We start from the raw sequence: 55,479 nt of genomic DNA, 5'->3' as shown, positions 1-55,479 counted from the left end.
GGGCATGAACTCCCCCGGCCGTTCCTGGCAACAAGACCGCAGAAACCTACCCACATCCTGCCCCAACTCTCTCCACCTGCCCGTTACTCTCGGGGGGAAAACCTGAGGTAAGGCTGATCGAGACCCCCAGAAGCTCCATGAACGCTCTCCAGACTTTATCCTCAGGCACCCCGCAGTGCCGGAAGACGTTAGTGAACAAGGCCTCCGCAGTCTGTAGGGCCGTAGGGAGACCGGGCAGAGGAAGCAGACGGCAGGACTTGGAGAAACGGTCCACAACGACCAGGATCGTGGGGGGGAGATCTGTGAGAAAATCTATCGACAGGTGAGACCATCGCAGTTGTGGAACGGGTAAGGGGTGTAACTTACCTCTGGGCAGGTGCCTAGGAGCCTTACACTGGGCGCACACCGAGCAGGAGGAAACATAAACCCTCACGTCCTTAGCCAAGGTGGGCCACCAGTACTTCCCAATCAAACAGCGCACTGTCTGACCGATACCTGGATGACCAGACGAGGGTGACGTGTGAGCCCAATAGATCAGTCGGTCACGGACAGTAGACGGTACGTACAGATGCCCAGCGGGACACTGGAGAGGAGCGGGCCCTGCCCATAACGCCTGCTCAATGTCCGCGTCCAGCTCCCATACTACCGGCGCCACCAGGCAGGAGGCCGGGAGTATGGGGGTGGGATCCATGGGCCGCTCCTCTGTGTCATACAGCCGGGACAGTGCGTCTGCCTTGACATTCTGGGAACCTGGTCTGTAAGAAAGGGTGAAAATATAACGGGTAAAAAACATGGCCCACCTTGCCTGGCGAGGATTCAGTCTCCTCGCTGCCCGGATGTACTCCAGATTGCGGTGGTCAGTCCAGATGAGAAAAGGGTGTTTTGCCCCCTCAAGCCAATGTCTCCATGCCTTCAACGCCTTGATGACAGCCAACAGCTCCCGGTCCGCCATGTCATAGTTTCGCTCCGCCGGGCTGAGCTTCCTCGAGAAGAAGGCACAGGGGCGGAGCTTCGGTGGCGTACCCGAGCACTGAGAGAGCACGGCTCCTATCCCAGCCTTGGTCCACCTCCACTGTGAACGCCAAAGAGGGATCCGGATGGGCCAGCATGGGATCCGAGGTAAACAGAGCCCTTAGGTGACCAAAAGCCCTGTCCGCCTCAGCCGACCACTGCAGACGTACCGGGCCCCCCTTCAGCAGTGAGGTAATGGGAGCCGCTACCTGACCAAAACCCCAGATAAACCTCCGGTAGTAATTGGCAAACTCTAGAAACCGCTGCACTTCCTTTACCATGGTGGGAGTCGGCCAATTACGCACGGCTGAAATGCGGTCACTTTCCATCTCCACCCCTGAGGTGGAAATGGAAGGAGACAGACTGCTGGAAGAACAGGCATTTCTCAGCCTTGACGTACAGGTCATGCTCCAACAGTCGACCATCAATATACACCACTATATTGATGGACACATGCTCGGCGCGTGCAGCGGAGTATATCAGAATGTCATCAATATACACCACTACACCTGCCTGTGCAGGTCCCTGAAAATCTTGTCTACAAAGGCTTGGAAGACTGATGGAGCATTCATCAACCCGTACGGCATGACGAGGTACTCATAATGCCCTGAGGTAGTACTGAACGCCGTCTTCCACTCGTCTCCCTCCCAGAAACGCACCAGGTTGTAAGCGCTCCTGAGATCTAGTTTGGTGAAGAAGCGCGCCCCGTGCATTGACTCAATCGCTGTGGCTATGAGAGGTAGCGGGTAACTGTACTTCACAGTGATCTGGTTTAGGGCTCGATAGTCAATACACGGGCGCATACCTCCCTCCTTCTTCTTCACAAAAAAGAAACTTGAGGAGGCGGGTGAAGTGGAGGACCGAATGACCCCTGAAGCAGATATTCATAGACAAATGTTTCCATAGCCGCCGTCTCCGCCTGTGACAGGGGATACACGTGACCCCTGGGAAGTGCAGCGTCTAACAGGAAATTTATCAAACAATCCCCCCGACGATGGGGTGGTAATTGAGTCGCCTTCTCAGAGCCAAATCGGAATATTCGGGGGGAATGCGCACGGTGGAGTCCTGGTCTGGACTTTCCACCGTAGTAGCACCAACAGAAACCCCTAGACACCCCCCCGAGTACTCTCGCGACCACCCCGTGAGAGCCCTCTGTTGCCATGAAACAGTGGGGTCATGACAGGCTAACCAGGGTAGGCCTAGCACCACGGGAAACGCAGGAGAGTCAATGAGGAAGCGACTGAGCGGGAATGGTGGCCTCCCTAATAAACCCTGACCCTAATGGTCGACTGTCGAAGGCGTGAACTGGGAAGGGCATAGCCACTGGAACAATGGGGATCTGTCTATAAAATTGCCAGCCACGCCTGAATCGACGAGCGCTTTATGCTGGGAATGCGGGGAAAAGTAACATACAAAAACATGTGTGCAACAGAGGGCTCTGGGTGAGAATGATGCCGGCCCACCTGGGGTGATGCCAGAGTGCCCTGCCTGCTGCCTCGACCCCCAGAGGAACCAACCCGGCACCGACCGGCAGTGTGAGCTCTGCGGCCACAGATGGTGCACGTGAAGGAACCTCCTCCGGTCTCCCTGAGCGCAGCACCTCCCAGCTCCATGGGCATCGGAGCGCTGGTGCTGGGAGATGGAACCGACAGACTCCGCTCTGGACGTCTGTGGGTAGCCAGCAGGTTATCCAGCCGAATGGACAGGTCCACCAGCTGGTCGAAGGTGAGGGTGGTGTCCCGCTGTTTTTTAAAAACTAAAAATGGCATATCAGTTTGGATACTAGGCTGCAACTGGGAAAACATTTCGTTTTTGAAGGGGGGTGTTGTAAGGGGCTTAATACAGTTGTATTCCAGCCACTAGGGGGTACTCTGGTGAAGCCCATGGGAAATAAAGAAATATAGTTTAAGTGAATTGGGAAGAGTAAGAATGAAAAACTAAAGAAAGACTGTAAACGGCTGTTACCTGTGCTGACATGATTAAAAGTGAAGTAAACCGTACTTTTCGCGTTGTAGTTTATATGATAAGCTCATTGGAAGGGTAACATATACATATAGAACATATAGAAGGGTACATAAATGGGCATAAACACGTGACACAGAAAAAAAATATATTGACATTTAGGAATTCAAAATGCATCTAAATATATTTCGTGCTGTCTATGGAATACATAAAAAAATAAAACTTTAAAAACAATATATATGTATAAAATATACTTGTCTGTACAGTAAGTAAATGTAGGAAATCCAAAATGCACAAAAATATGTTTTTGTAATGTAATGTCTAAAATAAAATATATGTGTATAATATACACTTGTCTGTAAAGCAATGCAGAAGCAATAAGCATTGTAAATGATGATAGAACACATCAAATGAATGTGAACATGAGGACACAAAGGAGAGATTTAATTAAAAGATCACCTTTTAATACATTTTTAATGCTGAAGTTTTTTAATGCTGAAAAAATAGATGTATGGCAAATCCACTCTGGGCAAATGGCCTGTTGGACAAAAATAAAAAATAGTTAACATCCTTGCTACTTCAGGCATTTGCTATGTTAAAGTAAAATCTCAGTTAATGATGAATGGATACAATTTAGAAGGATTTTCCAGAGTCATACCTCAGTAGGGTAGAGTGTCAGGTGGCACAACCATTGGTGCCATGAGGTCAAAGTGTGAAGGAGGGAGCAAGCCAGAGAGCTGTCTAGGAAGCAGTCCAGGCCCATGGCTTGGAGGCTTTGAGTTGGTCCCATCATTGTAATGCATTGTAGGGTATCTGCTGCCCCATAGACCTGCTGGTAGTGGGAAAGGTGCATATTTATAGCATATTTATCAGCTAATATAAAAAAAATCCATGTGAAATCCTGGAGAGATTCACCGGAGTATGAAAATGTATACGCTCACTACTGTAAGTCGCTCTGGATAAGAGCATCTGCTAAATGACTAAAATGTAGAAGTAAAATGGACCTAAACCTGTTTCATGTAGAAAATGCATGAAAGTATTACAGCTATACACTCACATGAGCCATACATTTGATCTATCACAACTAATTCTCACGCTATCACAATGGTAATTTCTTTACTAATTAGGTAAGGTTAAGTGACCTCTTCTCTTGGAATAGAAATCCACAGGTGGAGTACATGCTCCACCATCCCATTTCCACAGTGGTGCCACCATGGGGATGATGGGAGGTGGTTGTGGATGATTGTTTCCATTCTTCACAGGGACACTGGCTGTGAGGAGGATCTCCTCCCTCTCTGCAGGGACACTAGCCTTTGGGACGATCCACTCCCTGTGCGCAGTGACGCTGGCCGTTGGGAAGATTCCCTCCCTCTGCGCAGTGACACTGTCCATCAGGAGGATCAACTCCCTCTGTGTAGGGATGAGGCCTGATGCTCGGAGGATCTTCTCCTTTTGCACGGTGACAGTAGCTGCTGGAAGAATCCCCTTCCTCTGTGCAGGGACACTGGCTGTGAGGAGGATGTCCTCCCTCTCTTCAGGGATGAGGCCTGATGCTCGGAGGATCTCCTCCCTCTGTGCAAAGACACTGGCTGTTTGTAGGATCCCCTCCCTTTGTGCAGGGACACTGGCTGTGAGGAGGATGTCCTCCCTCTCTTCAGGGATGAGGCCTGATGCTCGGAGGATCTCCTCCCTCTGCGCAGTGATGCTAGCTGCTGGGAGAATCCCCTCCCTCTGTGCAGGGACACTGGCTGTTTGGAGGATCCCCTCCCTCTGTGTAGAGGTGAGGCCTGATGCTCGGAGGATCTCCTCCCTCTCAGCAGGGACACTAGCCTTTGGGACAATCCCCTCCCTGTGCGCAGGGACGCTGGCCATTGGGACAATTCCCTTCCTCTGCGCAGTGACACTGGCCATCAGGAGGATCAACTCCTTTTGTGCAGGGATGAGGCCTGATGCTCTGAGGATCTTCTTCTTCTGCGCAACGATAGAAGATGCTGGAAGAATCCCCTCCCTCTGTGACGGGATGAGGCCTGATGCTCGGAGGATCCTCTCCCTCTGTGACGGGATGAGGCCTGATGCTCGGAGGATCTCCTCCCTCTGTGCAGTGATGCTAGCTGCTGAGAGAATCCCCTCCCTCTCTTCAGGGATGAGGCCTGATGCTCTGAGGATCTCCTCCCTCTGCGCAGTGATGCTAGCTGCTGGGGGAATCCCCTCCCTCTGTGCAGGGACACTGGCTGTTTGGAGGATCCCCTCCCTCTGTGTAGGGGTGAGGCTTGATGCTCGGAGGATCTCCTCCCTCTCAGCAGGGACACTAGCCTTTGGGACGATTCCCTTCCTCTGCGCAGTGACACTGGCCATCAGGAGGATCAACTCCCTCTGTGTAGGGATGAGGCCTGATGCTCGGAGGATCTTCTCCTTTTGCACGGTGACAGTAGCTGCTGGAAGAATCCCCTTCCTCTGTGCAGGGACACTGGCTGTGAGGAGGATGTCCTCCCTCTCTTCAGGGATGAGGCCTGATGCTCGGAGGATCTCCTCCCTCTGTGCAAAGACACTGGCTGTTTGGAGGATCCCCTCCCTTTGTGCAGGGACACTGGCTGTGAGGAGGATGTCCTCCCTCTCTTCAGGGATGAGGCCTGATGCTCGGAGGATCTCCTCCCTCTGCGCAGTGATGCTAGCTGCTGGGAGAATCCCCTCCCTCTGTGCAGGGACACTGGCTGTTTGGAGGATCCCCTCCCTCTGTGTAGAGGTGAGGCCTGATGCTCGGAGGATCTCCTCCCTCTCAGCAGGGACACTAGCCTTTGGGACAATCCCCTCCCTGTGCGCAGGGACGCTGGCCATTGGGACAATTCCCTTCCTCTGCGCAGTGACACTGGCCATCAGGAGGATCAACTCCTTTTGTGCAGGGATGAGGCCTGATGCTCTGAGGATCTTCTTCTTCTGCGCAACGATAGAAGATGCTGGAAGAATCCCCTCCCTCTGTGACGGGATGAGGCCTGATGCTCGGAGGATCCTCTCCCTCTGTGACGGGATGAGGCCTGATGCTCGGAGGATCTCCTCCCTCTGTGCAGTGATGCTAGCTGCTGAGAGAATCCCCTCCCTCTCTTCAGGGATGAGGCCTGATGCTCTGAGGATCTCCTCCCTCTGCGCAGTGATGCTAGCTGCTGGGGGAATCCCCTCCCTCTGTGCAGGGACACTGGCTGTTTGGAGGATCCCCTCCCTCTGTGTAGGGGTGAGGCTTGATGCTCGGAGGATCTCCTCCCTCTCAGCAGGGACACTAGCCTTTGGGACGATTCCCTTCCTCTGCGCAGTGACACTGGCCATCAGGAGGATCAACTCCTTTTGTGCAACAATGAGGCCTGATGCTCTGAGGATCTTCTTCTTCTGCGCAGTGATAGAAGCTGCAGAGAGAAATCCCTCCCTCGGTGACGGATTGAGGCTTGATGCTCGGAGGATCCCCTCCCTCTGTGCAGGGATGAGGCCTGATGCTCGGAGGATCTCCTCCCTCTGCGCATCGATGCTAGCTGCAGAGAGAAATCCCCCCCTCTGTGACGGGATGAGGCCTGATGCTCGGAGGATCTCCTCCCTCTGCGCATCGATGCTAGCTGCAGAGAGAAATCCCCCCCTCTGTGACGGGATGAGGCCTGATGCTCGGAGGATCTCCTTCCTCTGCGCAGTGATGCTAGCTGCTGGTAGAATCCCCTCCCTCTGTGCAGGGACACTGGCTGTTTGGAGGATCCCCTCCCTCTGTGTAGAGGTGAGGCCTGATGCTCGGAGGATCTCCTCCCTCTCAGCAGGGACACTAGCCTTTGGGACAATCCCCTCCCTGTGTGCAGTGACGCTGGCCATTGGGACAATTCCCTTCCTCTGCGCAGTGACACTGGCCATCAGGAGGATCAACTCCTTTTGTGCAGGGATGAGGCCTGATGCTCTGAGGATCTTCTTCTTCTGCGCAACGATAGAAGATGCTGGACGAATCCCCTCCCTCTGTGACGGGATGAGGCCTGATGCTCGGAGGATCCTCTCCCTCTGTGACGGGATGAGGCCTGATGCTCGGAGGATCTCTTCCCTCTGTGCAGTGATGCTAGCTGCTGAGAGAATCCCCTCCCTCTCTTCAGGGATGAGGCCTGATGCTCTGAGGATCTCCTCCCTCTGCGCAGTGATGCTAGCTGCTGGGGGAATCCCCTCCCTCTGTGCAGGGACACTGGCTGTTTGGAGGATCCCCTCCCTCTGTGACGGGATGAGGTTTGATGCTCGGAGGATCTCCTCCCTCTCAGCAGGGACACTAGCCTTTGGGACGATTCCCTTCCTCTGCGCAGTGACACTGGCCATCAGGAGGATCAACTCCTTTTGTGCAACGATGAGGCCTGATGCTCTGAGGATCTTCTTCTTCTGCGCAGTGATAGAAGCTGCAGAGAGAAATCCCTCCCTCAGTGACGGGATGAGGCCTGATGCTCGGAGGATCCCCTCCCTCTGTGCAGGGATGAGGCCTGATGCTCGGAGGATCTCCTCCCTCTGCGCATCGATGCTAGCTGCAGAGAGAAATCCCCCCCTCTGTGACGGGATGAGGCCTGATGCTCGGAGGATCCCCCCCCTCTGTGCAGGGATGAGGCCTGATGTTCGGAGGATCTCCTCCCTCTGTGCAGTGATGCTAGCTGCTGAGAGAATCCCCTCCCTCTGTGCAGGGACACTGGCTGTTTGGAGGATCCCCTCTCTCTGTGACGGGATGAGGCCTGATTCTCGGAGGATCTCCTCCCTCTGCACAGCAACTTTGGCTGCTGTGATGATCTGCAGGTATAACATCGAGCATATAGTCATTCCCTAAAAAATCAACCACTTGGAATCTATAACATCATTGACACATACACTGAGTGTTTTAAACATTAAGAACACCTTCTCTTTCCGTGACATAGACTAATCAGGTGAAAGCTATAATCCCTTATTGATGTTAATTGTTAAATCTTCTTCTCAGTGTAGATGAAGGGGAGAAGACAGGTTAAAGATAGATTTTTAGACAATTGAGACATGGATTGTGTATGTATGTCATTCAGAGGGTGAATGGGCAAGACCAAAGATTTAAGTCCCTTTGAACAGAGTATGGTAGTAGGTGCCAGAAGCACCGGTTTGTGTCAAGAACTGCAATGCTGTTGGGTTTTTCACGATCAACAGTTATCAAGAATGGTCCACCACCAAGGGAGGGGGCAACTCAATAGGAAGGTCTTCTTAATGTTTTGTTCACTCAGTGTAGATCAATCCCTAGCATATACTTTCATTTGTATGTGTACTGATACTGTAAATACACAAATTATATTAATGTTATCTACAATATATTATAATACTGTAAGCCTCCCTGCTGCAGGGGCTTTTCCTCCTACAATTTTGAGCTGATTTTCTTCACTTTAGCAATATTTTGTATCTTTGTTAAATTTCACAGTTATTGTGTTTGGAATGGCACTGTTACTACAGCATTTCATGTAAGTATGTAGGGCAATTACCCATAATGCTCACTGACTGAACATTCAAAATTACCATGGCAATTATTGACGCATTCACATGCCATCGGAAACTCAGAGTTAAAATGAATGTAAGTTATTAGCGTAGAGCTTCCTACTGGTTGATTCTGATACTTCACAAGTGGGAAACTTTAAATCATCATTCCATAACGAGTTAGCGAGTCAGAAATGTCAGAATTTCCTAGTTCCGACTTGAAAGGCCTTCTATGATGTAGGGCAGGTCAGTAACCAAATTATTTTACTGTGCCCAGTCGCACACAGACTTTTACGGTCACACAAGTTGCCACCGGTGGATTCAAAATGAGTAGCCTAACAATTATTTACATGGCCGCAGGTACATTTGCAACCAAATTATTTTTCTGTGATAAATCAATAATAGTTGCACACATAGGGTAATTGACAGTGAGCAATGAGCAAGATAAGCATAGACGGGAAGTTGACAATAACTTATTATTAGTGTAAATAAATTGTATTTCTATGGTTGCAGTCCTCAAAGATTGAATTGAATTAATCAGATCCAATGATTTACTGCCCGTAGGGTGGGGTACCGCTAGTCATCATTATTATAATCACCATCTCAATCATTATCACCATACCATCATAGACTTATTCTTCTCTATCTGAGACTCATCTGACACTACCTTAGACATGGCAGTCTGCAACTCAATACACTGCCCCTGCATGGTGTTCAGCGTCCCCTGCATGTGGTTAATCGAATGCTTAACATCGTTCAGCAGGATCTGAATCTCAAGCCTGCAAGAAATCAGGCGGTTCAACATACTGAGATGACGAGAGGCTTCAGACCATGCCCATTGGACCATCTTTAGTATTCTTTCTCACTTAACACCAATCTTATTAGGAATGTAACTTTGTGCAGAAGATGTTACTATAGTGTTATTTAGAAGAAAAAAAGTGTACTTTGTCAGGCACCAAAAGGATGATGGGATGTCTCCCTGCTCCAGTGAGCTCTGCTGGCAGGTCTTGCTCACTGTTGGAGGAACGAGAGCCAAATTAGAGGAAAAATATCTATAGTTGTTCGGCAATGAAACATTCATGGCATAATGGGGATTGTCCTTCCCTGTGAAAAGAATAACAACAGCTGGGGTTTACTTTCTTACTTTTAGATAATGTAATACAATCTTTTAACCCATCAGAAGTGTAGTGCTTACCTCCATGAAAATATTGGTCTATGTTATTAATGGCTGCATTGTCCCAATGTTGACCACTAGTTCCAACTTGTGATGAGAAGGTCTTGATGAAACGATAAAGTCAACATTTTGTTAGACATTTCAAAGATAGCATTAACAAGTGTACATGAGACAGTGCAGTGTGTACATGAGACAGTGTGTATGTAAAAAAATCTGGTGTGTGAGTACTCACATGAAAGGTATCCATGATTCTAGATTAAGCCAATCATGTACGTGATTACCATCCTATGGGTCAGCAATGAAATGATTGCTACACAGCTTTCAGGCGACTTTATGTCTTGGGCCTGGATGAATCATTGAAATACAAGTAATATTGTGAATTTGTGATGCATAATTGCCATTGTAATTTGGAATATTCCATCAAAGTTATTTGTTTTGACAATCAAAACAACTAACTCTTACAATTAATCACTTGACTTGAGTAACTAGAGTTGATGGAAATAGCAACTTTACATTCTGACCTAGACACTGACTTGTGCAATGCCTAATGCATAATCTATGCATGTTATTGGCTCATCATAGTATGTAGCAGAGGGTCTCATAGTCCAAAAACAGCATTGGCCATTGGACTGCTCAGTCAAAACAACTCACTTTTACGATTAATCACTTGACTGGAGTAACTTGAGTTCGGACCTAAAACATTAAAAGTAGGGTATAGCTTGACGCATTTCTTTACCTTGGACAAGCATATCCAAAAGGCCTATCCAGTCGTGCGTGAAGATACCTTTAGGCAGATAAAAGCGTGGTACGGGTTGAGACACGCTCGGTAATGTGAATCTGTAACACTGATATAAAAGCACGTTTTCGTTTATAATTTACACTGTAGAATGACCTGCAAGCCAATCAGCATCTAGTTTTAAACAATACCGTGGATTCCATGGAACGTCACAAACATATTAGGCCACCTGCGTCACAGATTACAGTCACTGAACATGGGTTCAATAGCTATATTGGCTATATGTACAGTATATGCACATCGTATTGAATTGAGATTACATTTACTGTACCACTGTAATTATGTAGCCTAATCCTATGAGGATCATATGTGAAATGTCAGAATCAAGGCACATGAAAGCATAATGAAATTGCCTGCAGACACAATATCCATGTAATTTCAATTAAATTATGTTGAACCAACGTGGAATAAACATTGAATTGATGTATGTGCCCAGTGGGAAGTGATCAATTCGAAATGATTGAATACATACACTATTACAAAGAAAGAGATACAAAAATTGCTTCGAAAAGCTCGAAAAAGTCTCATTTCCCTGGGCCACCGAACTGTAAAATGTATGTACGCATTAGTGTACATCGTTTTGGATGAAAGCGTCTGCTTTCAAATCTCTGACTCTCACACATATTTACAATCTCGCGATGTTTATTTCTGGCGCTTTCACGTTTGCGGGATTTTGTGAAGTAAATGATGCGCAGGAGAGCTCCATGAAATCAGTGACATGGTCAAGATGGGGACATGAGAGGGTGTAACATTTCTAGCTGAGGAACAATTTGAGGGTTTTCTCAAAGTTTATAGTTTTACACTGCAGTTGCAATTTGTTTTTTTCACAAAAAAATATATCAAACCATACAATAAGTAATTTTGTAATTAATCAAACCATTGACATATATTTTTGACGATTTCCAACGAACAAGCTAGCTATCGAAATGTTTCAGCGTGTGTAGTTAAGTTAGCCTGCTAACGTCTTCATAGCTAGTAACATGTAATCAGGACATGACCAAACTGTTGCTGAGATAATGGATGTTGAAACTTCCAAGGAGAAAAGAGGCATTGTTGAAACTCACTCATATGCTTGCAGTGTAAAAAAGGGGGGTGAATGCGATTCATACCCGAATACCCCAACCAAGGAGCAACTTCCAAAGAAGCTGAGAAGTGAACCATCAATGAGCCAGCTACAGGACAACATCGTCCGCATCCTCACGGCTGAAATCAAAGAGAGCGCAGATGACATAATGGATTTGGTGTAAAAGAACACTATCAGTATAGTTAACCAGAAGAAATCGATTGATTTCAGTGCTGAGGAAGTAAAAACTCTGAAGCAGCAGAACGCAACATTGAACATTCAGGTTGCAAAGCAGGAGAAGAAACTCACTGAAATGGAGTCGAAGGTAAACGAGAATGACCTGTATATTCGGAGATGGAGTCTACGAATTTATGGAATAGCAGACAAATCTGACGAGAACATCAAAGCAAGAGTGCAGGGCAATAGTCCCGGAGGAGGAGCGAAATGTTGTTGCAGGTTATCTGGATGTAGTGCACCGCCTGGGTAGGCTGAGAGATGGGGGAAAAAACCAGCCACCACGACCAGTGATCATGAGATTCATCTCCAGGACAGCGAGGGGTATGACATGGAAAAGGGCTAAGAAAAATGACTATTTAAAGAAGAACAACCTGAGGATCTGACAGCATTTGACAAAGAAGCTCGGAATCGTCTGTGGCCGATAATTGAGAGAGCAAGGAATGAAGGAAGGAAGGGAGAAGTGCATACTTTGCGGGAGCTAAGGCTTTTGGTAATGGAAGGGAAATTCACGCTGACGCCTAGTTTGTTGACTGCTCGACTTATCAAGTGAGTTGTGCAGGACTGAGTTTTATTTGCTAATTTGATAAAACTTTATATTTCTTGAGGAATGAGCATTGTTTGTGTGAGCCAAACTTTTAAGTAACTGTGTTTTATTTAGAGACATTGAGAGGAAAATAAGTAAAATGATGTCTAAATTTCCATTGGCCAAAGTAATATTAGGTGGAGATTTTAATACAGTATTACATGATCATCTAGATAGATGGCATCCTAAGGATAGCACAGTCTCCTCTGAACAGTTGATGTTGAGATGTGTCAGTTACTTGAACTCTGTGAAGCATTTATTTGGGCAGCAATATCTGAGGCTGGTAACTCTAATGAACTTATCCTCTGCAGCAGAGGTAACTCTGGGTCTTCCATTGCTGTGGTTGTCCTCATGAGAGCCAGTTTCATCATAGCGCTTGTCATAAAGTAATGATGAACTGTTGTTTCTCTTTGCTTATTTGAGCTGTTCTTGCCATAATATGGACTTGGTATTTTACCAAATAGGGCCGTCTTCTGTATACCCCCCCACCTTGTCACAACACAATTGATTGTGTCAAACGCATTAAAGGAAAGAAATTCCACTTTTAAGAAGGCACACCTGTTAATTGAAATGCATTCCATGTGACTTTCTCATGAAGCTGGTTGAGAGAATGCCAAGAGTGTGCAAAGCTGTCATCAAGGCAAAGGGTGGCTACTTTGAAGAATCTAAAATATATTTGGATTTGTTTAACACTTTTTTGGCTACTACATGATTCCATATGTGTTATTTCATCGTTTTGATGTCTTCACTATTTTTCTTCAATGTAGAAAATAGTAAAAATAAAGAAAAACCCTTGAATGAGTAGGTGTTCTAAAACTTTTGACCGGTAGTGTAGAGCCTTCAGTGCTTTTTTTCCGTGGGCTGTGGCCCCCCTTGTCTGAATTTGGTCAATATGTCCTTCAAAAGACTTTATAGCCCACTGTGGCAAAGACTATACTTTCAGGAGTTAAACAACACAATAAAAAAAAATCTCTTTGTTTGTCTCATTCTTCCAACCTAGCTAGTGACTTTATAAAACACAATATTTGGTATTTGTATTTAATATTACACCAACGATATAGGAAAGCATCTGGTGGCAAAATAGCCAAAAACATAAAATGATTAATTCATTCAAGGTTTACAAATATGCCCAATCAATAGAACATTATGTCAGAAAACAATAGTCTAAACCCAATGTCTCTACCATATATGGCTGAAAAGTTACTGACGATTTACTCTGAGAATTTAACCTCACAACACCAAATATGGAACACATACAACCAAGTGCGGTGCAGTCTAAACTAGTAATGGTCACAGCAAATGATCGTTATTATTTCATCAACACTGTCAAGTACAAGTATATGAATGTTATAATATTGTAGAGAACAAAGATGAATTCTATGTCATTTCTAATGACATCAGGCAAAGAAAACGACGTTTGGACATGAATTTCATAGCTCCCTCTTGAATTGACCCCTTTTCCTCTACATTGGACAGCAAGTAAGTGAATATATAAAAATAATATATGTCATTCATCAGACGCTTTTATCCAAAGCGACTTACAATAAAACCTGCTGTTGTTTATGTATGGGTGGTGATGGGAATCGAACCCACTACCCTGGCGTTGCAAGCATCATGCTCTATCATGGTCATGGGTGCACCTCAGCCACGCTCAAGGTCCTAAACGATATCTTAACCGCCATCGATAAGAAACAATACTGTGCAGCCGTATTCATTGACCTGGCCAAGGCTTTCGAGTCTGTCAATCAACACATCCTTATCGACAGACTCAACAGCCTTGGTTCTCAAATGATTGCCTCGCCTGGTTCACCAACTACTTCTCCGATAGAGTTCAGTGTGTAAAATCGGCTTCCTGTAGTCCGGGCCTCTGGCAGTCTAGGGGGTGCCACAGGGTTCAATTCTTGGGCCGACTCTCTCTGTATACATCTGATGTCGCTCTTGCTGCTGGTGAGTCTCTGATCCACCTCTACGCAGATGACACCATTCTGTATACTTCTGGCCCTTCTTTGGACACTGTGTTAACTACCCTCCAGACGAGCTTTAATGCCATACAACTCTCCTTCCGTGGCCTCCAACTGCTCTTAAATACAAGTAAAACTAAATGCATGCTCTTCAACCGATCGCTGCCTGCACCTGCACGCCCGTCCAGCATCACTACTCTGGACGGTTCTGACTTAGAATATGTGGACAACTACAAATACCTAGGTGTCTGGTTAGACTGTAAACTCTCTTTCCAGACTCACATTAAACATCTCCAATCCAAAGTTAGGCTTCCTATTTCGCAACAAAGCATCCTTCACTCATGCTGCCAAACATACCTTCGTAAAACTGACCATCCTACCGATCCTCGACTTAGGCGATGTCATTTACAAAATAGCCTCCAACACCCTACTCAACAAATTGAATGCAGTCTATCACAGTGCCATCCGTTTTGTCACCAAAGCCCCATATACCACCCACCACTGCGACCTGTACGCTCTCGTTGGCTGGCCCTCGCTTCATACTCGTCGACAAACCCACTGGCTCCAGGTCATCTACAAGACCCTGCTAGGTAAAGTCCCGCCTTATCTCAGCTCGCTGGTCACCATAGCAGCACTCACCCGTAGCACGCGCTCCAGCAGGTATATCTCACTGGTCACCCCCAAAGCCAATTTCTCCTTTGGCCGCCTCTCCTTCCAGTTCTCTGCTGCCAATGACTGGAACGAACTACAAAAATCTCTGAAACTGAGACACTTATCTCCCTCACTAGCTTTAAGCACCAGCTGTCAGAGCGTCTCACAGATCACTGCACCTGTACATAGCCCAAACAACTACCTCATCCCCTACTGTATTTATTTTATTTATCTTGCTCCTTTGCACCCCAGTATTTCTACTTTGCACATTCATCTACTGCAAATCTACCATTCCAATGTTTTTAATTGCTATATTGTATTAAATGTATTTACCACCATGGCCTATTTATTGCCCTACCTCCCTTATGTCACCTAATTTGCTCACATTGTATATAGACTTGTTTTTCTACTGTATTATTGACTGTATGTGTGTTTACTCCATGTGTAACTCTGTGTTGTTGTATGTGTCGAACTGCTTTGCTTTATCTTGGCCAGGTCGCAGTTGTAAATGAGAACTTGTTCTCAACTTGTCTACCTGGTTAAATAAAAAATATCAACTGAGCTACGAAGGAGCACGTCGACGTCACTAGAATGATGACAAGCAATTTGAACGGATTCTAAAGGGAATCATAGAATTCCAAACTCATTTATATGACAACACAGTTGTCAATTTTGTAAACAATCATTTTCGAACGTGTGTTGCCAAGAGACATCTAACCGACGTTCTATGGAACGTTTTCTGTGCGAAAACAACAACTTCAGTTTGCTGCTGACAACGAACTTGATTGATTTCTGAGACCTGAGATAGCACAATCGACTGGAAAATGCCTGGGTGCTTTTCAAGACTGGCGGAGAGAGTGCGTGGACGTCGGCGGCCTACTGCGTCGACAGGTTGTTCAAATTCATTTGTGGCTTGTTTTTCTTGTCTTTTTCTGTTTTGCAGGGTTAGTGATCGTCGACAGGTGGACAGCGACAGCGACTTCGAAGAGGGTATGTGGAGTTTAAAACTCTCATTTTACTACATTTAACAATGTCGTTATAATTTGAGAAATGTTGTGTATTTCTATAATTCAGACTTGGCAGAAATGCTTGTGCTAGAGATGTTGTAGCTAGCTAGCTTGCTAGCTAATATTAACTTTAGTAACTGTTGCTAAGCGATCGACTTTTGCTACCTAGCTAGCTAGTATTAGCAATCTTGCTACGTTTTATGTCCTAACAATTGTTTATTTTATATTCCAATGTTCCTCATTTTAGAAACAACTGTCCTGGATGAGGTCCAGTTGGATGTGCCAGATGTTCCACAGCTGCCAGTCCTCCTTGATGTCCAGAATGCTGCTATCATCCTTGAGGATGTGCCAGATGTGCAGACTATCCTTGAGGTACAATTTTCTGAAAGTTTGGGGTTTTATGTTTGAAAAATATCCCAGATATTCAAGTTGTGTCTCTTTGACATGAAACAAATCTCTTGTCTGCTTTCTGCTTTAGGAGGCCACTGGCAATTGGCAGTTGATTCCGATTAGGTTCAGCCCCCTGTACTGTGGGCCTGTTGTGATCAGGGTAAGAGACCCCCACACACACAGTCACATCACGGTTACAATGTTTACTGTTTCCAACATGAATGTATTGTAATGTGCAGAACAATGCCGGTCCGGTGGTTAAAGCGTGGAGAACTTTCCAGTTCATCAGCCCCATCATCACCTACATGCGTGGGGGATCCCAGGTATGTGTCTTTGTAACTACCTAATCCTAATCTACATTGTCAGTCATTTGATCTTGATGGAAATGTGTCACAGCAATTGCTGAAGTGGTTTTGTTGATGTTGTTTATCTCAACAGCAGGTGGTGGTGAGGATGCACCACGTGAGTAGGGTGAGAGGCCTGGAGACTCAACTGGTGTGGGCCATCTCCAAGGAGACAGCCAGGCTTAGTCCAGAGGGCATCCCCTACTGTGCCACCAAAGTGCAGTCCATCACTTGGATCCAGGTAAGACGTAAATACTACTGAAATAGTATTAGATTAGGCTTTTCTTCACTTATTCCATTTGGCCTTAACATGTATTCTCTCTCTGTCAGCGTGTGGCTGGCAGGGTGACCCACTATGCGTCTCACCTCCGCCACGAGACGTCTGTGGACATGACGCTTGGCTGCTACCAGGTAAATAAACGATTTCCTATGTATATAGACTAGACATTACTGGGCATTTTTGCATTAGATTTGCTGTGTTTTCTAATAACGTGTGTGTGGTAAACAGGTGTGTTGTGTGTGTTTTGAGCAGCAGACTGATGTCTCAGTGGTGTACGCCACTCTCCACATGGGGCTGGACGGGCTTCTCTCCTCTTCAGCGTGGTCGGAGGCTGCCTCCTTCTCTACGCCCACCACTCAGCAGTTCACTGACCCAGAGCCTGAGGGCCACAACTGCTATGAGGTCAGACGTTACACACACATACTATTGACTAGGAGCATTAAGATCCTTCCATTGACCGATTGTTTATGTCATTGCATTGGTCACTGATTTTGAATGCTTGTTTTGTTGTCGTAGGGCTGGGAGGAGGACCTGCTGCCTGAGGAGAGGGAGGTTCCTCTGCTAAAGTGAGTTCCTCTAAATGTCTGTGTAGTCTGGGCTTGTGAGATGCTGAAGGATAGTGGTTAAATGCTGTTATCCCCCATTGACTCTAATGGTTGACATGCTCCATTCCTTCCCTTTCACAGCCTCTACCTTACCACCAAGAGAGTGGAGGACATCGCCCTGAGGCTCGTCTCCCTGCGCCAGGCCTTCACTGTGAGTGGACCCACTTTTATTTTTCTCTCTGTCACTTCTTGTTCTGTCTCCTAGAGGAAGGTGTCTCACCCTAACTCTTCCCTCTTCCCTAGACCCTGCTTGGTTCCACCCTGAGCAGGAACCATCTGTTTGTGGCGGGAAAGGTCCTCCTGGGCGCACTGGTTCAGGCCAACCACATGGTAACTCACTAACTCATTCTCTTTCAAGGGAAAGAGAGCGTCCCTGAGGGGAAATGTGTTCTGTTCACTAAGATGCTCTTTTCTTTGTCATAGGACGAGGCCAAGTTCATCCGTACCTATAACGACTTTGTGGACTACCTGAGTGACCCCTCCAAGCGGAATGACATTGAGAGGGAGCTGGCTGAGGCAAAGGTGAGTTCATTAACTCTTTCAAGTCTCACTGAGTTCTTCCACATGCGTGTCTTTTATACATCACAGTAGCTGATCTATATGAAATCATTCCTATTTTCTCCAAACGTGTTTTCTTGTCCTAGATCCATCATGTGAACATGATAGATGTCCTCTTTGAGCTGGTGCTGTTTGGGTTAATGACAGCTCAGAAGTCCCTGATGGTGGTAAGTAGCATCTCACTGGTACATGTTTTAATATCTCTCTATTAGCAGTTTCACTTAAATTCCTCTTCTCTTCTATTCTCTCCTCTTTTCTCCTCCTTTGTTTCCTTTAGCACCCTGGTGGGTTCGTGGAGCGTCTGTACGCTCTCCTGTACTCTTTCCTGCCCACTGCTGCCAACATGGAGCCAGAGGCAGACAGATACCTGCTGCTGCTCAATGTAAGAGTCAAGAGGTTACTTCCTGTTTACTTCCATATTCTTAGTGTACTTCCTTTTTACTTCCTTATTCATGGTTAACCAGGTTCCAATGCCATTTTAGGGGGAGTATTTCTAATTGTCTCTCTCCTCTTGATAAGCTAGTAACTCAGAGCCATTTTCTATGTGTTGTGTGGTGTTCTCTTCAGGGCGGGCTGATGGCTCTGCTAGACGACATGTTTGGCCAGCAGCTGGCCTGGTACTTTAACCCAGAGTCTCTGGTCACTGAGCTCTCCAGCCTCCTGGAGTACCACTTGGAGAACCTCATGGCCAGCATGTAGTGCTACTGCAGGGACCATACTCCCTTCTCCTTCTCTCTCTCTTTTGAAGGAATTGAGGACTTGAAGTGCTTTGTTGAACCCTGATTAGTTAACACCCATTAATTTAATGTATTCTCTTATTTTCTCTCCCCACAGGATTCTTGTGACACTTTGCCACCCAACAGGGATCTAGACACCAATGCACTACATTACTTTGCACTGAATTTGACATTTTTAAATAAAATAAGTTGTAGTTCAAAAACATTTTTGTTTCTGTCTTTTCATCTATTTGATTTTATGACCATTTCCTCTTCCTAGAGGTATAATGCTAATATTATATTATTACATGAACAATGATGCTTTATTATCTGCATATGGAAATAAAAAACAACGTTTAGTTGATTTACAGATACTACAGGCCCACACTTTATATGGTTTTATACTTTGGTTTGTGATACTGTACTATTTAAAAACATGTAGGACTACATACACTAACATACACATCAACTAACATCAAGGCGGTGACCCGTTCCTGTAGGTTCATGCTCTACAACATTCGCAGAGTACGACCCTGCCTCACGCAGGAAGCGGCGCAGGTCCTAATCCAGGCACTTGTCATCTCCCGTCTGGATTACTGCAACTCGCTGTTGGCTGGGCTCCCTGCCTGTGCCATTAAACCCCTACAACTCATCCAGAACGCCGCAGCCCGTCTGGTGTTCAACTTTCCCAAGTTCTCTCACGTCACCCCGCTCCTCCGCTCTCTCCACTGGCTTCCAGTTGAAGCTCGCATCCGCTACAAGACCATGGTGCTTGCCTACGGAGCTGTGAGGGGAACGGCACCTCCGTACCTTCAGGCTCTGATCAGGCCCTACACCCAAACAAGGGCACTGCGTTCATCCACCTCTGGCCTGCTCGCCTCCCTACCTCTGAGGAAGTACAGTTCCCGCTCAGCCCAGTCAAAACTGTTCGCTGCTCTGGCACCCCAATGGTGGAACAAACTCCCTCACGACGCCAGGTCAGCGGAGTCAATCACCACCTTCCGGAGACACCTGAAACCCCACCTCTTTAAGGAATACCTAGGATAGGATAAAGTAATCCTTCTAACCCCCCCCCCCCTTAAAAGAGTTAGATGCACTATTGTAAAGTGGTTGTTCCACTGGATATCATAAGGTGAATGCACCAATTTGTAAGTCGCTCTGGATAAGAGCGTCTGCTAAATGACTTAAATGTAAATGTACACTGAGTGCACAAAACATTAGGAACATCTTCCTAATATTGAGTTGCACACCCTTTTCCCCTCAGAACAGCCTCAATTCATCAGGGCATGGACTCTACAAGCTGCCCTAAGCGTTCCACAAGGATGCTGGCCCATGTTGTGTCAAGTTGGCTGGACGTCCTTTGGGTGGTGGATCATTCTTGATACACATGGGAAACTGTTGAGCATGAAAAAAACAGCAGTGTTGCAGTTCTTGACACACTTAACCCGGTGCGCCTGGCACCTACTACCATACCCTGTTCAAAGGCAGTTCAATCTTTTGTCTTGCCGAATCACCCTCTGGTCAGTCTATTGACACACACAATCCATGTCTCAATTCTCTCAAGGTTTTAAAATCTTTCTTTGACTCCCCTTCATCTACACTGATTGAAGTGGAATCAACAAGTGACATCAATAAGGAATCATAGCTTTCACATGGTCAGTCTATGTCATGGAAAGAGCAGGTGTCCTCAATGTTTTGTATTATCAGTGTGTGTAGTAACCTGGTACAGTATAAAGTATACCACTAGAGGGGATAACTGCTTCAGTCTTGAATGTTACTTCTCACTATCTCTACTCTACATTAACAGTCTGCCATTGTAGACTCCGGTAACTTGGGTATTTTAGTTTTTTATATTTGCCATTAATGTCTGAACCATTTACCATCTTTCCCACTGAAACCAGTAATGCTAGCGTTCATGTGAGAGAGGGTGTAGTAGTGCATACTGACCACTAGTTGGATCATAGTGTGGGTGGGGGAGTTCATGCAGGAACCCATAGGAGCCAATACCCAGTCCTAATGGAGAGAAACACCATAGAAATCGAATGACAAGATTAGATGAATGACTAGAATAGACTCTTTCTTAGAGAAATACATGATAAAGAATGCAAAGAACATACTCTACAATGCACATCCTACACAAATGCATTGCTTCCCTAAAAATACTAACTGTGTGTTACAGCAAATAAGGTGGTACAATGTTAGCTCATGATTATCTATTCAGTACAATGAGTAGTTAAGAGATAGAATCTCACCTTCCAGCCTTGTTCACTGAATCTCACATATAATTCATGTCTCTTACAAGCCTGACGCCCACTGTTGACATGGCTGTGATCTGAAAGGGACCAAAAAATATGTTATGAACCAGGAAAGACTAATGTACACTTTGGATGCATTGGATTTCAAATGAAATGTGAACGCAACTTAAGTAATTTTGTAATTGGGATGAACTATCCCTTTAAACTGTGTATAAAACAAGTTTAACTACAAGATGAAAAACCAGTGTTGTCCCCTGACCTTGTATGTATACTGGGTAAGGGCAGGTCGTATTTGGGCTTCTTCTTATGGGGGTTGGGTTTCAGGGCGCCTGGGGGGCGACAGGGGGCCTGGCTGGCCCTGAAGAAGTTGGTTAGATGAGTACTTGAAGGGTTATATCTATATTTTGGAATGTTAGATGTTGATTTCGGGAGGTTTCCATCATGGAAAAGGGACCAGACCACTTTTTTTGTTAGTTAACCTAAACGAATCACGACCCTCTATGGAATAACAACAGTGACAACAGTTGACTGCTATTTAAGTAATAGTTTGACTGTCAAATCCATGTATTGGTGTGTGGCCATTGACTTTTATGGAGAGACAGCCCCAAATTTTCTGTGCCATTTCCTGGGCCTTTCATTAACTCCGCGTTCTAAGTTCTGCGCATGGAAAAATCAATGGTACAAAACCTAAGATATTGATCTTGTAAGAGGTGCGTAACGGGCTGCAGGGAAGTCAGGCGCAGGAGAGCAGAACTGGGTAATAACTGGAGCAGTTTAATGAGGAAAAAACTAACGGCACCCAGAACAACAAAATATGGGTTGAAATAACCCGTCGCAAACCAGTCTGAAGTGCACATACACTTTACAACAAACAATTCCACACACAGACATGGGAACAGAGGGTTATATACCCGTCAGGGAATGTAAACCAGGTGTGTGGTAAAACAAGACAAAACAAATGGAAAATGAAAGGTGGATCGGCGATTGCTAGAAGACCGGTGACGTCGACCGCCGAACGCCGCCCGAACAAGGAGAGGAACCGACTTCGGCGGAAGTCGTGACAGTACCCCCCCCACCTTGACGCGGGGCTCCAGCAGCGCGCCGACACCGGCCTCGGGGACGACCCGGAGGGCGCTGGCTTTCTGGCAAAGCACGGCGCGCTGAAGGTGAACATGGGAGGCGTCCCATGTCTCCTCCGCACGCCGGAACCAGTCGTCCACCGCAGGAGCCTCGGTCTGACTCTGATGCCAAGGAGCCAGAACCGGCTGATACCCCAGTACGCACTGGAAGGGGGAGAGGTTAGTGGAGGACTGGCGAAGCGAGTTCTGGGCCATCTCTGCCCAGGGCATGAACTCCCCCGGCCGTTCCTGGCAACAAGACCGCAGAAACCTACCCACATCCTGCCCCAACTCTCTCCACCTGCCCGTTACTCTCGGGGGGAAAACCTGAGGTAAGGCTGATCGAGACCCCCAGAAGCTCCATGAACGCTCTCCAGACTTTATCCTCAGGCACCCCGCAGTGCCGGAAGACGTTAGTGAACAAGGCCTCCGCAGTCTGTAGGGCCGTAGGGAGACCGGGCAGAGGAAGCAGACGGCAGGACTTGGAGAAACGGTCCACAACGACCAGGATCGTGGGGGGGAGATCTGTGAGAAAATCTATCGACAGGTGAGACCATCGCAGTTGTGGAACGGGTAAGGGGTGTAACTTACCTCTGGGCAGGTGCCTAGGAGCCTTACACTGGGCGCACACCGAGCAGGAGGAAACATAAACCCTCACGTCCTTAGCCAAGGTGGGCCACCAGTACTTCCCAATCAAACAGCGCACTGTCTGACCGATACCTGGATGACCAGACGAGGGTGACGTGTGAGCCCAATAGATCAGTCGGTCACGGACAGTAGACGGTACGTACAGATGCCCAGCGGGACACTGGAGAGGAGCGGGCCCTGCCCATAACGCCTGCTCAATGTCCGCGTCCAGCTCCCATACTACCGGCGCCACCAGGCAGGAGGCCGGGAGTATGGGGGTGGGATCCATGGGCCGCTCCTCTGTGTCATACAGCCGGGACAGTGCGTCTGCCTTGACATTCTGGGAACCTGGTCTGTAAGAAAGGGTGAAAATATAACGGGTAAAAAACATGGCCCACCTTGCCTGGCGAGGATTCAGTCTCCTCGCTGCCCGGATGTACTCCAGATTGCGGTGGTCAGTCCAGATGAGAAAAGGGTGTTTTGCCCCCTCAAGCCAATGTCTCCATGCCTTCAACGCCTTGATGACAGCCAACAGCTCCCGGTCCGCCATGTCATAGTTTCGCTCCGCCGGGCTGAGCTTCCTCGAGAAGAAGGCACAGGGGCGGAGCTTCGGTGGCGTACCCGAGCACTGAGAGAGCACGGCTCCTATCCCAGCCTTGGTCCACCTCCACTGTGAACGCCAAAGAGGGATCCGGATGGGCCAGCATCGGATCCGAGGTAAACAGAGCCCTTAGGTGACCAAAAGCCCTGTCCGCCTCAGCCGACCACTGCAGACGTACCGGGCCCCCCTTCAGCAGTGAGGTAATGGGAGCCGCTACCTGACCAAAACCCCAGATAAACCTCCGGTAGTAATTGGCAAACTCTAGAAACCGCTGCACTTCCTTTACCATGGTGGGAATTTGTAAGTCGCTCTGGATAAGAGCGTCTGCTAAATGACTTAAATGTAAATGTAAATGTGGGAGTCGGCCAATTACGCACGGCTGAAATGCGGACACTTTCCATCTCCACCCCTGAGGTGGAAATGGAAGGAGACAGACTGCTGGAAGAACAGGCATTTCTCAGCCTTGACGTACAGGTCATGCTCCAACAGTCGACCATCAATATACACCACTATATTGATGGACACATGCTCGGCGCGTGCAGCGGAGTATATCAGAATGTCATCAATATACACCACTACACCTGCCTGTGCAGGTCCCTGAAAATCTTGTCTACAAAGGCTTGGAAGACTGATGGAGCATTCATCAACCCGTACGGCATGACGAGGTACTCATAATGCCCTGAGGTAGTACTGAACGCCGTCTTCCACTCGTCTCCCTCCCAGAAACGCACCAGGTTGTAAGCGCTCCTGAGATCTAGTTTGGTGAAGAAGCGCGCCCCGTGCATTGACTCAATCGCTGTGGCTATGAGAGGTAGCGGGTAACTGTACTTCACAGTGATCTGGTTTAGGGCTCGATAGTCAATACACGGGCGCATACCTCCCTCCTTCTTCTTCACAAAAAAGAAACTTGAGGAGGCGGGTGAAGTGGAGGACCGAATGTACCCCTGAAGCAGATATTCAGAGACAAATGTTTCCATAGCCGCCGTCTCCGCCTGTGACAGGGGATACACGTGACCCCTGGGAAGTGCAGCGTCTAACAGGAAATTTATCAAACAATCCCCCCGACGATGGGGTGGTAATTGAGTCGCCTTCTCAGAGCCAAATCGGAATATTCGGGGGGAATGCGCACGGTGGAGTCCTGGTCTGGACTTTCCACCGTAGTAGCACCAACAGAAACCCCTAGACACCCCCCCGAGTACTCTCGCGACCACCCCGTGAGAGCCCTCTGTTGCCATGAAACAGTGGGGTCATGACAGGCTAACCAGGGTAGGCCTAGCACCACGGGAAACGCAGGAGAGTCAATGAGGAAGCGACTGAGCGGGAATGGTGGCCTCCCTAATAAACCCTGACCCTAATGGTCGACTGTCGAAGGCGTGAACTGGGAAGGGCATAGCCACTGGAACAATGGGGATCTGTCTATAAAATTGCCAGCCACGCCTGAATCGACGAGCGCTTTATGCTGGGAATGCGGGGAAAAGTAACATACAAAAACATGTGTGCAACAGAGGGCTCTGGGTGAGAATGATGCCGGCCCACCTGGGGTGATGCCAGAGTGCCCTGCCTGCTGCCTCGACCCCCAGAGGAACCAACCCGGCACCGACCGGCAGTGTGAGCTCTGCGGCCACAGATGGTGCACGTGAAGGAACCTCCTCCGGTCTCCCTGAGCGCAGCACCTCCCAGCTCCATGGGCATCGGAGCGCTGGTGCTGGGAGATGGAACCGACAGACTCCGCTCTGGACGTCTGTGGGTAGCCAGCAGGTTATCCAGCCGAATGGACAGGTCCACCAGCTGGTCGAAGGTGAGGGTGGTGTCCCGCTGTTTTTTAAAAACTAAAAATGGCATATCAGTTTGGATACTAGGCTGCAACTGGGAAAACATTTCGTTTTTGAAGGGGGGTGTTGTAAGGGGCTTAATACAGTTGTATTCCAGCCACTAGGGGGTACTCTGGTGAAGCCCATGGGAAATAAAGAAATATAGTTTAAGTGAATTGGGAAGAGTAAGAATGAAAAACTAAAGAAAGACTGTAAACGGCTGTTACCTGTGCTGACATGATTAAAAGTGAAGTAAACCGTACTTTTCGCGTTGTAGTTTATATGATAAGCTCATTGGAAGGGTAACATATACATATAGAACATATAGAAGGGTACATAAATGGGCATAAACACGTGACACAGAAAAAAAATATATTGACATTTAGGAATTCAAAATGCATCTAAATATATTTCGTGCTGTCTATGGAATACATAAAAAAATAAAACTTTAAAAACAATATATATGTATAAAATATACTTGTCTGTACAGTAAGTAAATGTAGGAAATCCAAAATGCACAAAAATATGTTTTTGTAATGTAATGTCTAAAATAAAATATATGTGTATAATATACACTTGTCTGTAAAGCAATGCAGAAGCAATAAGCATTGTAAATGATGATAGAACACATCAAATGAATGTGAACATGAGGACACAAAGGAGAGATTTAATTAAAAGATCACCTTTTAATACATTTTTAATGCTGAAGTTTTTTAATGCTGAAAAAATAGATGTATGGCAAATCCACTCTGGGCAAATGGCCTGTTGGACAAAAATAAAAAATAGTTAACATCCTTGCTACTTCAGGCATTTGCTATGTTAAAGTAAAATCTCAGTTAATGATGAATGGATACAATTTAGAAGGATTTTCCAGAGTCATACCTCAGTAGGGTAGAGTGTCAGGTGGCACAACCATTGGTGCCATGAGGTCAAAGTGTGAAGGAGGGAGCAAGCCAGAGAGCTGTCTAGGAAGCAGTCCAGGCCCATGGCTTGGAGGCTTTGAGTTGGTCCCATCATTGTAATGCATTGTAGGGTATCTGCTGCCCCATAGACCTGCTGGTAGTGGGAAAGGTGCATATTTATAGCATATTTATCAGCTAATATAAAAAAAATCCATGTGAAATCCTGGAGAGATTCACCGGAGTATGAAAATGTATACGCTCACTACTGTAAGTCGCTCTGGATAAGAGCATCTGCTAAATGACTAAAATGTAGAAGTAAAATGGACCTAAACCTGTTTCATGTAGAAAATGCATGAAAGTATTACAGCTATACACTCACATGAGCCATACATTTGATCTATCACAACTAATTCTCACGCTATCACAATGGTAATTTCTTTACTAATTAGGTAAGGTTAAGTGACCTCTTCTCTTGGAATAGAAATCCACAGGTGGAGTACATGCTCCACCATCCCATTTCCACAGTGGTGCCACCATGGGGATGATGGGAGGTGGTTGTGGATGATTGTTTCCATTCTTCACAGGGACACTGGCTGTGAGGAGGATCTCCTCCCTCTCTGCAGGGACACTAGCCTTTGGGACGATCCACTCCCTGTGCGCAGTGACGCTGGCCGTTGGGAAGATTCCCTCCCTCTGCGCAGTGACACTGTCCATCAGGAGGATCAACTCCCTCTGTGTAGGGATGAGGCCTGATGCTCGGAGGATCTTCTCCTTTTGCACGGTGACAGTAGCTGCTGGAAGAATCCCCTTCCTCTGTGCAGGGACACTGGCTGTGAGGAGGATGTCCTCCCTCTCTTCAGGGATGAGGCCTGATGCTCGGAGGATCTCCTCCCTCTGTGCAAAGACACTGGCTGTTTGTAGGATCCCCTCCCTTTGTGCAGGGACACTGGCTGTGAGGAGGATGTCCTCCCTCTCTTCAGGGATGAGGCCTGATGCTCGGAGGATCTCCTCCCTCTGCGCAGTGATGCTAGCTGCTGGGAGAATCCCCTCCCTCTGTGCAGGGACACTGGCTGTTTGGAGGATCCCCTCCCTCTGTGTAGAGGTGAGGCCTGATGCTCGGAGGATCTCCTCCCTCTCAGCAGGGACACTAGCCTTTGGGACAATCCCCTCCCTGTGCGCAGGGACGCTGGCCATTGGGACAATTCCCTTCCTCTGCGCAGTGACACTGGCCATCAGGAGGATCAACTCCTTTTGTGCAGGGATGAGGCCTGATGCTCTGAGGATCTTCTTCTTCTGCGCAACGATAGAAGATGCTGGAAGAATCCCCTCCCTCTGTGACGGGATGAGGCCTGATGCTCGGAGGATCCTCTCCCTCTGTGACGGGATGAGGCCTGATGCTCGGAGGATCTCCTCCCTCTGTGCAGTGATGCTAGCTGCTGAGAGAATCCCCTCCCTCTCTTCAGGGATGAGGCCTGATGCTCTGAGGATCTCCTCCCTCTGCGCAGTGATGCTAGCTGCTGGGGGAATCCCCTCCCTCTGTGCAGGGACACTGGCTGTTTGGAGGATCCCCTCCCTCTGTGTAGGGGTGAGGCTTGATGCTCGGAGGATCTCCTCCCTCTCAGCAGGGACACTAGCCTTTGGGACGATTCCCTTCCTCTGCGCAGTGACACTGGCCATCAGGAGGATCAACTCCTTTTGTGCAACGATGAGGCCTGATGCTCTGAGGATCTTCTTCTTCTGCGCAGTGATAGAAGCTGCAGAGAGAAATCCCTCCCTCGGTGACGGATTGAGGCTTGATGCTCGGAGGATCCCCTCCCTCTGTGCAGGGATGAGGCCTGATGCTCGGAGGATCTCCTCCCTCTGCGCATCGATGCTAGCTGCAGAGAGAAATCCCCCCCTCTGTGACGGGATGAGGCCTGATGCTCGGAGGATCTCCTCCCTCTGCGCATCGATGCTAGCTGCAGAGAGAAATCCCCCCCTCTGTGACGGGATGAGGCCTGATGCTCGGAGGATCTCCTTCCTCTGCGCAGTGATGCTAGCTGCTGGTAGAATCCCCTCCCTCTGTGCAGGGACACTGGCTGTTTGGAGGATCCCCTCCCTCTGTGTAGAGGTGAGGCCTGATGCTCGGAGGATCTCCTCCCTCTGCGCATCGATGCTAGCTGCAGAGAGAAATCCCCCCCTCTGTGACGGGATGAGGCCTGATGCTCGGAGGATCCCCCCCCTCTGTGCAGGGATGAGGCCTGATGTTCGGAGGATCTCCTCCCTCTGTGCAGTGATGCTAGCTGCTGAGAGAATCCCCTCCCTTTGTGCAGGGACACTGGCTGTGAGGAGGATGTCCTCCCTCTCTTCAGGGATGAGGCCTGATGCTCGGAGGATCTCCTCCCTCTGCGCAGTGATGCTAGCTGCTGGGAGAATCCCCTCCCTCTGTGCAGGGACACTGGCTGTTTGGAGGATCCCCTCCCTCTGTGTAGAGGTGAGGCCTGATGCTCGGAGGATCTCCTCCCTCTCAGCAGGGACACTAGCCTTTGGGACAATCCCCTCCCTGTGCGCAGGGACGCTGGCCATTGGGACAATTCCCTTCCTCTGCGCAGTGACACTGGCCATCAGGAGGATCAACTCCTTTTGTGCAGGGATGAGGCCTGATGCTCTGAGGATCTTCTTCTTCTGCGCAACGATAGAAGATGCTGGAAGAATCCCCTCCCTCTGTGACGGGATGAGGCCTGATGCTCGGAGGATCCTCTCCCTCTGTGACGGGATGAGGCCTGATGCTCGGAGGATCTCCTCCCTCTGTGCAGTGATGCTAGCTGCTGAGAGAATCCCCTCCCTCTCTTCAGGGATGAGGCCTGATGCTCTGAGGATCTCCTCCCTCTGCGCAGTGATGCTAGCTGCTGGGGGAATCCCCTCCCTCTGTGCAGGGACACTGGCTGTTTGGAGGATCCCCTCCCTCTGTGTAGGGGTGAGGCTTGATGCTCGGAGGATCTCCTCCCTCTCAGCAGGGACACTAGCCTTTGGGACGATTCCCTTCCTCTGCGCAGTGACACTGGCCATCAGGAGGATCAACTCCTTTTGTGCAACAATGAGGCCTGATGCTCTGAGGATCTTCTTCTTCTGCGCAGTGATAGAAGCTGCAGAGAGAAATCCCTCCCTCGGTGACGGATTGAGGCTTGATGCTCGGAGGATCCCCTCCCTCTGTGCAGGGATGAGGCCTGATGCTCGGAGGATCTCCTCCCTCTGCGCATCGATGCTAGCTGCAGAGAGAAATCCCCCCCTCTGTGACGGGATGAGGCCTGATGCTCGGAGGATCTCCTTCCTCTGCGCAGTGATGCTAGCTGCTGGTAGAATCCCCTCCCTCTGTGCAGGGACACTGGCTGTTTGGAGGATCCCCTCCCTCTGTGTAGAGGTGAGGCCTGATGCTCGGAGGATCTCCTCCCTCTGCGCATCGATGCTAGCTGCAGAGAGAAATCCCCCCCTCTGTGACGGGATGAGGCCTGATGCTCGGAGGATCCCCCCCCTCTGTGCAGGGATGAGGCCTGATGTTCGGAGGATCTCCTCCCTCTGTGCAGTGATGCTAGCTGCTGAGAGAATCCCCTCCCTCTGTGCAGGGACACTGGCTGTTTGGAGGATCCCCTCTCTCTGTGACGGGATGAGGCCTGATTCTCGGAGGATCTCCTCCCTCTGCACAGCAACTTTGGCTGCTGTGATGATCTGCAGGTATAACATCGAGCATATAGTCATTCCCTAAAAAATCAACCACTTGGAATCTATAACATCATTGACACATACACTGAGTGTTTTAAACATTAAGAACACCTTCTCTTTCCGTGACATAGACTAATCAGGTGAAATCTATAATCCCTTATTGATGTTAATTGTTAAATCTTCTTCTCAGTGTAGATGAAGGGGAGAAGACAGGTTAAAGATAGATTTTTAGACAATTGAGACATGGATTGTGTATGTATGTCATTCAGAGGGTGAATGGGCAAGACCAAAGATTTAAGTCCCTTTGAACAGAGTATGGTAGTAGGTGCCAGAAGCACCGGTTTGTGTCAAGAACTGCAATGCTGTTGGGTTTTTCACGATCAACAGTTATCAAGAATGGTCCACCACCAAGGGAGGGGGCAACTCAATAGGAAGGTCTTCTTAATGTTTTGTTCACTCAGTGTAGATCAATCCCTAGCATATACTTTCATTTGTATGTGTACTGATACTGTAAATACACAAATTATATTAATGTTATCTACAATATATTATAATACTGTAAGCCTCCCTGCTGCAGGGGCTTTTCCTCCTACAATTTTGAGCTGATTTTCTTCACTTTAGCAATATTTTGTATCTTTGTTAAATTTCACAGTTATTGTGTTTGGAATGGCACTGTTACTACAGCATTTCATGTAAGTATGTAGGGCAATTACCCATAATGCTCACTGACTGAACATTCAAAATTACCATGGCAATTATTGACGCATTCACATGCCATCGGAAACTCAGAGTTAAAATGAATGTAAGTTATTAGCGTAGAGCTTCCTACTGGTTGATTCTGATACTTCACAAGTGGGAAACTTGAAATCATCATTCCATAACGAGTTAGCGAGTCAGAAATGTCAGAATTTCCTAGTTCCGACTTGAAAGGCCTTCTATGATGTAGGGCAGGTCAGTAACCAAATTATTTTACTGTGCCCAGTCGCACACAGACTTTTACGGTCACACAAGTTGCCACCGGTGGATTCAAAATGAGTAGCCTAACAATTATTTACATGGCCGCAGGTACATTTGCAACCAAATTATTTTTCTGTGATAAATCAATAATAGTTGCACACATAGGGTAATTGACAGTGAGCAATGAGCAAGATAAGCATAGACGGGAAGTTGACAATAACTTATTATTAGTGTAAATAAATTGTATTTCTATGGTTGCAGTCCTCAAAGATTGAATTGAATTAATCAGATCCAATGATTTACTGCCCGTAGGGTGGGGTACCGCTAGTCATCATTATTATAATCACCATCTCAATCATTATCACCATACCATCATAGACTTATTCTTCTGTATCTGAGACTCATCTGACACTACCTTAGACATGGCAGTCTGCAACTCAATACACTGCCCCTGCATGGTGTTCAGCGTCCCCTGCATGTGGTTAATCGAATGCTTAACATCGTTCAGCAGGATCTGAATCTCAAGCCTGCAAGAAATCAGGCGGTTCAACATACTGAGATGACGAGAGGCTTCAGACCATGCCCATTGGACCATCTTTAGTATTCTTTCTCACTTAACACCAATCTTATTAGGAATGTAACTTTGTGCAGAAGATGTTACTATAGTGTTATTTAGAAGAAAAAAAGTGTACTTTGTCAGGCACCAAAAGGATGATGGGATGTCTCCCTGCTCCAGTGAGCTCTGCTGGCAGGTCTTGCTCACTGTTGGAGGAACGAGAGCCAAATTAGAGGAAAAATATCTATAGTTGTTCGGCAATGAAACATTCATGGCATAATGGGGATTGTCCTTCCCTGTGAAAAGAATAACAACAGCTGGGGTTTACTTTCTTACTTTTAGATAATGTAATACAATCTTTTAACCCATCAGAAGTGTAGTGCTTACCTCCATGAAAATATTGGTCCATGTTATTAATGGCTGCATTGTCCCAATGTTGACCACTAGTTCCAACTTGTGATGAGAAGGTCTTGATGAAACGATAAAGTCAACATTTTGTTAGACATTTCAAAGATAGCATTAACAAGTGTACATGAGACAGTGCAGTGTGTACATGAGACAGTGTGTATGTAAAAAAATCTGGTGTGTGAGTACTCACATGAAAGGTATCCATGATTCTAGATTAAGCCAATCATGTACGTGATTACCATCCTATGGGTCAGCAATGAAATGATTGCTACACAGCTTTCAGGCGACTTTATGTCTTGGGCCTGGATGAATCATTGAAATACAAGTAATATTGTGAATTTGTGATGCATAATTGCCATTGTAATTTGGAATATTCCATCAAAGTTATTTGTTTTGACAATCAAAACAACTAACTCTTACAATTAATCACTTGACTTGAGTAACTAGAGTTGATGGAAATAGCAACTTTACATTCTGACCTAGACACTGACTTGTGCAATGCCTAATGCATAATCTATGCATGTTATTGGCTCATCATAGTATGTAGCAGAGGGTCTCATAGTCCAAAAACAGCATTGGCCATTGGACTGCTCAGTCAAAACAACTCACTTTTACGATTAATCACTTGACTGGAGTAACTTGAGTTCGGACCTAAAACATTAAAAGTAGGGTATAGCTTGACGCATTTCTTTACCTTGGACAAGCATATCCAAAAGGCCTATCCAGTCGTGCGTGAAGATACCTTTAGGCAGATAAAAGCGTGGTACGGGTTGAGACACGCTCGGTAATGTGAATCTGTAACACTGATATAAAAGCACGTTTTCGTTTATAATTTACACTGTAGAATGACCTGCAAGCCAATCAGCATCTAGTTTTAAACAATACCGTGGATTCCATGGAACGTCACAAACATATTAGGCCACCTGCGTCACAGATTACAGTCACTGAACATGGGTTCAATAGCTATATTGGCTATATGTACAGTATATGCACATCGTATTGAATTGAGATTACATTTACTGTACCACTGTAATTATGTAGCCTAATCCTATGAGGATCATATGTGAAATGTCAGAATCAAGGCACATGAAAGCATAATGAAATTGCCTGCAGACACAATATCCATGTAATTTCAATTAAATTATGTTGAACCAACGTGGAATAAACATTGAATTGATGTATGTGCCCAGTGGGAAGTGATCAATTCGAAATGATTGAATACATACACTATTACAAAGAAAGAGATACAAAAATTGCTTCGAAAAGCTCGAAAAAGTCTCATTTCCCTGGGCCACCGAACTGTAAAATGTATGTACGCATTAGTGTACATCGTTTTGGATGAAAGCGTCTGCTTTCAAATCTCTGACTCTCACACATATTTACAATCTCGCGATGTTTATTTCTGGCGCTTTCACGTTTGCGGGATTTTGTGAAGTAAATGATGCGCAGGAGAGCTCCATGAAATCAGTGACATGGTCAAGATGGGGACATGAGAGGGTGTAACATTTCTAGCTGAGGAACAATTTGAGGGTTTTCTCAAAGTTTATAGTTTTACACTGCAGTTGCAATTTGTTGTTTTTTTTTCACAAAAAAATATATCAAACCATACAATAAGTAATTTTGTAATTAATCAAACCATTGACATATATTTTTGACGATTTCCAACGAACAAGCTAGCTATCGAAATGTTTCAGCGTGTGTAGTTAAGTTAGCCTGCTAACGTCTTCATAGCTAGTAGCATGTAATCAGGACATGACCAAACTGTTGCTGAGATAATGGATGTTGAAACTTCCAAGGAGAAAAGAGGCATTGTTGAAACTCACTCATATGCTTGCAGTGTAAAAAAGGGGGGTGAATGCGATTCATACCCGAATACCCCAACCAAGGAGCAACTTCCAAAGAAGCTGAGAAGTGAACCATCAATGAGCCAGCTACAGGACAACATCGTCCGCATCCTCACGGCTGAAATCAAAGAGAGCGCAGATGACATAATGGATTTGGTGTAAAAGAACACTATCAGTATAGTTAACCAGAAGAAATCGATTGATTTCAGTGCTGAGGAAGTAAAAACTCTGAAGCAGCAGAACGCAACATTGAACATTCAGGTTGCAAAGCAGGAGAAGAAACTCACTGAAATGGAGTCGAAGGTAAACGAGAATGACCTGTATATTCGGAGATGGAGTCTACGAATTTATGGAATTTACGAGAACATCAAAGCAAGAGTGCAGGGCAATAGTCCCGGAGGAGGAGCGAAATGTTGTTGCAGGTTATCTGGATGTAGTGCACCGCCTGGGTAGGCTGAGAGATGGGGAAAACAACCAGCCACCACGACCAGTGATCATGAGATTCATCTCCAGGACAGCGAGGGGTATGACATGGAAAAGGGCTAAGAAAAATGACTATTTAAAGAAGAACAACCTGAGGATCTGACAGCATTTGACAAAGAAGCTCGGAATCGTCTGTGGCCGATAATTGAGAGAGCAAGGAATGAAGGAAGGAAGGGAGAAGTGCATACTTTGCGGGAGCTAAGGCTTTTGGTAATGGAAGGGAAATTCACCCTGACGCCTAGTTTGTTGACTGCTCGACTTATCAAGTGAGTTGTGCAGGACTGAGTTTTATTTGCTAATTTGATAAAACTTTATATTTCTTGAGGAATGAGCATTGTTTGTGTGAGCCAAACTTTTAAGTAACTGTGTTTTATTTAGAGACATTGAGAGGAAAATAAGTAAAATTATGTCTAAATTTCCATTGGCCAAAGTAATATTAGGTGGAGATTTTAATACAGTATTACATGATCATCTAGATAGATGGCATCCTAAGGATAGCACAGTCTCCTCTGAACAGTTGATGTTGAGATGTGTCAGTTACTTGAACTCTGTGAAGCATTTATTTGGGCAGCAATATCTGAGGCTGGTAACTCTAATGAACTTATCCTCTGCAGCAGAGGTAACTCTGGGTCTTCCATTGCTGTGGTTGTCCTCATGAGAGCCAGTTTCATCATAGCGCTTGTCATAAAGTAATGATGAACTGTTGTTTCTCTTTGCTTATTTGAGCTGTTCTTGCCATAATATGGACTTGGTATTTTACCAAATAGGGCTGTCTTCTGTATACCCCCCACCTTGTCACAACACAATTGATTGTGTCAAATGCATTAAAGGAAAGAAATTCCACTTTTAAGAAGGCACACCTGTTAATTGAAATGCATTCCATGTGACTTTCTCATGAAGCTGGTTGAGAGAATGCCAAGAGTGTGCAAAGCTGTCATCAAGGCAAAGGGTGGCTACTTTGAAGAATCTAAAATATATTTGGATTTGTTTAACACTTTTTTGGTTACTACATGATTCCATATGTGTTATTTCATAATTTTGATGTCTTCACTATTTTTCTTCAATGTAGAAAATAGTAAAAATAAAGAAAAACCCTTGAATGAGTAGGTGTTCTAAAACTTTTGACCGGTAGTGTAGAGCCTTCAGTGCTTTTTTCCCGTGGGCTGTGGCCCCCCTTGTCTGAATTTGGTCAGTATGTCCTACAAAAGACTTTATAGCCCACTGTGGCAAAGACTATACTTTCAGGAGTTAAACAACACAATAAAAAAAAATCTCCTTGTTTGTCTCATTCTTCCAACCTAGCTAGTGACTTTATAAAACACAATATTTGGTATTTGTATTTAATATTATACCAACGATATAGGAAAGCATCTGGTGGCAAAATAGCCAAAAACATAAAATGATTAATTCATTCAAGGTTTACAAATATGCCCAATCAATAGAACATTATGTCAGAAAACAATAGTCTAAACCCAATGTCTCTACCATATATGGCTGAAAAGTTACCGACGATTTACTCTGAGAATTTAACCTCACAACACCAAATATGGAACACATACAACCAAGTGCGGTGCAGTCTAAACTAGTAATGGTCACAGCAAATGATCGTTATTATTTCATCAACACTGTCAAGTACAAGTATATGAATGTTATAATATTGTAGAGAACAAGCTAATGATGAATTCTATGTCATTTCTAATGACATCAGGCAAAGAAAACGATGTTTGGACATGAATTTCGTAGCTCCCTCTTGAATTGACCCTTTTTCTCTCTACATTGTATAACAAGTAAGTGAATATATAAAAATAATATATGTCATTCATCAGACGCTTTTATCCAAAGCGACTTACAATAAAACCTGCTGTTGTTTATGTATGGGTGGTGATGGGAATCGAACCCACTACCCTGGCGTTGCAAGCGTCATGCTCTATCATGGTCACGGGTTCACCTCAGCCACGCTCAAGGTCATAAACGATATCTTAACCGCCATCGATAAGAAACAATACTGTGCAGCCGTATTCATTGACCTGGCCAAGGCTTTCAACTCTGTCAATCACCACATCCTTATCGACAGACTCAACAGCCTTGGTTTCTCAAATGATTGCCTCGCCTGGTTCACCAACTACTTCTCCGATAGAGTTCCGTGTGTAAAATCGGCTTCCTGTAGTTCGGGCCTCTGGCAGTCTCTATGGGGGTGCCACGGGGTTCAATTCTTGGGCCGACTCTCTTCTCTGTATACATCAATGATGTCGCTCTTGCTGCTGGTGAGTCTCTGATCCACCTCTACGCAGATGACACCATTCTGTATACTTCTGGCTCTTCTTTGGACACTGTGTTAACTACCCTCCAGACGAGCTTCAATGCCATACAACTCTCCTCCCGTGGCCTCCAACTGCTCTTAAATACAAGTAAAACTAAATGCATGCTCTTCAACCGATCGCTGCCTGCAGCATCACTACTCTGGACGGTTCTGACTTAGAATATGTGGACAACTACAAATACCTAGGTGTGTGGTTAGACTGTAAACTCTCTTTCCAGACTCACATCAAACATCTCCAATCCAAAGTTAAATCTAGAATTGGCTTCCTATTTCGCAACAAAGCATCCTTCACTCATGCTGCCAAACATACCCTCGTAAAACTGACCATCCTTACCGATCCTCGACTTCGGCGATGTCATTTACAAAATAGCCTCCAACACCCTACTCAACAAATTGGATGCAGTCTATCACAGTGCCATCCGTTTTGTCACCAAAGCCCCATATACTACCCACCACTGCGACCTGTATGCTCTCGTTGGCTGGCCCTTGCTACATATTCGTCGCCTCACTCCAGGTCATCTATAAGTCGATGCTAGGTAAAGCTCCGCCTTATCTCAGCTCACGATAACAACACCCACCCCAGCAGGTATATCTCACTGGTTAAATAAAGGTGAAAAAAAAAATTAAAACAGATGTTTTTTTTGGAGGGGTTCTGAAAGACACTATGGGGGTATCCACTTAAAATTGACTAGTAACAACAACTGGGACATAAAAGACACCCACCATGAGACCCACTAAATCTGCCCAAGAAGAGGCAAACAAAAGAAAAACACACACCAAACTTAAAGACGAAGCAAACCAAAAAGGTGGAACAACTAAAGGTGTTGACTCTCCACATCTATCAAGACAACTGGAGCACTGGGCCAGACACTTAAATAGAACCTGGACCAGCTCACCACCAATTAACTTAATGGTGAGGCATGGAATAATAAAACATGTCAGGCTGAATGTTTGAAATATGAGTAGGTGATTTGAAACATGCTTCTTCAGTAGTGGAATAAAGACAATTAGCACTTGAATGTTGTCAAGAAATGCTGGAGTGATGTAGGATTGTTAATAAAATTGATTATAGACCAATTTATTTTCCTGCGTCCATGTGTATAGGCTGCAAGTACATTGAAATTAAGTTGTTTTCAAGTCATTGAAAAAACGACCCGAAAATACATCTTTTCAACTTTCACTTTCAGCTACAACCGAACATATATTGGAACATATATTGGACGTCAGACATCGTCTTATTTTCAACGTCTTTTCAATGACATTTTGCTAAATGGGAATAGCGCAATGTCAAAACAGTTTTAACGTGTCCAAATCAATAACCAATATGCAGAAACAGTTTGGGATATATTGAAAACCTAAACATTTTGAAGTGTTGCATTTTGATTCAAGTGGGTCACCAATGCTGTAAGTGTAACACAGCTCTATTTTTGTTAGTCACGTTTTGATAAATCTCATAAATAATACTCTTTCAATCCCCAGAGGATCCACGATTGTCATTCACACAGGAGAGAGACGGGACTAAGTCAGACAGATGGTTAAAGGCCAACAACAGCGGAAATCCACTGTTTATTTGAGGTAAAAGGTGATGCCCAGAGCATACCCATGAAGTTGTACAACAATTGATGTCTGCTAAATTTGACAATTAAGACAGTCAAGATAGCAACAATAGTCATATTTTGTCTTGTTTTCACATTAGTAGTAACATCGATGATTGTAGGCTACAAATAAGTTATTCAAGTTGTTGAAATCCTAAGCAGTGTGCCAGATGACTTTTGGTCTCCAATATAGAATTGCAGCACGAGGGCAAAGCACACACAATTTAATTGCAGATACGCCTTCCTGCTAATGAGGAAACCGCTAGTTATGGATGTAGTATATCTGCCTGGAGCAAAAATGGTGAGCGAAGATTTTAGTTTTCCACAATGTATTCTGAACATTACAGCGCACTATCAGCGCAAGATCAGGAGTGCTAGTCAAGGAAACTCACAAAAAAAACGTCTTCAGGCTAGGGTCTATTTTTCTGAATTTCCGCCTGACTGACATGCCCAAAGTAAACTGCCTGTTATCCAGGCCCAGAAGCCAGGATATGCATATAATTGGTACAATTGGATAGAAAACACTTTGAGGTTTGTAGAAATTTTAAAATAATGTATGAGACTATAACACAATTGATATGTTAGGCAAAAACCGAAAGAAAAACCAACCGGAGTATATATATTTTTTTGTTGAGGTCCCAGGCTCTTATAATGGAAAGCTATGGGTCCTATGCAATTCTAGCTCCCAGATTGCAATTCCTATGGCTTCCAATAGATGTCAACAGTCTTTGATCATTGTTTCAGACTTGTTTCTTCCCAAACGAGGAAGAATTTGGAGTTTTGGTACAAAGAGTCCCAGTGGAAAATCAGTCTGTCGGTTCGCGACGAAGAGGACGTGCGCCCGCTAATTTTCCTTTTCTATTGAACATACTTTTTCCCTTATGAAATATGATAGTTTATTTACATTTTAGGGTACCTGAGGATTGAATAGAAACGTAGTTTGACTTGTTTGAACAAAGTTTAGCAGTAGATTTTTGGATTCCTTTGTCTGCATGTTGATTGAGTTGTTTTACTGAAATCGATGGCGCCAACTAAACAGACTTTTTGGGATATAAAGAAGGATTTTATCTAACAAAATGACCATTCATGTTGTAGCTGGGACCCTTGGGATTGCAAACAGAGGAAGATTTTCAAAAGTAAGTGATTTATTAATCGCTATTTGTGATTTTATGAAGCCTGTGCTGGTTGAAAAATATGTTGATGTGAGGCGCCATCCTCAAACAATAGCATGGTATGCTTTCGCTGTAAAGCCTATTGTAAATCAGACAATGCAGTTAGATTAACACATTACTTTTGGATTATAATTGTAAGGCTCGCTTGAATCTCCTGCTTAATATGTTTGTGTTATTGTCGCAAATCAACTACTTTATACTTTAAAAAACACTTCAACCAGTAAAATGCTCTTTGGCTAGCTTTGCCATCAGCCTGACAATGAGGGTTTGTACACTAATTGTTTAACAAATTGGCCCAGAACTTCACCAAACAATAACATTAACCTACTGTAGGACCCATAACTTCACCTAACAATAACATAGACCTACTGTAGGACCCATAATTTCACCTAACAATAACATAGACCTACTGTAGGATCCATAACTTCCCCTAACAATAACAAAGACCTAATGTAGGACGCATAACTTCAACTAACAATAACATAGACCTAGGATTATATATCATTTCATATTTCAGGTGAAACATGGAAACTAAAATGTCTTTGTCATGGCATTTTATAACCTGATCACCAGATAATTTTGTGAATAATCCCACAATGCTACTCTGTAATGTGTTGTCATTCTAAATGTCCTGAATAAAGGAAAATAGCTCTGTGTGTTGTACAATAGCCTATCCATCAAGGAACAGTTCTCTACACATGAGCTAAGTATCTCTGTGTGCAAACAGACTAACGAGACCCTATTATAAATCAAGCAGACAATAACATATTATAACCATCAATTTGTTAGTGATGTTGGATCCAACATGTAGCACAGCACAACTGTCTTTAACAGAGTAATGAAAGAAGAACCACTTTGCTTGTTGTTGCATTTCATGATGTTTGTCATGTGACTGTCATTCAAAAATAATTTCCTGGATCAGCTGATGATAGTTGAACATGTGACTGTAACTAAACAGCTACAGTATTAAGAATTATGTCAAATTATTGAAGAACCGCATTAATGACAGTATCCATTTGGGTGTTGTCAATAAAGTCAAGGTGACTCTCGGTTAGAACCATTGGATTTAGCAAACTCTGAAATTATTTAGGATTTCAGTGCCCATGAAAACTGTTTTCCCAGCGTAACATAAGGAGACACTAAATGTTACATCGTTAGAGTGCATTTCAGAGATCTGAATACAAAAACTGTCCCACAGCAAGATCCAGTATTTAAGTTGAAGTTCATCATATGACAAGCTTAACAACCTTTTGTCAATAGGGGGGGCTGTTTTCACTTTGTAACAAATCGTGCCCAAATTAAACTGCCTCGTACTCTATTCTAGCTCGTACAATATGCATATTATTATTACTATTGGATAGAAAACACTCTCAAGTTTCTAAAACCGTTTGAATTATATCTGTGAGTAAAACAGAACTCATTTTGCAGCAAACTTCCTGATAGGAAGTGAAAAATCTGAAATCGAGGCTCTGTTCCAGGGCCTTCCTATTAATTTGCCTGAAATCTATGGATATACATGCACTTCATACGCCTTCCACTAGATGTCAACGGGCAGTGGGAGGTGGAATGGGGTGTCTAGCTTGATCTGAGGCCGAACAAGAGCTTTTGGAATGACGTGTCTGGAAATGTCATTGTCTTCGAAGGCGCGAGAAGGAAACCCAGATTGCCTTCTGAAAAGCTTTCGGTATACACGTTAGATATCTCCGGCTCTGATTTTATTTGATAGATGTGATAAAAACATCATGAAGTAGTTTTTTTCAACCGAGTTGTATCAGTTTATTGAACGTTTATTGCGAGTTTTGGAATTTTCTTTTCTTTGCGTCAGGTGAAGTTGGGCACGTTTGCGCCACATGGCTAGCTATGGTTGCTAATTCGACAGGAGAAGAGGACATTCTAAAACCAAACAACGATTATTCTGGACCAAGGACTCCTTGTACAAGATTCTGATGGAAGCTCAGCAAAAGTAGGAACCATTTATGATGTTATTTCGTATTTCTGTGGGAAATGTTTAGTCCTATTTTCCGCCCTTATTGCGGGCGCTGTCTCGCTATAACGTAAGCTGTATGTCGTACTAAAGTTATTTTAAAAAATCTAACACAGCGGTTGCATTAAGAACTAGTGTATCTTTCATTTGCTGTACAACATGTATTTTTTAGTAAAGTTCATGATGAGTTATTTGATTAGATTAGGTGAGTGTCCAAAATATCTCCGGAGAATTTTGTGCATTTTGGCTACGTATTCACATTGTAAAACCACGATTTGTACCGCTAAATATGCACATTTTCGAACAAAACATATATGTATTGTGTAACATGATGTTATAGGACTGTCATCTGATGAAGTTTGTCAAGGTTAGTGAATAATTTAATATCTTTTGCTGGTTTTTGCGATCGCTACCTTTTGCTGCTGATAAATGCGTTTGTGTGTTTGGCTATTGTGGTAAGCTGATATAATGCTATATTGTGTTTTCGCTGTAAAACACTTAAAAAATCGGAAATATTGGCTGGATTCACAAGATGTTTATCTTTCATTTGCTGTACACCATGTATTTTTCATAAATGTTTTATGTTGAGTATTTAGGTATTTCACGTTGCTCTCTGTAATTATTCCGGCTGCTTTGGTGATATTTTTTTATGGTAGCTGCAATGTAAAACTATGATTTATACCTCAAATATGCACATTTTCGAACAAAACATAGATTTATTGTATAACATGTTATAAGACTGTCATCTGATGAAGTTGTTTCTTGGTTAGTGACTAATTATATCTCTATTTGGTCGGTTTTGTGATAGCTACCTATGCGGTAAAAAAATTGTGAAAATATGCGGTTGAGTCTTTTGCTATTGTGGTTAGCTAATAGAAATACATATTGTGTTTTCGCTGTAAAACATTTTAAAAATCGGAAATGATGGCTGGATTCATAAGATGTGTATCTTTCATTTGGTGTCTTGGACTTGTGATTTCATGATATTTATATGCTAGTATTTACTTGTGGCGCTATGCTAGGCTATGCTAGTCAGCTTTTTTACTGATGAGGATGCTCCCGGATCCGGGATGGTGATGAAGTAGAGGTTAACGTTATGACTATAACTACTGTTCCCTGAAGGAGGGAAACTAGGTACAACATACTATTAAATCCACGCCTTGCTGGAAGCCCCGCCTTCCACAGGTGATGAGCGTGAGGTTCGGATTTATTCCTTAAATGTAATACCGCTCTTCACCGACCCAGGAAAGGGCGGGGTCAAACAGGTGTTGTACCTCATTTCCCTCCTTCAGGGAAGAGTAATTATAGTCAAAGTTACATTTGGGGATGTCTGATAGTATTTCTGATTGTCTTAACGCACCACCACTAATGAGTTGGAGCTTCTCAAAGTAATTTTTTTTCACCTCAAACAGCAAGTAAACAAAGTCTAATCAAAATCAATTGCGAATGACAATAGTTCCTCAAAGTATTTTCGTAAAATATTTCCAGCTCTCGCCCTTTCGATAACCACTCGGCATAAAAGGGAAAAATGCAATGCTCTGATCCAGTGGAAATGTCATACAATACCTGATTACTTCTTATCCTTTTCACAAATAGCCGACAGCTGTGTCTGTCCCAAACTCACTGGCCGGGAAACTCTGAGGGCCCAGAATATTTTATACAATGTTGCAAGCTTGCTATCACGAGTTTCGGGCCAACCCAGTTGATAGTTGATACAATGTTTCAAGTTCGTTGTAGACAGGTCATGTGCAGCCAATGTGATTTATAGGATATTTATTTTTATCAGTATATTTTCTACCTGCAGGCTGCAATGTTTTCATTTGTTGGCTTTATGTCGGCTATTTTTACATAGTTGGCAATGGCAATAAAAGTTACTTTTAGATTTGTATAATTTTCATTTAGATTTAGATAGAATGTAGATTAATCACAGACAATGATTTTGAGATACTATTATAAATGAGATGAAACTCATTTATCAATCGTAAGTGGCACGCAGGTTGGTAGAAATGGTAAGATAACTTGGCACTCCAAATGGAAAAGGTTACCGACCGCTGGTGTAGCCCATTACCGGAAACTTCAGGAGCATAACGGCAGAATTGTTCTCCTTCTGGTTAGGTTAGGTTATCTTGATCTCTGGCTCCCTCGAGTCATTTGTGTGTCTTAATTATTTAATCAAACAGCATGCTTAAAGCATCAGACCAGTTCAGTACATATAGTTGATTTTATTAAAACACATGGGGTGTGTCTATATATGGAAAAATACACGTTATAACATTTCAACCAATCCTTTGGTAGAAAGAACAGACTAAGGTTGACTAAGATTTATTTTAGGTGGGGACACTAGAACATGATTTTGGGGCAACGCAGGAGTGGCTTCGGTAGAAGTCTCTGAATGTCCTTGAGTGACATAGCCAGAGCACGGACTTGAGCCCGATCTAACATCTCTGGAGAGACCTGAAAATAGCTGTGCAGTGATGTTCCCCATCCAACCTGACAGAGCTAGAGAGGATCTGCAGAGATGGATGGGAGAAACTCCCCAAATGCAGGTGTGCCAAATAAATTAGCTAAATGAAAGGTAGAAAAAAATAATTTAATCAATTTTAGAATTTAAAAAAGTCAAGGGGTCTGAACACTTTCAGAATGCACTGTATACAGCAACAGCTCCCCATAAGCATTCATGTATTTTCTGTAGATGTTATATCCCTGTATTGCTACTGCTGTATCAAAGGAATTATCTCAGTGAGTTTCAGAGATGAACAGTACAGTGCATTCCAAATTCAATAGGCAGGCAAGTAAACAGAAACGTTTTCAAATAAAAACTATTCCAGAAAATGTCAAAGTGTATATAACGCCCGTCCAAGAGACTGTCGACCAATCACATTCACATTGTCATGCTGTGACACGCAGTTCCTTAGCTAATTCTCACGAAATCCCGTTTTAACGTCAGGGTATGAGTCGAGAAACATGCCTATTTACCTTGAAAGTACATAATGTCACGATTGCAAAGCTATACGATATTACAGAGAACAAGTTAATTATCTCACATCTCTGAAAATATTTGTAATGTTGTGCTTCTTGTTCACAGAGGGAAATTCATGCCAATGTTCTTTTCTTTAAGCTGTTAATACGAATTGAAAGGAGTTTCCAATATCCTCAATTCTTAAAGTATTTCTGGTCATAGCAAGTGATAGTGATACACAAGCTAGGTCTATTTGAAACATTGCCATCCCATGGCAGCATTTACCAGCCACCAAATTCAGAAGCTTTAAAACCACAAAAAAAAATATTAAAACCCAATTCTATTTTTGCCCAAAGTTAAGATATAAATTATTCAAACTGAACATAATTCATGCTGGTTATTATTTTAGGCTATTTTAGTTTTGGAGTCAAAGATAGTTTTGGAATAGTTTTCAAACAGGTTTGTTATTTTATTTCAGTTTTCTAAATAGTTTCCCCCTAATTATTCTTTCTATAATAGGCATGGAGGTTTCCCCTATCAACCAGTCATAGGTACTGGTGACAAAGCGCCTCGTAACCTAGCTGGGAATGGGACAGACGGAACCCTTCTGTGGTAACAGACAGGGGCGATTTGTAATAAAATTCAATTCCCAGGAATGGGGTTCATATGAACCACAGAGACTGTGTCTGGGATAATAACATGGCCGTGTCCAACCCCGCTTGTTTCCTCGACTGCGCTAACAACCACCAATCTCCAACAGGGTATTATGTGAAATTGTGAAATTATTTTGATGTGATATGAAAGTACAGCGATTTTTGTTTCTAGAAATGTGTCGCAATTGAGAATCGATTCACATTTAGTTCAGTTACCTTTACTTTCCGGGCTCCCTAGTGGCGCACCGGTTTAAGGCACTGCATCTCAGTGCAAGATTCATCACTACAGTCCAGTTCAAATCCAGGCTGATATTTCCTCAACTGCGTTTCCCACTCCAGTCGGCGATGTGAGTCTTTCAGGCGATGCTGCTAACGTGACGTATAATCTAGTGGACGGTTCTTCATAAACAGCTAGTCAACCACCTCGGTAGCTTGCTAGCCAACATAGCCGAAAGATTCAAGCTATTTATACGCTTTCGGTGTATATTAGCGATTGTGTTTTAAACACACTTCTGTCGTATCTACTTCTTAACCTATTTAATATTTACGTTGTTTTTATTAGTTAGTTTGCTGGTTAAATTAGCACTAGTCTAGTCGCTAATGATAGCTAGCTAGCTAACATCCCCCAACATGAGCTCCCTAAACTACTCCCCTCCTGTTAAAGAAGAGAAGGCGGTCGGCTGGACGGAGAAAGAAGCTCTGGGGCTGAACATTGTCCTGAAAAAGGAGAAGGAAGAAGAGGACGTTACTGTGAAAAAAGAAGTAGAGGGTGAGACTGTTACAGTGAAAGAAGAAGAGAAAGACGTTTCAGTGAAAGAAGAGGAAGATGCGTTCAGAGTGAAAGAGGAGGAGGATGTTACAGTAAAAGAAGAGGATGCCGGTTTTGGAGTGAAGAAGGAAGGGGAGATTTCTGTCACATTGGAAGATGAAGAGGTGGAGATAGGACATCAGATTAACACCAGTAGGTACCGCCTTAAATATGTTTTTAACTTCGGATATTCGGGGGTTGGCTTGTCAATACCTCTTCAACGGAGGGCCATAGGATGATGACTGATAAGTCTAGAATCAGACGACGTAGAGAACAAGCTGCCCCTTGTTTTCTCCGTTCCGTTTCCAAAAAGTGACTTAACATATATATTTGAGAAGGGTCTATCTGCTGACCGCAGACTGGGGGGCACGGCATGTAGTGATATTCGTGTAGTGATGTTTTACTACACATCGTGCCCCCCAACAGTGCCATGCGAGAGTTGGGTTGGTTACACCAAAGATTATGGATATACTGACAAGATGTCTGGGGGAGTCATTGTCCACAAAGTGGCACTGTGGGCCCTCTAGCTCCCGCCTATCCTTTCTTTGGATTGGTGGATACTTCTTATTATTGGAATTTATTGTTTTTATTATTCTGAGAGTTGTTGAAGTCAACCGCCTGTATTCAATGGAGAGAAATGCTCAGCTACTAGCATGAATATACATAGCGATCTGGAGACAACTCCTATAGTGTTTTATTAGAAAACACCGTTCTATACAGTCCACCTGGTAGAGGTTCATATCTGACAGAGATGAACACACCGTTCTATACAGTCCACCTGGTAGAGGTTCATATCTGACAGAGATGAACACACCGTTCTATACAGTCCACCTGGTAGAGGTCCATATCTGACAGAGATGAACACACCGTTCTATACAGTCCACCTGATAGGTTCATTAGCTTCTTTAAAAAAATAGCTGTGTATGGTTTCAAATCACAAGCTTGTAGGCTTATGCCTATTTGGGCAGTACGTGTGGCAATAGGCCTTGCTGATATTAACTGCCTTGTTCAGGGGCAGAACAACAGATTTGTACCTTGTCAGCTCGGGGATTTGATCTTGCAACCACTAGGCTACGCTGCCGCCCCAGAGTTATTATTATTATTATTATTGATTTGCGGCTGTCATTGAAAAGCAGCTCAAATAGGTGTGAAGATAATGTCTCTTGAGTATAATTTAAAATGTTGAGACAAGAAAAAGGGGAGGGTTGTGTGGTGAAGATATAGGTGAGTCTCTCTTCAGAATGTCCTCCGCTGGCTTCCACCAATTCTTGCTCCTTCATTGTTTGATTAAGTTTATTATATCAATTCCCCTTTACAAATGTCAGCAGTAGTAAATGTACCGTTACTTTCTGTCAATTGGTTACATTTATTTCTGTTAATGCATGTATTAATTAGTCTTTTTTTATTTTTTATTTCACCTTTCTTTAACCAGGTAGGCCAGTTGAGAACAAGTTGTCATTTACAACTGCGACCTGGCCAAGATAAAGCATAGCAGTGTGACAAAAACAACAACACAGAGTTACACATAAACAAACCTACAGTCAATAACACAATAGAAAATAGAAAAATCTATGTACAGTATGAGAAAATGCAGAAGAGTAGGCCATAGAGGCGAAATAATTACAATTTAGCATTAACACTGGAGTGAGAGATGAGGATGTGCAAGTAGAGATACTGGGGTGCAAAAGCGCAAGAGGATAAATAACAATATGGGGATGAGGTAGTTGGGTGGGCTATTTACAGATTGGCTGTGTACAGGTACAGTGATCGGTAAGCTGCTCTGACAGCTGATGCTTAAAGTTAGAGAGGGAGATATAAGACTCCAGCTTCAGTGATTTTTGCAATTCGTTCCAGTCATTGGCAGCAGAGAACTGGAAGGAAAGGCGGCCAAAGTAAGTGTTGGCTTTGGGGATGACCAGTGAAATATACCTGCTGGAGCGCGTGCTATGGGTGGGTGTTGCTATGGTGACCAGTGAGCTGAGATAAGGCAGGGCTTTACCTAGCAAAGACTTATGGATGACCTGGAGCCAGTGGGTTTGATGACGAATATGTAGTGAGGGCCAGCCAACGAGAGCATACAGGTCGCAGTGGTGGGTAGTATATTGGGCTTTACCGCTCTCATTTTGTTTGGAGTGCTCCATGTGAGCAATGAGCATGCCTGGTTTCTCTGTCCTGATTAATGTTGAGGGAGCGCCCACCTGAGCATAGGACTACTTGGCGGAAATGTAGGAAAGTGTTTAAAAAAAACATCTATTGTGACGACCCCCGGCAAGAAAGACAAAAATGTCTCTCAAACAGAAGAGTACTCTCAACCAGTAATACATATGAACTACTGTATCATGTCTGCATTATAAATAGTATATCACTAGTTAACTGAAATACCACTATTGGCTTTGGGCAAAGGACCAACACAGTCCACCAGAACCCTGCCGAAAGGTTTGTCAAAAGCAGGAATAGGCTGCAAAGATGCAACCGGTACAGCTTGGTTCGGTTTACCTGTCCGCTGGCAAACGCCACAGGATTTACAGGATTTACAAACGCCACAGTCCATGTATTGTTACACCACGTAGGAGCAGTATAGACCTAGTCTGTTCATTATATACATCTACATGATGTATTGTTACACCATGTAGGAGCAGTATAGACCTAGTCTTTTCATTATATACATCTACATGATGTATTGTTACACCATGTAGGAGCAGTATAGACCTAGTCTGTTCATTATATACATCTACATGATGATGTATTGTTACACCATGTAGGAGCAGTATAGACCTAGTCTTTTCATTATATACATCTACATGATGTATTGTTACACCATATAGGAGCAGTATAGACCTAGTCTTTTCATTATATACATCTACATGATGTATTGTTACACCATGTAGGAGCTGTATAGACCTAGTCTGTTCATTATATACATCTACATGATGATGTATTGTTACACCATGTAGGAGCAGTATAGACCTAGTCTTTTCATTATATACATCTACATGATGTATTGTTACACCAACAAAAAAAGGGAAATTATATTATTTTATTCTAATACTGAATTATTGCCACCCATGTTTTCAAATCTCCAGCACCCTCCCATTGGGAGGATAATGACCCTGAAAGTTTTTATGAGATTAGAGAACACATTGGGTGGGATCTTAGACCATTCCTCCATACAGAATCTCTCCAGGTCCTTGATTTATTTTGTCTGCGCTTGTGGACTGCCCTGTTCAATTCAAACCACAGGTTTTCAATGCAGTTCAAGTCTGAAGACTGAGATGGCCATTGAAAATGTTGATTTTGTACCCAATTAACCATTTCTTCGTGGATGTTAATGTGTCTTGCTGGAAGATCCACTTATGGCCCAAGTTTCAGCCTCCAAGCAGAGAGGTAACCAGGTTTCTGGGCTAAAATATCCTGGTAGTGGGTAAAGTTTATTTATTTATTTTCTACATACATTTTTGCTCATCTTTATCAAGGGTATCAATAACTAGGTGCTTATTTTGATATCTAGTTATTTGACTGAATTAGAAAAACAGATGTGGAGTAGATGTAGTTTGTTTTAAATTCTCATAAAAAATCTGAACTAATCAAACAACACTTGTTGCTCTTTGTACGTGTTGATATATTTTTATTTAATGGAGAGGAAAAAAACGTTTCCCTAAACTGCTTTATAATATTATATTTCAATATTTCCTCAACTGCGTTTACTCACTCCAGACAGCAGATGGTGATATGTGTCTTTCAGGCGATGTTTCTAGTGTGACGAATAATCTAGTGGACGGAACGCTTCTTCAACAACTACAGCCACCTCGGTAGCTCGCTAGCCAACAAAGTCGGAACATTCAAGTTCTTGAGACAATTTCGTGGTTTATTTCCCACTATGATTTAAACATACTTATGTGGAAACAACTAGCTACCCCATTTAATTTAATATTTACGTTGTTAGTCAACTAGCTGGCTGGTTAAGTTAGCACTAGTCTAGTAACTAATGCTAACAAGCTATTATCCCCGACCATGAGTTCACTAAGCTACTCTCCTCCTGCTAAAGAAGAGGGTGTCTGCTGGACGGAGAAAGAAGCTCCCGTGAAAGAGGAGGAGGCTGTTACAATACAAAAACAAGTAGAGGGTGAGGCTGTTACCGTGAAAGAAGAAGAGAAAATGTTTCAGTGAAAGAAGAGGAAGATGCGTTCAGAGTGAAAGAGGAGGATGTTACAGTAAAAGAAGAGGAGAAAGAGGAGGATGCAGTTTTTGGAGTGAAAGAGGGGGAGGAGGAAATGACTGTCACGTTGGAGGAAGAAGAGGAGGTTGGAGATCTGTTTAACACCAGTAAGTACCGTCTCTGCAGTCGTTGAACCAATATGCAATGAAGGGGTTCTACACTTTAATGTTGTTCTGTAGGAATGGCTGAAGCTACACTGTAACGTGTAGATCATCAAGAGTGGACCATCAACAAAACGTTAGCAATTGATCAAATGCATCCAATGACAATGCCTGAAATACTGTAGTCGTCCTCAATATCTCCTATTTGATTAACCCAATATGTAGTCTTAAAGGGGCAATCAGCAGTTGTTACATCCATTTTAGGACTTATACATTAATGATATGTACCCATCTGTTTCTTGAAGAAATCTCTTATAAATTGCCTCATAAGCTTAGTTCAACTGTCGTACCCCATCAGAACCCAAAATATTAGCTTTTTTTTTACTCCAATGTTTGTCAGTAAATATAAACAAACACCGAATATCCTCAAAACATGGTTAAAACTATAATGTTGATATCATGGATGGTTACATTTCTCCAGCCCCATCCCTCAGCTTTTTACCGAAATGGGCAGGGAATACGCTTTGTTATTGTTTCTACTGCTGATTGCTGCCTCCGTTACTCCTCAAGGTCCAAGGACTGTATGTTATTTTCAGAGGTAGACTGGCTCTGGCAGCTAAAATAGTCAAATATTCCATCTAAATGTGAATCGGTTCTCAATTGCGATACGTTTCTAGAAACAAATCGCTGTACTTTCATATCACATCAACATAATTTCACACAATACTTTCATATCACATCAAAATAATTTCACACAGTACTTAAATATCACATCAAAATAATTTCACATAATACTTTCATATCACAACAAAATCATTTCACATAATTCTTTCATATCACATAAATTATTTCTAATACTTTCACATCAAAATCATTTCGCATAATACTTTCATATCACATCAAAATAGGTAACCAGTCGCGACGCCCCAAACGGTAAACAGAATTAGTTTCTCGTCATTTCTCCTTCCTTCAGGATTCTTTTTCTTTGGACTTTATATGGCGGTTGGCAACCAACTTTAAGGTGCATTACCACCATCAACTGGACTGGAGTGTGGACCTCAGTTGATATTTTAATCACCCACGTGGGTATATACCAAGACAGTTGTGAAGAGGGCACAACAAAACCTTTTCCCCCTCAGGAGACTGAAAAGATTTGGCATGGGTCCGTCCCCAGACACTCAAAAGGAAATACAGCTGCACCATCGAGAGCATCCTGACCGGTTGCATCACCGCCTGGTATGGCAACTGCTCGGCATCTGACCGTAAGGCGCTACAGAGGGTAATGCGAACGGCTCAGTACATCACTGTGGCCAAGCTTCCTGCCATCCAGGACCTATAATAGGCGTGTCAGAGGAAAGCCCACAAAATTGTTAGAGACTCCAGTCACCCAAGTTTTAAACTGTTTTCTCTGCTACCGCACGGCAAGCGGTACCGGAGCGCCAAGTATAGGACCAAAAGCCTCCTCAACAGCTTCTACCCCCAAGCCATACGACTGCTGAATAATTCCTAAAATCGCCACTAGACAATTTACATTGACCCCCCCACCCCCCTCCCTTTTGTGCACTGCTGCTATTCGCTGAAAGGGACAGACTGAAAGGGAGTGTAACTTTGACTATAATTACTGTTCCCTGAAGGAGGGAAACGAGGTACAACACCTGACTGGCCCCGCCCTTTCCTGGGTCGGTGAAGAGCGATATTAAATTGAAGGAATAAATCCGAGCCTCACGCTCATCACCTGTGGAAGACTGGGCTTCCAGCGAGGTGTGGATTTAATAGTATGTTGTACCTAGTTTCCCTCCTTCAGGGAACAGTAGTTATAGTCATAATGTTAAGCTTGTCATATGATGAACTTCAACTTAAATACTGGATCTTGCTGTTGGACAGTTTTTTAAAATTCAGATCTCTGAAATGCACTCTAACTACGTCACATTTAGTGTTTCCTTATGTTACACTGGGAAAACAGTTTTCATGGGCACAGAAATCCTAAATCATTTCAGAGTTTGCTAAGTCCAATGGTTTTAACCGAGAGCCACCTTAACTTGATGGACAACACGCAAATGGATACTGTCATTAACGCGGTTCTTCAATAATTACACATCATACTTAATTCTGTAGCTGTTTAGTTACAGTCACATGTTCAACTATCATCAGCTGATCCAGGAAATCATTTTCTGAGTGACAGTCAAATGACAAACATCACGACATGCAACAACAACCAAAGTGCTTCTTCATTCATTACTCTGGTAAAGACAGTTATGCCGTGCTCCATGTTGGATCCAACATCACTAACAAATTTATGTTTATAATGTGTTATTGTCTGGTTGATTCACAGTAGGATCTCGTTAGTCTGTTTGCACACAGAGATACTTAGCTCATAATGTGTAGAGAACTGTTCCTTGATGGATAGGCTATTGTACAACACACAGAGCTATTTTCCTTTATTCAGGACATTTAGAATGACAACACATTACAGAGTAGCCTAGTGGGATTATTGACAAAATTATCTGGTGATCAGGTTATGAAATGTCATGACAAAGACATTTTAGATTCCATGTTTCACCTGAAATATTAAATGATTTATAGTCCTAGGTCTATGTTATTGTTAGTTGAAGTTCTGGGTCCTACAGTAGGTCTATGTTGTTGTTAGGTGAAGTTATGGGTCCAATTTGGCAAACACTTAGTGGACAAACACTCATTGTCAGGCTGATAGTAAAAATAGCCAAATAGCATTTTAAGTGTTTTTTTTTTAAGTACAACACAGTTGATTTGCAACAATAACACAAACATTATATTCAGCAGGACATTCAAACGAGCCTTACAATTGTAATCCAAAAGATACGTGAAATGTACTCATATTCAACCTGTAAATGGAGACTATTTTTGCTGTCAGCCTATGAGAACTCCCCTGAGTTTTCTCCCACGGTGGTGAATTGGTGAATAGACACAGAACTTAATGTGAGTTTCCTTGAGTAGCACTCCTGATCTTGCGCTGATAGTGAGCTGTAATTTTCAGAATACATTGTGAAAACTAAAATCTTCGCTTACCATTTTTACTCCAGGCAGATATACTACATCCATAACTAGCGGTTTCCTCATTAGCGGGGAGGCGTTTCTGCAATCAAATTGTGTGCGCATCGCCCTCGTGCCGCAATTTTAGCAAACACAGAAAGGGGCCAATATTGGAAACCAAAAGTCGTCTGGCACACTGCTTAGGATTTCAACAACTTTACTAACTTATTTCTAGTTACCACTAATGTGAAAACAAGACAAAATGACTTGTTGCTAACTTGACTGTCTTAATTGTCAAATAATTTAACAGACGTCAATTGTTGTACAACTTCATGGGTATGCTCTGGGCATCACCTTTTACCTCAAATAAACAGTGGATTTTTGTTGTTGTGGGCCTTTAACCATCTGTTTAACTTTGTTGTTCACACAGGAGAGAGACGGGACTATCGTGGATCCTCTGGGGAGTCTCAACAACATCATGAAGCTGACGAGGCAGAGAAGAGTCTCTCCAGATCAGAACACCTCAAGAAACACCAGCAGAGACCCACAGAGAAGAAATCTCATTGCTGCTCTGACTGTGGGAAGAGATTAAACTCTTCAGGAGACCTTAAAATACATCAAAGAATTCACACTGGAGCGAAACCTTTTGGCTGTGATCAATGTGGGAAGAGATTTACTGAGTCAAGCAGCCTGAAATCACACCAGAGAACACACACAGGCGAGAAACTATACAGCTGTTATCAATGTGGGAAAAGTTGTACTACATCTAGCCATCTAATTGTACACCAGAGAACACACACAGGAGAGAAACCTTTTAGCTGTGATCAATGTGGGAAGAAATTTACTGTCTCCAACTCCTTGATAGTGCACCGGAGAATACACACAGGAGAAAAACCTTATAGCTGTAGTCAATGTGGAAAGAGTTTTACTCAACCAGAAAGCCTGATAGTGCACCAGAGAATACACACAGGAGAGAAACCTTATAGCTGTTGTCAATGTGGGAAAAGTTGTACTACATCTAGCCATCTAATTGTACACCAGAGAACACACACAGGAGAGAAACCTTTTAGGTGTGATCAATGTGGGAAGAGTTTTGGTACATCTAGCCATCTAATTGTACACCAGAGAACACACACAGGAGAGAAACCTTATAGCTGTGGTCAATGTGGGAAGAGTTTTGGTCAATCTAGCGATCTGACAGTGCACCAGAGAACACACACAGGAGAGAAACCTTATAGCTGTGGTCAATGTGGGAAGAGTTTTGTTCAATCTGGACATCTGACAGTGCACCAGAGAAGACACACAAGAGAGAAACCTTATAGCTGTGGTCAATGTGGGAAGAGTTTTAGTACATCTGGCTATCTGACTATACACCAGAGAACACACACGGGATAAATGTTGTAGCTGTGATAAATGTGACAAGAGATTCTCTGAGAAAAGACATCTGATCAAACATCAGAAAATACATACATGAAGGAATTGTTTCATGATATCAATGAAATATCCCACCTAGCAAAATGTAATTGAAAAGACGTTGAAAAGACTATGCCCGATGTCAAATATACGTTCGGTTTTAGTTGAAAGTTAAAAATATGTATTTTCGGTCGTTTTTTTCAATGACTTGAAAACAACTTAATTTCAACTTACTTGCAGCCTATACACATGGACGCAATATAATGAAATGGTCTATAATCAATTTTATTAACAATCTTACATCACTCCAGTATTTATTGACAACATTCAAATGCTAATTGTCTTTATTCCACTACTGAAGAAGCATGACTCAAATCACCTCATATTTCATACATCCAGCCTGACAAAATATATATTTTTTATTATTCCATGCCTCACCATTAAGTGGATTATTGCCAATACATATTAACAAAGGAGTGTACATTTGGTTTTTGTCACGTTCTGACCATAGTTCTTGTGTGTTTTGCTTGTTTTAGTGTTGGTCAGGACGTGAGCTGGGTGGGCATTCTATGTTGTGTGTCTAGTTTGTCTGTTTCTATGTTTGGCCTAATATGGTTCTCAATCAGAGGCAGATGTTTTGTGTTGTCTCTGATTGGGAATCATATATAGGTGGCTTGTTTTGTGTTGGGGTTTGTGGGTGGTTGTTTCCTGTCTGTTTTCTGCACCAGCTAGGACTGTATCGGTTTGCCACTTTTTGTTATTTTGTATTTGTAAGTGTTCTCTGTTTATTGTTTAATTAAACATGTTGAGCACTGGCTACGCTGCGTGATGGTCCGATCCCTGCTACACCTTCTCTTGAAGAGAAGGAAGGCTGCCGTTACAGTTTTCATATTTACAATACATGTAACATTTAGTAATCATAATTATTTATGCAACCAACTGACAATTTTTGGTACAATTATATTGACATTGTTGCCCTGCTTTTAAAATATCAGGGTTAATTCTCAGATATGCCAACCCAAATGTACTAGAGCATGAAATTGTGGACTGGGTCCCAATCCAACAACATGCCTATTGAGGAACCCTGAAAAGAGAGAAGCTCCGCAGTGAGGTGGAAAGTTACTACGGATATTAAAAGGCTAGTTCTAGAAGCTAGTGAGTCTTAGAAT

At 43.9% G+C, this 55,479-nt stretch overlaps 4 protein-coding genes across 4 annotated transcripts; 2 read left to right on the top strand and 2 right to left on the bottom strand.

Annotated features, from left to right (window-relative positions):
* Positions 1-3,257: 3,257 nt before the first annotated feature.
* Positions 3,258-9,655, bottom strand: LOC139555390 (uncharacterized). Its single transcript, XM_071369141.1, has 5 exons — positions 9,650-9,655; positions 9,399-9,464; positions 4,116-7,755; positions 3,632-3,805; positions 3,258-3,511 (listed from the first exon to the last, which is right to left on the bottom strand). Exons 1-4 carry the CDS (start codon positions 9,653-9,655, stop codon positions 3,633-3,635), a joined length of 3,885 nt encoding a protein of 1,294 aa, XP_071225242.1. The 3' UTR covers positions 3,258-3,511; position 3,632.
* Positions 9,656-11,388: 1,733 nt separating this feature from the next.
* On the top strand, positions 11,389-19,043 carry LOC139554268 (uncharacterized). The gene is made up of 14 exons (XM_071367028.1): positions 11,389-12,270; positions 15,863-15,909; positions 16,174-16,298; positions 16,405-16,476; positions 16,556-16,639; positions 16,755-16,901; positions 16,991-17,071; positions 17,193-17,342; positions 17,457-17,506; positions 17,627-17,696; positions 17,789-17,875; positions 17,969-18,067; positions 18,190-18,270; positions 18,381-19,043. Exons 1-14 carry the CDS (start codon positions 12,218-12,220, stop codon positions 18,561-18,563), a joined length of 1,329 nt encoding a protein of 442 aa, XP_071223129.1. The 5' UTR covers positions 11,389-12,217; the 3' UTR covers positions 18,564-19,043.
* A 6,696-nt stretch (positions 19,044-25,739) lies between these two features.
* Positions 25,740-34,249, bottom strand: LOC139554267 (uncharacterized). Its single transcript, XM_071367027.1, has 6 exons — positions 31,944-34,249; positions 31,733-31,814; positions 31,482-31,551; positions 26,598-29,838; positions 26,114-26,287; positions 25,740-25,993 (listed from the first exon to the last, which is right to left on the bottom strand). The coding sequence occupies exons 4-5, from the start codon at positions 29,179-29,181 to the stop codon at positions 26,115-26,117; spliced, it is 2,757 nt and encodes a 918-aa protein (XP_071223128.1). The 5' UTR covers positions 29,182-29,838; positions 31,482-31,551; positions 31,733-31,814; positions 31,944-34,249; the 3' UTR covers positions 25,740-25,993; position 26,114.
* A 10,757-nt stretch (positions 34,250-45,006) lies between these two features.
* Positions 45,007-55,127, top strand: LOC139554270 (zinc finger protein 180-like). The gene is made up of 2 exons (XM_071367030.1): positions 45,007-45,724; positions 53,328-55,127. Exons 1-2 carry the CDS (start codon positions 45,394-45,396, stop codon positions 54,290-54,292), a joined length of 1,296 nt encoding a protein of 431 aa, XP_071223131.1. The 5' UTR covers positions 45,007-45,393; the 3' UTR covers positions 54,293-55,127.
* Positions 55,128-55,479: the final 352 nt, after the last annotated feature.

This window comes from Salvelinus alpinus, chromosome 26 (genome assembly GCF_045679555.1).
Source record: "Salvelinus alpinus chromosome 26, SLU_Salpinus.1, whole genome shotgun sequence".
Classification (NCBI taxonomy): Eukaryota; Metazoa; Chordata; class Actinopteri; order Salmoniformes; family Salmonidae; genus Salvelinus; species Salvelinus alpinus.
This window is presented reverse-complemented; position numbering and strand designations above follow the sequence as displayed.

What these genes read in the sequence shown, in the direction of transcription:
- LOC139555390 (XM_071369141.1), bottom strand. An exon ending in TCCTTTTGGTGCCTGACAAA is followed by an intron (nt 7,756 to 9,398) that starts GTACACTTTTTT and finishes TTATACCTGCAG; the next exon opens with ATCATCACAGCAGCCAAAGT. An exon ending in TTTCTATTCCAAGAGAAGAG is followed by an intron (nt 3,806 to 4,115) that starts GTCACTTAACCT and finishes TCCCACTACCAG; the next exon opens with CAGGTCTATGGGGCAGCAGA.
- LOC139554268 (XM_071367028.1), top strand. Translation starts at nt 12,218, where the DNA reads ATGGAAGGGAAATTCACGCTGACGCCTAGTTTGTTGACTGCTCGACTT. An exon ending in TGACGCTTGGCTGCTACCAG is followed by an intron (nt 17,072 to 17,192) that starts GTAAATAAACGA and finishes TGTTTTGAGCAG; the next exon opens with CAGACTGATGTCTCAGTGGT. An exon ending in TGGTTCAGGCCAACCACATG is followed by an intron (nt 17,876 to 17,968) that starts GTAACTCACTAA and finishes TCTTTGTCATAG; the next exon opens with GACGAGGCCAAGTTCATCCG.
- LOC139554267 (XM_071367027.1), bottom strand. Translation starts at nt 29,181, where the DNA reads ATGGCCAGTGTCACTGCGCAGAGGAAGGGAATCGTCCCAAAGGCTAGT. An exon ending in TTTCTATTCCAAGAGAAGAG is followed by an intron (nt 26,288 to 26,597) that starts GTCACTTAACCT and finishes TCCCACTACCAG; the next exon opens with CAGGTCTATGGGGCAGCAGA.
- LOC139554270 (XM_071367030.1), top strand. Translation starts at nt 45,394, where the DNA reads ATGAGCTCCCTAAACTACTCCCCTCCTGTTAAAGAAGAGAAGGCGGTC. An exon ending in AGGACATCAGATTAACACCA is followed by an intron (nt 45,725 to 53,327) that starts GTAGGTACCGCC and finishes TTGTTCACACAG; the next exon opens with GAGAGAGACGGGACTATCGT.